The 70,299-nt window shown below is 46.8% G+C and overlaps 2 protein-coding genes across 3 annotated transcripts; one reads left to right on the top strand and one right to left on the bottom strand.

Annotated features, from left to right (window-relative positions):
• Positions 1-723: 723 nt before the first annotated feature.
• On the bottom strand, positions 724-6,646 carry CISH (cytokine inducible SH2 containing protein). Its single transcript, XM_065749841.1, has 3 exons — positions 6,171-6,646; positions 3,779-4,005; positions 724-3,643 (listed from the first exon to the last, which is right to left on the bottom strand). The coding sequence occupies exons 1-3, from the start codon at positions 6,215-6,217 to the stop codon at positions 3,141-3,143; spliced, it is 777 nt and encodes a 258-aa protein (XP_065605913.1). The 5' UTR covers positions 6,218-6,646; the 3' UTR covers positions 724-3,140.
• Positions 6,647-10,219: 3,573 nt separating this feature from the next.
• On the top strand, positions 10,220-53,784 carry MAPKAPK3 (MAPK activated protein kinase 3). 2 transcript variants are annotated; one of them, XM_065749344.1, is made up of 11 exons: positions 10,220-10,297; positions 10,655-10,944; positions 40,670-40,809; positions 41,608-41,672; positions 43,785-43,864; positions 44,701-44,827; positions 46,371-46,446; positions 46,636-46,760; positions 48,742-48,827; positions 51,592-51,672; positions 53,158-53,784. In XM_065749344.1, the coding sequence occupies exons 2-11, from the start codon at positions 10,720-10,722 to the stop codon at positions 53,314-53,316; spliced, it is 1,164 nt and encodes a 387-aa protein (XP_065605416.1). In that variant the 5' UTR covers positions 10,220-10,297; positions 10,655-10,719; the 3' UTR covers positions 53,317-53,784. The 2 variants fall into 2 exon arrangements, with proteins under 2 accessions (XP_065605416.1, XP_065605417.1); XM_065749345.1 differs by lacking the exon at positions 10,220-10,297 and adding an exon at positions 10,441-10,522.
• The last annotated feature ends 16,515 nt before the right edge of the window (positions 53,785-70,299 follow it).

Below are 70,299 nucleotides of genomic sequence, written 5' to 3' on the forward strand. Positions count from 1 at the left end.
TTGCTTGCTGGTTCATGGCGGCCCCACAACGGGCACAGGAAGGGCAGCAGGTGCTTAGGAACAGCTTCCAGCACAATGCCAGGCCTTGGAGCAGGTGCTTTAGGATAATGGAAGGGACTAAGTGAGATTGTGGGTATTTTTCTGAGCATGTTTTGGTTTCTGTTCCCCTGGTACATGAGTGTGGAGAGGTGGTAGTGGAGCCCATGCCAGCAGGGGCTTCCCTGCGTGTGCCTGCCTGCAGCAGGGCAGATGTGGTGGCCACAGGACGGGGCAGGAAGCTGGTGCCACCAGCCTCCATCCAGAGCAGGTCTGTGCTTTCTGAGCTCTTCTTTCAACACCCCACGAGCAGAATTTTTCTTTGGGGCCAACATCAAGCCCTCTGTAAACAAGTTACCAAACTTCCAGCTACGTTCCATCTCCTTTCCCCTAGATCATATTGGTTTTCTATGGCACACAGAAGCAACACAAAAATCATTCCTTTCTTTCTCCACATCCTCAAACAATGTCCTCCGGCCCTTGGCGAGGTGGGGCTCGGGGTCTCCTGCTGCCTGTCTGTGTGCAGCCCAGGTCATGCTGCTGATGGTTCTGAAGGGCTTCTCCTTTCTGTTGTTAAAAAGAAATGGGCAAGGCTGCCCAGACTCCCCAGGGAGGATCTCTGTGACTAGCAAAGGCACTCATCCATCTGGATTTCACCAAAGATTTACACACTGAGTGGCTTTAAAATATATTTAAAATGTTTATTGAAAATCCAAGTCAAGTGAGTTTTAACAAACTGTTTAAGATAGAAGAAACTGACTTTTGGAGTAACTGTATTGTTTATTCCTTGTATTGCAGTAGCACCTAGAGAACCCTATTGTGCTAGATGCGGTACAGACAACGGAGGTGGTCCCTGCCCAGATGAGCTTACAGCCTCCAGCTCAGCCCCTGCTGGCTGTTAACCAGCCCTTCGTTCTCCTTACACGCTTCTGCCCGCTTAGCTGCACTCTCCCGGGGCAACGAGGTCAAACCTGCAGGCTTGGTTCCCCCGTAACCCCAGCAGAGGAAAGATCAAGTAGGAAGGCAGTTTCAGAGAGCTGAACCGTGCCTGTTCCCGCTGCATGTTTCTCAGACTGAGTTGTAATGTGTGCTGTACAGACCTAGGCTGTGGCTAAGCCATGTGGGCTTCCTGAGATCACTGCTGCCCCTCACGGAGCTGTGGTTTCCTTGTTCCCAGTGTCCTCAGGCAGAGAGGTGTTTGGATAAAAGGAAGCCTTGACAGTGGTTTTATGTTTTATGTTATTTAAAAAAAAAAAAAAGTTTTGTTTCTGTTTTGCCTTTTAAGTTCTCATTCAGTGCCTCCCCATGGATGCTGCCATATGGGGGAAAGTGGAAGGGTACAATAAAAAGCCAACCTGACATCACACGCTGTCAATCATTGAAGTATCAAAAACAAAGCTTGCAAGAGCACAAACCTGCATAAATGTGGGGAGGAAAAAAAGAGGACACGGACTGAGCACACTGGGGCATCTCATTCCTTTGGGCAGCTTTCACTTACTGTGGAAGAAACTCCACCCGTTTTTTGAGCTTGTCTCCTGGGTCACTGTCCCATTCTTTCTCACCTCCTCTCTGTTCTCAGGGATAACTGGGATTCATCTCTAGTAATTCACAGAGCCTTACCGAGATCCAGGGAGGGACGAGTGAGGAACCCTTAACACTGCTTCAAGCTTGACAAAGTTATGGGGTCTTAGGAGCAAAAGAAGCTACAGGATAATTTCTCTAGTCCTGTGTGTAAAGCCTTGAGCTTGAAGTGGCTCCTACAGGCTGGGAGGGAATGGGACCATGGAATGAAGGAGAAGGGGCTCTGTCTGGTTTGGGGGCAGAGCCCAGCTGCCCTACACCTCCCTGCAGCATGCTGGGGAGGGCCACCGAGCCTCATTCAAAGGGGCGGGAAAGGCATGGGCTCTGAGGAGTAAACCCAGAGCAGAAAGTCTATTTAAAGATGACAAACATGCAAGGCTGAGAAAGGGGGAAGAGAGGTCTGGACCTTGGCAGAGAAAGAAGTTAAACGTGGTTTCCAGTGCGCGCTAGAACACGGCTCTGATGGAAGCCACATGGCTCAGGAACGGCGCTGGCAGCTTGGTGCGGTGCGAGCGGGGCTGAAGGACGGCTCTTCCTGCTGAGGTGCGTGTCACTTGTTCCCCCCCCAATAAATAAATAAATAGCCTGAAGCCGTGCAGCGCTGGCACAGCTCAGCAGGACTGTCCCCAAAGGAGGCACCGTCCGGAATGGGCTCACAACACCCTGCGCCAGCTGCCCTGCCACCATGTCCCTCCGCCTTCAGGTGGGAGAGCTGGCTTTGTGGTTATTCATTTTGTCACTAGCATCCTTCTGAGACGGAGAGGGTGGAAGAATGGGATGAGCCCAAGCTCAGTACCCCAAAGCTCTGCTCGGAGTTCCTGAGGAAGAAGAGCTTCCTCCAGCAGTCCCCCAGGGCACAGCTGCCCCAATGTGCTCTGAGGTTACAGTGCTCAGCCCCTGCAGCTGGGAGAGAGAGAAAATCCTCCTTACCTGCAGCGCTGGCTCTGGCTGCAGCTGAGCCCCACAGCCCAGGAGTCTGTGGGAGTTTGGATGCAGACAGCGGGGACCTGCTGCAGGCACGGGCTCAGACAGGCACTGTGTGAGTGCAGATCCACATCCAAATTCCCACAGATTTTTGGCTGGGAGCCTTTAATTCTATCTCAAAATAAAAAAAAAAAAAGAAACAAAAAACAAAACAAAAAAAAAGAAACAAAAAAGTAAAAGGTGCATTTAAAATATCATGAGGAGAGAAAACTGCCATGGAAATAAATAGCGAAAATAACAAGGTGAACATCTGTGTCACAGCAACTCAGAATTCAAGTAGTGTGCACATGCCTACAGCACTTTCTCACGGCCGCCATTGGCTCGGCCCGAGGATCAGAGCTCAGGTGGTGCCCGGGTGCCGGGACAGCCAGCTCCTCCCTGCTGGAATGGACGTGGAGAGACGGGGAGAAGAAGGGCGGTGCGGTCTGTGCAGGCAGTCAGAGCCGTGCAGTTCCCACCTGGTGCCGGTGGGACAAGGACACACAAATGTTCTCTCGCTCTGCTCCCCCCTGTCGTGCCCGAGAGGCGGCAGCCGTGCCTCAGAGCTGGAAGGGGTATTGCTTCAGGTAGTCCCCCATCCGCCGGGGCAGGGGCAGCCGCTCCACCTCGGTCGTGCAGCGGTTGATGCGCAGCCGGCAGAGGTGCTGCAGGCTGGGGATGCTGTCCTGGCGGCCCAGCGGCCGGAGGAGCTTCAGATGCACGGCCGCTACCGCCACCTCCTTCTGCACAGGGGGCAGCGGGGCCGGCGGTGGGTAGGGCGCCTCGTTCTTGCTTTCTGTTGTGCAGGACGTGACGTAGTGCTGGATGAGGCTGACCACGTCTGGGAAGGCCAGGATGCGGGGCTTGGACAAGTAGTTGGAGTCCAGGCGGAACTTGCTGTCAGCGTACTCGATGCGCACGTTGGTGGGACCGCGGTTGGTTTTGACCGAGAGCGTGAACAGGTAGCTGGGGTGTGTGCTGTCCCGCACCAGGAAGGTGCCCTCAGGCATCTTCTGCAGGTGCTGCTTGGCCTCGCTGGCTGTGATGGAGCCCCAGTACCAGCCTGGAAAAGCGCCCAGAGAGCACTCATTAGGGAAGGAGCGTGCCGGAGGGGCAGTGGCAGAGCCAGAGCTGGGCCGGAGCCGCCTGCACACCACACGGGACCACCCCGCACCCCCCAGCCCGGGCCGGCCCTTACCGGACTCACGCAGGTAGGAGAAGGTCTTTGCGATGCACAGGAGGTCCTCCTCAGGGTCCCGTGTGTGAGGCACACTGCTGTCAGGCTCCGGTGCTGCAAAGGCGGGCGCGGGCTCCTCCGGGAAGGCCGGAACCGGGAGGGGCTGCATGATGTGCTCCGTCAGATCCTCCGCGATGCCGCGCAGCGACGGCCTCTGGATCTTCTCCTCTGCCAACAAGGGGTGAGGTCTGAAACAAGGGGCACAGCGCGTTACCTCTCTGGGCGGTGAAGGGCTGCTTGGTGCTTACTGCCTCGTGCTACACAGCACTACAGGCAGACTGCAATAACGTTACGATCCACGCTGAGATCAGCACATGGGAATCATAAAATCACAGCACAGTTGGGTTGGAAGGGACCTCCCAGCCCCAAAGCCCCACAGCAGGCTGCCCAGGGCCCCTCCAGGGATGGGGCACCCACAGTTCTGTTAGGAAAGACATGGCTGAAGATGAGCCCTAAAGAACAGGGGAGACAATGGTCTATTTCAGCTTGGAAAAGGTGCTCTGTCCACAGTTCGGGCTGATGTGAAATCTGATGGCTTTAAATGTTGGTTTTTCATGGGTAGTCTCAGAGGCAGTGAGCTTCGTAGCAGCTTTCCAGCTTCATGATTATAAGCTGGAGCATTTCTGCGTGTGTCAGTGGGGCTGTTAGCCATTTACTGCTACAATTAGAAGCAGAATTGGGAATTGCTTGGGTTGTGCCCTGCCTGCTTTCTACTGAAGAGGCCGTGATCCAAGACGTGCTACTAGAGCCAAGCTCAAGCTGCTCAGCTGGCAGAGCAATGGGAGTCCCCAGTTCAGCCAAAGCCGTGTACCACACAGACCCTCAAGGGCACAACGGGGATGTTGGTGCAAGCCCCAGCCCCGGGGTTACCGCAGGACGCTGAGCACCGTACCCAGGGAAATCACTGCCCTGTGTCCCATCCTGCGGGCTCGCTGCCCCACTCCATGTCCTGCACGGTGTCCCCCACGTGCTCGAATTCAGAACAAAAGGTGAACAAGGCTGTCCCTGCCCTGCAGAACCCACGGGGAGCGCAGAGGTGGCAGCGCTGCCCGGGCAGCACCGCAGGAAGGAGCCGTGGCTGCGGGTCCTTCCCCTCCCGACGGCTCTTTGTGTGCCACACACGAGTGAGGTGGCTGCTGGGGACGGGAGCGGGAAGCAGAAGGGGTCGGGGAGGAAAGCAGGCGGGACGGAGCCGAGCACGGTGCCAAGCAGGCTACCTGCTGCCTCGTGGGGCGTGTGATCCTCGCTTCCTCGTTCCTATGTATCGGGGGGAGCCCCTGTCTCCCCCGGGCGCTGAGCCATAGGGACGGCTCTGTGCGTGCCAGTGCTGAGCGCGCGCTGTTCCCGGTGCCGGCTGCTGCCACACGGCTTCCCCCTGGCATCCCCGAGCTGCAGCAGAAGAGGTGCCCTAAAGCCCCGCTCCTAAAGCCCCACGGCCGTCCCGTGCCGTCTCTGTGCAGGGCTCGCCAAGCACCCGGAGCGGGACATTCCCAGCTCTCCCTTCCCTACAAAGCGGGCGCTGCGCAGCGCATGGTGCCCGGCCGGGAGCTGCGCCCCACACCTGCGTGTGCCTCTGTCCCAACCCCACTCATTTCGCCTGAAAGCTTTTCCAGACCGTCAGTTCTGAACACGAGGAAAACCTTCCTTTGTTCCTAGCATGGAACCCTACTCTTTTTTTTCCTCTTCCTTTTTCTACTCCCATCTCCTTCCCTCTGCTTTGTGCCTTCGGAACCGAGCCTCTTGCTTCAAAGGAGGGTGGGGGGGCTAAATACGCCGCTCCATAGGGAGGTTGAAGGCACACAGAGCGGGGAGAGCGGCTCAGACACGGGGGGGGGGGTCGGCAGACGGACGGGGCAGCGGTGTGCGGAGCGCTGCGGGAGGGCCAACCGGGACGGAGCCGAGGGAGCGCGGTGCGCGGGCACGGAGCGCTCGGCCCTGCTCGGGAAGGGGGAGATGCTTGGAAAGGAGCGCTTGTAGGAAAGAAAGCGGGGAGAGGAACGCGGGGATGAGGGCGGGTGGTGGGCACAAACGTAGAAAAGCGGCGTGCGGGGAGCGGAGGGAAGCGGCAATGAAACGTTCCCGAGTCCCCGGCCCAGAGCGCGCCCATGCTCCCCGGGAAGGAGAGTGCGGGGAGCTGATCCTCCGCTCCGGGCCGCTCTGCAGTTAGTTCGCTGCTCAGCGAAACTTGGGACGAGGGTGCAGCGCGGTGGGAACCGCAGCGCCGCACTGAGAGCGAAGGCAAAGAGGAGCGAGGGGAGAGCCGCGGTGCGGCTGCGGTGCCCCGCGGCCGCTTCGTACCGGATTCCCTTCCCCCTCTCCCGCCCGAAGCAGCGGAACGCGGGGCCGCACTTACCCCGGGACGCAGAGGATCATGTCACTCCCGGGCCAGGGGAAGAGCATCGGGGCCTCGGCAGGGGCAGCGCCCGTCCTCCCCGCTGTGCCCGCCCGCGGCCGCGCCGAGCCCCGTCCCGCACTCCGGAGGCGGCGGAGCGGAGCGCTGCGGTTTCTGTGTCAGAACGGAGCGTTCGGGGCGCCCGGCGTTAATGAGAAACGGACGCGGGGAGAGGCACGCGCCTCGGTCAGGGCTGCGCGAGTACTGGGGCTCGGCGAGAAAAAAAAGCCGCTAAGTAATCTTTTGTTTGCCCCTTTTAATCTGTTCCAGGAAGCGAGGGATTCCTGGAATCGCATTGTGTTCGCATCACTCTTCCGATAGCAGCCACGCGAGGAGAGGGAAAAAAAAGCGGCAGGTATAAATAGCGGCGCGGAGCCGTGATGTCAGCGCGGGGCCGGGCGGGGCCGCTCGGGGCGTCGGGCTCGGCTCGGCTCGGCTCGGCTCGGCTCGGCTCGGCTCGGCTCGGCTCGGCTCGGCTCGGCTCGGCTCGGTCCGGCTCGGCTCGGGGCCTCGCGGCGGCGCTCGGCGCTCTTCGCGGAAACGCCTTTGATCCATTTCCAAGAACTTTCCAGGAACGCGGGGCCGCCGCTCCCGCTGCTGCCAATGGGCGCCGCCGCCGCACGCGTGGGGCTCCGCCCGGGCCGCTCCGAAACTAATGCCTCCCATTCCTTTATCTCGTCCCTCGGCGTCGGGCGAGGCCGTCGGTGGGAGAGGTCGAGCCGATATTCCACGGCGTTTTGTCGCGCGACATCGCTCGGCCCTTGGTGAACTTTGATGGAGCACACAGTGGGGCGGTGGGCAGAGCAGGGAAACGCATTTCGACATTGGCGACAGTGACCGTGGCCACCTCCGCTGGTGCAGGTTGTTACCATGCAGGCTGATGAAAAAAAAAAAAAAAAGTGTTGAAAAACCGTGTTTTGTAGCTGAGAATTTCACCTATAAAGTAGTGTTACTGTGTTGTGTCTCTCGTAGTTTGCATGGTAATCAATAGGAGACGTTAAAAACAAAAACCAGTGACCACACACAGTGCCCCGCGTCCGTGGTTATTACCCGGGCAAAGCTGGGCGACGCACAGACCTCGCGCGCTTCTCAAAGCCTTTATTTTTCAACACCGTATCACATAGGCTCTATCTTCCTCCTCCTGCCCCCAGCGGCCGGGCCCAGGGCACCTCCTGCAGCAGAAACCTCCCGCTCCGGCACGGAGCCGCGCTCATCCTTCCCTCCGCGTGCGGAGGAGAAAGAGGCTCCGATCCCCTCACTGAACACCTCGTGCTGCGGCAGCGCAGTGCGCTCGGAGCCGTCGGTGCTCGGGCTGCGGGGAAGCGCAACGCGGGGTACGAGGGGCTGAGCTCAGACCGTGCGCCGCAGCGCTGCCATCGGGCTCCACCTAGCGATATCCTCCGGCCTCCGTGCGCCGGCGGAGGGGCAGAGCTGGAGCTGCGCGGCCGTCCCCGGGCGCTCGGCAGAGCCACAGCACCGCCCGCACGGCTGCGGCTCCCCGGGGCCGGAGGCCGCTGCTCCGATCCCTGCACTGCGATCTCTTCAGGTAAGGGATGGATTCGTTGCAGCAGGGAATGAAGCACCATCTCCTGGCGACAGATGGGAGGGTTTGCGATGCTTTTGATTTCTGATGCTTCTAAGGGAAAAGAAAAAACAAAACCAAACACTTTGCTTTTATTTTTTTCTCTCTTCTGAAATGGGAATCATAGAATTATAGAATGCCTTGGGTTGGAAGGGACCCCAAGGATCATCAAGTTTCTACAACACACAGGGCCACCAACCTCCAGATGTGACGGTATTGCACGTTGCCCAGGACTCTGCCCTACCCACCCTCACGGTGCCCGTGTGTCCCTCTGCAGGTGCCTAAAACACCCCAGTGAGTGCCTGTGGCACAGAGGCAAGCAGGCAGCGCAGCTTGTGGAGCCCCTGCATCTCCCCACATTGCTGCAAGGACAGGGTGGTGAGTTGTAGGATGTGTGTGGCCTCGATAGGGCTGTGTGTTCTAGGCTGGGGATCATCACTTACAGAAACCATATTAAGACTTTCTCTCTTTTCCTTTTTTTTTTTTTTTCTTTTATCTTTTTTTTTCCTGTTTGTTTGGCTTGGTTTTGCTGGCTCTGAGGCAGTCACCACCAAAGCAGAACCGAAGGACAGAGGCACGGGCCGCAAGTCAGAGCACCATGGCCCAACCCAGAGATCACACAGGGGTTTCTGCTTCATCCTGAGCATCACCAGAGGGTCCTGCAGAGCTCCCAGAGGTGATTGCAGCCTTCGGGTGGGTATCATTCTCCTGAGGTCCTCCATCCCCAAAGGTTTGGTGGCACCAGATTTCCTCACTCTCCATGTGACAGCAAACTGGGATGTTTCATTTCATTTCACTGAGAAATGGGATATCTCACAGTCTGAACTGGCTTCGGTGCCTGATGCAGCAAAAAATACCCAGTGAGTTAGCCAAAATTATCCTTAATCACCCAAACGAATGGTATCTGAACCATGAAATTGTCTCTCTGTGAAGAGCAGGTGCACCTGGGACAGGTGTGACACCTGTGACACCTGGGAGCAGCAGCTCCAGCTGCGTGCTGGCTGGAACACTGTGGTGGCACACTGCCCCGGGGCAATGGGGCTGCTGCCCCACTGCTCACTGCAAGATCGAGGCCTCACGGTTTGGGAGTTGCTCCTACAAACTCTGCTTCTGCTGCAGGGCAAGGCAGACAAGCTGAGCTACTGAATTCCCCCTTGAAATAAGGGTGATGTGTGTGTGTGTGCACGTCGTTGCTGTTGGGTACTTTTGGTAAAAACAGGATTAATATTTAATGCGCAGTTGTAGGGAATTTCGTGAGGATGAAAGAACTTAGTGCCACGTTGGGCTCTTAGCGTGTAACAATGCTGTGGTTGTTTTTAACTTCAAAAAGCAAACATCCATAAATAAATAACATTTTCTTTCCGACTGGAAGCTGCCCCCAGCACCACCAGTCTTGGGAGGCACAGCTGAAGGATCCAGGATTGATCAGTGCGGAGGAGGCTCAGGGGAGACCTCATCGTCCCTACAGGAGCATTGTAGTGAGGTGGGGGTTGGCCTCTTCTCCCAGGCAAAAGCAACAGGATGAGGGGGAACGACCTCAAGTTGTGCCAGGAAAGGTCCCTGTTGGATATTAGGAAGATCGTCTTGGCTGAAAATGTGGTCAGGCACTGTCACAGGCTGCCTGGGGAGCTGAGGTTGACACTGTCCTTGGAGGTGTACAAGAACCTCCATGTGGCACTGAGGGACGTGGGCAGTGGGCAGGTGCAGGGGGGTGGACGGTGGCACTCGGTGATCTCTGGAGGTCTTTGCCAGTCGTAATGACTCCAGGGTGCTGACTCTGCCTGGCATAGCAGTACACCTCGTGCCCAGACAAGCTATCCAAGCTGAAAAATGACCACAAGAAGAAAGGGAACGTATTTGCTGTGGCCGTCCTTACAGCGCGGCTGCTCGGTACCCGGTCCTGAAAGGCTTTGACAGAGCTCAGTATGGGTGAAATTAGCAGGGAGCCGTATCGACCAGCCCCTGCCCGACTCACCCGCGCACGGGGAATCGCGCGGTCCCGTGGATCGGGCTCTGCCCCACGTGTGCCCCGGAGCGCGCCGTGTCCCCGCACCGGCCCCGCTCCTCCGGGCACTGCCGCACGGGCGCGCTGCGGCACCACCACCCGCGGCCGCCACGCAGCCGCGCCTCCCCGCCGCGTTTTTCCCTTATTTCCATCCTCCCCCATTTTTTTTCCTTTTTATTTATTTATTTTTCCTCCTTCCATCCGCCGCCGCCGCCCCCCACGAACAGCGGAGCGCTCTGGGGCGGCCCCGGACACCGCCGCCGCCGCCCCCCAGCGCCTCAGGTCACCTCCACAAAGTACAACACACCCCCATCCCGCACCCCCCCGCTTCCTCGCGGGCCGAGGCGGCTCCGGCCGAACCCCCGCGGTGTTCCCCACGGGGCCGGGGCGTCCCCCAGCGCGAGGGGCGGTGCGCACCTGCCCGGGGCGGACCCAGGCAGCGCCCGCCCTCCGGGACTCCGCGCCGGGAAGCGTCGGTCGGGGCCGCGCCGGCACGGGCAGGTAACGTCCTCCGGCGGGACCCGAGCCCCCCGCCCCCCCCACCTCCCCACCCACCCCCCTCGGGCCGGAACGAGGGCGGGTGCTGTGCGCGGTGCCCCTCGCGTCCCCCTTCCTCTCCCCGTCCCCGCCGAGGGCCGCAGGTGGGGGGGACCGCCCGGGGGTTCTCAGCGCGAAACGAAGAGGCGACGGACGGGTGCTGAGCGCGGGGCTCCGCCGAGGACTTTGGTCCGAGGTTTGGCTCGGGCCGCAGTGGGGAGGAAAGTTGTGGGTGCGGGCTGGGAGCTCCGCCGCCGGTGTCGGTCACCCCGAGGGGGTGCACGCGGTTCGTATCCCCGTTTGACCCCCGTTCGTATTTAGGACTTCGATGGAGGACACGCGGGACTCCTGAGCGGGAGGACGGAGGGCGCGGGCTGTCCCCTGCTATGGAACGCGATGGAGAAGAGCAGGGATCCCAGCCCGAGAGCCACGTGGAGAGCAAGAGCGGCCTGAAGCCCGTGCCCGGCGGGGCGGCCCACGTCAAGCTAGAGATAAAGAAACACGCCGTCACGGATGACTACAAGCTGTCCAAGCGTGTGCTGGGCTTAGGAATCAATGGCAAAGTACTGGAGTGCTTCCACAAGGAGACGGGGCAGAAGTGTGCTTTGAAGGTATGTGGGCTTTTCTGTTTTTCCTCCCATCTTGGTGCTTTGGAGGCTGGAGTTCACTTAACGCCCTTGTCTTGTTCTGCTGCTGACGTCTCTCGGAGGGCTGCGTGGTGAGGGATTCCAGCCTGGAGACTCTTGCATTGCTTACGGGATAGCAGTCCACCCGTGAGTCCTTCCCAGAATGTTCTGCTTGAGTTTTGAGAATGTTACCAGCAGCAAAAGCCTGGTGTCTGTATTCAGAAGACCGCATCTAGGTGTGTGCTGTGAGGAAGCGTGTTAGATTCTGAAGCGTTACGCAATGCTTGGGAAGGAGCGGCTTTGGATCTGGTGCAGTTGGGTAGGCCCCAGCTGCGATGTGTTTACTGCCATTGGTCTTCAGGCTTCCTTCCCTTTGAAGGCGTTTCGAAGGGAGCTGCTTGCTGGCACAGGTTCCTGACAGGATTGCTGCTGGCTTTGGAAGGGGCACTTCCACTTTATTCTGTTATTCTCTTCTTTATCTTTTGATCTGTTTCTGAAAGAGCACCTGGGAAAGCACAGGGACTGGCAAGTAAGTTAGCTGTTAACTGGAAATGAGCGTTTGTGGTGACAAGCACCTGTTAAGCACACGGACTGTTAATTTGGGAACACGATGCTTGCTTGCAGCTTGGAACCTGGACATTTCCTTGATGATTTTAGACCACGTGCTTAAAAACCCAACAAAAAAACAGATGGCCCAAATTTGAACTGGGTTGGTGCCGTACAGCAGGACTGAAAGCAGCTGAAAAAAACGTCATGGGAATGGCATAGGGGTGTTGCTGAGTTCTTGCTGGAGTTTACCCAATTAGTTATGTGCTTTTGGTGTGTGCTCCCGTTTCTTAAGCCTCACCCTGCATCTGGTGGCAGCAGGACAGCTCTGCTGGGCAGCTGGAAGCCAAGGGCTGTGTGTGGCCTTACCTCAGTCAGGTGAGAGCCGCTGTGCAGCAGAGTCCTTGCAGCCTAATGGCAGAGATTGGAAATACTCGGTAGCTTTGTCTATCAAAAGAAAAAAAAAATCAAGCAGATACACTAGAAAAACTTGTCACAACATGCTGATTAATGGCTGTGTCTCCAGCGCTTGCATTTTTCTTTATCGCTGTTCTTGTGTTCTCTGCACATAACTGACTCACCTGAGGTTATCATGGACGAGGCTGGAAGTCCTGGCAGACACTGTGGGCAGTGCTGGGGCTCTGCACCTGCCCGGGGTTCACGACTCTGAGCTGTGGTTCCTTGTTCAGATCCTTCTGCCTAAATATTAAGCACCAAGTGAGTTAAGTGGAAGTGCTTTCAATGTTAATTTCCGTGCTTGGGGTGCTGTGGTGAAGGGTAGCACACCTTCACGTGAACACAGAAGCGTTCTGCTCTTTTAGGAGGGTTCAGCAGATTTTCTATATACCATTCACACTTCAAAGGTTTTATGGAAGTATTCTAAAGTAGAAGCTGCCATTTGAGAGCACAGCCTCAGGAGTGTTCCAGAGCTCAATTCCAAAGCTCTGGAATCAAATAGGAAATACATTCCTATTCTGTACAACACTTTAATCAACCACTCAGGGCTGGGGACGGGGAGGAGAGGAGCAAAGCTGCTGTGCTGGGCAGGGGGAGGGACCCGTAGCAGGTCCTCTGATCCCAGCTGCCAGTCAGCACAGACTGAGTTGGCCATTGTTATTTTGTTTTCAGGACTTCTAAAATATACTGAAAGCCAAAGCAGGCACCTGCATTGCCAGAGTGGAGTTTTGTTGGTGATGTTCAGTGTTCCACTGAAACTGTTAGGCGCCTGTGTAGTTCCCCAGCTGTGCAATGTGTGCACCTTCCTTCCAAAACCCACTCAGATAGGAAGATGTTTGGGGGCTCTGTAGGGAGTTTAAATAGCAGATAATACTCCACTGCTTGCACGTATGTATTCCTCGCTGTTGTGAGCTTGAGTGCTGAAAAAAGTTAAATCTGCAATGAAGTAGAATTGCCAGCAGTCCGGAGAGAACCCGCTGTTCTCTCCAAAGATGGTCTAATGAGAAGATTACCCAGGATAAAACTCACGCTCGCTTTATTGGAAAGCACATAAAATCTTTTTCCTAGTCCCGGAGGGAAGCTTTCAGAGAAGTTTGCCCATCGTTTCTTGTGAAACCTCGACTGGGCCATACCATTCCCCAGCACCAGGTGGAACTTCCCAATGCTCCATCTGGTCAGAACATATACCAAGCAAGAAGGCAACGTGGCTGTGGTGCTCTGGCCTCGCCACTGCTCATGTCAGTGGGGTGCTGGGTGATGGTTTTTGGAATTATTTTTATATATTCCCTTGAGCTGCACGTGCAGTAACCACTGGTGGCTGTATTTGTGGACAGAAGATTCAGGTGAGGGGGAGCTCAGTGGAACCTGCCCTGGGAAGAGAAACATACTGCTCCCACTGCTGGAGATGGAGTAGATGGTTTGTTCCCCTTCACACCACGCTTGTCCATTAAAGAAGCTTCTGTCTTGGCAGATGGCACATGCTTTCTGCCTGCAGGTTTTCTTTTATATGGGAGCAAAGCCAGCGCAGCCGGGATCTGGCTAGAATTACTCAATGGAAGGAATTTTAACTGGGTACTCAAGAGGAAAGGGCTCAAACAGGCAGAAAGGTTTCTTCCAGAGCTATGTGTCAGTCCAGCTCTGCATGCTGTATCTGGGAGGTCCCTGCTGTTGCCTTTCATCTGTGCCCATAATCGGAGCCAGATAGAGTGTCGGTAATCACGTTAGAGCAGGAAAGCTCAGGACAGCCTCTCAGGGATCCAGCAGGGCTGTGGTTGTGTTCCTGAAGTACTCCATGGCTTAGCTTCTTCCGCTCAGCGTTGGGATTTGCTACGCGCTTTTAAAGTGTCGTGAGCTTTGTTCTCTCAGATTAAGATGCCACACGCGTTGCTGTCCTGCTGCAGAATGCCTAAGCTGGTTCCCCGTCACAGGCACAGTGACATTTTGGCTGAGCAGCACTGTTTCCAAACAGAGAGCACACAGTGCATCAGAAAGGGCAGGAACATAAACAAAGCTGGTCTGCAGGACCGGGAATGGCCTTCCAGAGGGCAGCTGTGTTTCTGTCTCTTCCTTGCAAACACAGAACAGCGGGTCTCTTTCCATCGCTGATCCAGAAATGGCAGCCAAGTGAAATGTAGTCACCTTTATTTCTAGCTTTTCTTTGCCAGCCTTCCCCTTTCTGTTTGCTTTATCTTGTGGAGCTGCACAAAGCTCCACTGCTTTGCCACTGCCCCCACCTGAGTGTTTAATGCTGTTCCTCCCTCTGGGAGAGGGGCAGACCCCAGTGCGGGGCTGCCTGTGAGGGTTGCTGTGGCTCCTGTCACTTGCCTTCCCTGAAGAGCATCCAGCACTTTGTTCTTTCCTGGTTCTGCTCCCTCACTTATCTTTATTTGCACAAAGTCACGCCAGGCGGTGTCAAAGTAGTATTTCAATGCATGTGACCTATCTTATTTTACAGAAAGGTGCTAGGGAGGGCTCTGAAGAAGCTGGGGTTAAGAAAGGAGAGCTGGAGGCTGTTCTGTTGCTGGAGCATGGATACCTTCTGCATCTGCCCTTTCTGGGGTTTGGTGGATGTTTCAGGGTGTGAAATGTTGCGTGTTGCTAGAGCACTATGCAGCTTCAGTAAGCAGGTGTTGCTGCTTTCCAGGACAAAAAGTAAGGACTGCCCAGACACAGCAGCGAAACAGAGATCTTTGGAGCTTCAGGAAAACAAAATATGCTGTTTCAGGAGTATTTGAGTCCTTTTGCTAGGAGGACTCTAATGAATAACGGTGTGACAGCTGCAGAAGGGCTTGCATCCTAGGCACCTTGCATGTACACCGTGCTCTGGGGTTGCCTTGAATTCATCTGAGGCTTTCAGGCTAAGACAGAATGTGTAGGAGCGGACCTGCTGTCTCATAGGTCTTGTCCTCTGGGACAAATAGCAGAGAGCTAAGCAATTACCTGCCCCATGGAAAATACCTATGCTGGTGAGTGGAAACTATAGCATACATGATTTGCTGATTTGAAGGTAAATAGACGAAGCCCAGTCATTAAACAAAACAAAAAGCAAACACAGAAATGAACGGGTTCTTTGTCTTCTATCTTCAAGGAACTTTTAGTGAATGACATAAGTGATAATAATGGAGTAGGAGTCTCTACTACAATCCACGTGAGTGTTGGCATAGTGCTGTACTCAGGCAAGAGCTGATAACAGACAAATTTTGCACAAAATCATTACCACACATAGGACTATGCAGAGGGGAGGGATGTGAGTCTGCTTTCCAGAATGGAATTGCTATGGAGGAAGATAGCTGTTCTGCATCACCTTAATTGCGTTTACTCTTGGGCTGTGTTTCTGCCTCTCACTCAATTTTCCTGTTTCCAATTAGGTTAAATAGCACTGCATCACATAAGTTAATTGCTGGATAGTCTGTTTTCAGCTTATATACCCTGAAGTCAGCTCAGGGTTGCTCACAGACAGGAGACTTCATAGTCAAATTATCTGTTTTGCAAGTTACTGTGATAACTGGTACTTGTAAAATACCTTGCTCGCTGTCTCAAAGAAGATGACAATCAAGAAAGAGAGTGCAGTGGAAGGGCATTGAGAACGCAATGCACACGGGCAGAGCAGAGGCTGTTTTAGGCTGATGATTGATTCTAGGATAGGAAGTGTTAACAAGCGTCTTGGATGCGATGGGTTGCATCTTTAGAAGAGGAGGAAATTATGCCACATCAGAAATGAACCATTTCAACAAGGAATGAACAAGGAATGTTGTGCGAAGCTACAGCTGTGGTGGAGGAGAATTCGGGAGGACCACGTGTAATTGTTGCTTAGGCTTCGTGTGGGGTGAAGGAGCTCTTGCTTTGCAGGAGTGATGGTGTGCTTCAGGAGGAAATTAGCACTCTTAAGTGACATTTTCTGTAGTTCCCTCTTACCTACCATGTTTCCTGCAGTCTATTTATACTGGTTTATCTCATGCTACAGTAAATTCAGCGTCAGTAACACAGCTGAGTATGAGTAATAAACTCCAGAAGCTATGTGTTGGTAGATCAAAGCCAGATATGGTGTAGAATATGAGTTCGGAAAAGTTCCTGTTGAATGGCAGTCCCCAGTGTATGGAGGAGTACCTAAAATATGGATAGCATGAGACTGGCCCTCGAATCTTATCCTTTGGTACCAATCTCGGTAGGCATTATGTAAATATGCATCGAATACCTAAAATAAGATTCAGTTGATTAAAAAGTGGGTCATTTCTACTGCTGCTGCAAGAATTGTTTTTAAACCAGTGAGTCATCCAAGACTTGAGTCTTTGAGGCCTGAGCCTTTTGGGTCAGAATGGCACCTTCCAGAGTGCCAGCCAGACTGCAGAAGGTGGTCGTCATCCATTTACTTTGACAATCTGCCATTTTTGACTGCTCTTCCTCCTTATTTAAAAAAAAAAAGCAACAACTAAACAGCAAATGCTGTATGCGCTTGGTCTGAAGTAATTAAAACCACGTATAGTGAATTCCTTCCAGCTTCAATATCAGTTCATTAAGCATACAAAGTTCAAGCAGAAAGGTAAATGCTATAAAACCATTAAACCATCTCACAAAACAAATTACGCTGGCACTGCTTCACACAGGCTGTGCCCTCTTTCCATGGACTAGCACAAATTGTACCCTGCCTTCTGTAGCAGCAAAGCCCTGGCAGGTCCAGGTGTGTTCCCTGTCTTCAGGGATACAACACGTGTTGTAGGTATGTGCCTTTCTTTGTCCGGGAAGAAGGTGCTGGAAGGCAATGTGTGCATGTGGTGGTTGGGCACCACTCATCAGTGGGCTCCGTGCCCCCTCTCTTTGTCTCATCCCTTTCTCCTCTTTCATCCTCCTGTTTCACTTACCTTGAAGAATACCTTGCTGATTCACGCTAGCTCGGGATCTCATTACAGGTGACTGGATTTTGCAAACTAGTTTTATTGCAAAGAGTTGCAAAGTTTATCCACCAGTCAAATGTGCTTCAGCCTCATTTACTTACGGTAATACCATCAGTATTTTCTGTAATCTGGAAAGGACCAAGACCTCACCTGAATGTCATGGCTCATGCACGTCTTTTCCCTTGGTATGTTTTTCTCCATGTGTGCTAACACCCCATCTGACAACGAGCAGCTTGTGCCAGCTAAATCCCAGCAGAAAAAAGAGTATATCTTTATGCTGCGTTAAACGCACGGGCAGCGTGGGGAAGAAAGATGTCACTGTCATTGGGAACAGGAGCCAGTGTGAAACTGAGGAACTTCTGCAGGGAATGTTTTGGATGTGAAGACTGCTTTGTGTTCATCTCCTAGCTGTATACAGTGACTTAGGAAGGAAAACCAGAAAGAATCATTTATTTAATTACATGTTCATGTACAGCGTGTTGCATCCCCAAATGCTTTTGCAGGTACTCTTTGCTTGACCCCGGAAAAGTTCCTGTGTCTTATACCACGCGCATGTTTCCTCACTGAGGAGTTTTCCACGTTGACTATCTTTTTACAGCACTGGATTTTAGGATCATGGGTAATATTCCAGTAGCACCACTGCAGCAGGATTGTCTGAGCCGTGGGCTCTGTGTACTGTGAGGAGGCATCGTGCATGGGAAGGGAAGTGTGGAAGGGACGACCCAGTTCCTCACTTGGAAAGCGTGAGAACCCTCCTTTGCTTCCAGTGAGAGCTGGCGGCCAGGGCTGTCTGGATTGGGGCGTAGAAATTGCGTGGATTGTGGCATTTTGCACAGACTTCCTAAGTATTTAAGATGATTCAAAGCTCCCTAAATGAGATTAAGCTGCAGTGCTCTCAACGTTTTAATGCCTCAGGGGCGAAGGGGGAGAGAAGTCTTGCTCCGCATGTAAATCACGCATGGCCTGCTCGCTCCGGAGTCCTTGTGACGCGTGGTGTTTTGTGCTGAAGCTTTCCTGTTTTAAGAGGAAAAGCAAATAATAAAATGGTGTAAAATTAAATTTCTCCCCAGAAGTGCATGTTTGCCAAATTGCTTAAAGAAGAAATGAAACAAGCCATCCCGAGCGTGCCATCTTTGCTGAGTGATTTCAGAGGCTTGGGCTAAGGAGCCAATCTTATTCAAGTCGCACTGCTCCCAGCCCTTAAATCTTGCTGCCTGCAGCTCTGGCTCTTCTCCACGGGCCTTTTCCCAGGGTGGTTTTCTCTCGAGGCCACTGCTGAGTGTGACAGACTCGGGGCTCAGGGCGGATTTGTGGGCTGTACTAAAGGAGAGCTCCGAAAAACCCTTTTGTTTGCTGTCGTTTCGGTTTTTGTGTGTGGTTTTTTGTTTTTGTTTAAGAGCTTTACTAAAATAGGTGAAGTGGCGGTGCTGGGCACCGGGTGACTCACGCTGCTGGTGCGGAGCTTTCTGCGTGGTGGAATTTTGGCCGGGGATAGCAGTTTGCTGAGCTGTGAGTCAGCCAGAGCCCCGATGATAGCAGGGCGCAGGGGTTGTAACCACAGCCGGTTTCTGCTCCGCGGGGGCTTGGATTGGGCTTGGTTTTGTTTTCAGAGGAGAGCAGTTGTGCTCTCCGAGGCCTTGGGACCGAAGCAGCTGTGTTTCAGGGATGGGGTCCTTTCAGCCCACGTGCAGCATTGTGATGCCTGGCACTGCCCGTGTGCTCCTCGCCGCCGGTGAGAAATAGCATCCCTCCTTCACGTTCTTGGTGAAGAGCATGCTGTTGTTGTAAAGGATGAATTTCTCTCGGGGCCCGATTCCGTCCCCCCTCGTGGCTTCTCCTCAATGTGGCTTTGTGACAAGCAGTCTGGTTGCCACAGCAACGGGGCCGCTGCCACCAGGGATGTCCCTGCTCCAGGCAGAGGGCCCTGCTGCTGCCATGGCGCAGCACAACGTCCCCTTTGTGGCCGTGCTCAGCAGAGGCCTCGCGCTCAGCTCTGCTCCCCGCTTCCAGCCACATCCAGCCCAAGGCTGGCACTGGGCAGGGGGAGGGCCCGGCGGCTGCTCTGTGCCTGGCAGCTTCCTGCCCTTCTGCTCATCCTTCCCCCTCGCCCAGCGGTGTGAAGCCAAAAGAAGGCCTGCTCCGCTTAAAGGACTTGGGGTCTTCTGATGCACACACCCCCTAGGGATAGGGTCATTCCTATTGCACCTGAAGAATCGCTTTGTGAGGATGCTCAGAGGGCTGAGCAACTGCAAAGACGGGCTGAAGGAGCAGGGGTGTTCTGCATGAAGAGAAAGCTCCGGGGAGACCTCACTGCAGCCTTCCAGTACTCGAGCTGAGCTTACAAGCAGGAGAGAGAGTGGCCTCTTCCACTGTCTGATAATGATAGGACTAGGGGAAGTGGTTTATAATAAAGGAGGGGAGATGTTAGGGATAAGTTCTTTACTCAGAAGGCAGTGAGGCACTGGCACTGCTGCCCAGAGCTGTGGGTGCCCATCCCTGGAGGTGCCCTGGGCTGTGGGGGGCTTTGGGCAGCCTGAGCTGGGGGGCAGCCAGCCCACACCAGGGGTGGGGCTGGGGGGCTTTAGGAGTCCCTTGCAATTCAACCGTGCTGTGATCCTGCACAGCTTTAAGCTCCAGAAGGCATCTCACTGCTTGCCTCGCATTGTGTGTTGCTGCAGTAGGTGTATGGAACCTTACAGACCCAGCAGCAGGAGGTGGAGCCTTGCTCTCAGCTCTGGGTAGTGCCTTTCACTTGCATAATAGTTTCATGTAAGGCGTGTCTTCCTGGACAAGTTGTTCTTGTCTGAACTAGGGTGTAAACGTAAAGTGCAAGAGGTTTTTCACAGTGCCTATTCATATTCCAACCTTTTTTTTTCCCTCTTGTGAAGGCCAGGGCTGCAGAGCACTTCTCCCAGGCTTGGCCTGTGGCGATGCAGTCTAATGCTGCTGGAACTTTTTTTTTCAGACATTTGCTACTGCTTTTTGTCACCTTCAATAGAAATTACATTGAAAAGCAGCTGCTGACGGCAGTTCATTCCATTTAACCAGAAGCTGAAACTTCAAAGAAAGGGGAAGTTAATGCTTTAAGCTGGCTCAAATACACAATGAAATCATGTATCCAAGTGCTGATATGATTTTAATTCAATTTTTGGATTCCTATTAATGGCTTTTAAAGACTAAGCTTTGTAGCTGCACTTTAGAATAGAACTGCAACCCACTTTGGGAGCCAGCTGCATTCTTGCTGTTTATCTCTGTTGCTCTCATAGCAAGTACCTGGCCCTGTGCTGGGGATGGTGGGGAAGTCGTTGTACAAAGAGCAGAATCAGTGGATTTTCAGGTTCCAGGGCCCTGCCTGCTGGAATCGTTTGTTTTACCAGAGCTGTCAGGATTAGCTGCATGGATTTCCAGTTGTTATTCTTTTTTTGAAAGTCAACTAAGTGATATCCCAGAATTTCCAGCACCACAGGAGAGGGAAACAGACTGATAAATGAGAGTGGTGAATGGGAAAAGGGTGGTTTGTTTGGAAGCAGTCTCAGTTCTAGTGGTTTGGTATCAGTGGAATTTTCCTTCAGCCTCCCGGCTCCAGGAGAGATCCAGACTTTTTGCTGATACTGAGATGCAGTGATTGAAGGTGTCCTGAAGGCGGAGGGAGGTGAGAGTGTCTTGTGCTTCTAGTCACACCGCAGAGCCCCGTGTTGCAGGCACGCCTGCTTGCCAGGTGAGAGTGGCTGCCTTGACTTGAGCTGCAGCTGCGTGCCTGTTACCACTGAAAAATGGGGCACTGCACTCAAGAGCTACAGAAACAAACTCCTTGCCACAGGAGGGGGGAGGAGAAAACAGCAATATATGTTATTGATAAAAGACTTCATTCAAGAGCGATTAATTCTGAGTCTTTCCCACCTCTCTGCTGTCTGAGTTATTGCTGGGGAGGCGTGAGGGTGGGTGAATGATTGCAGTGTTGTGTTTTTGTTCAAAAGCCAGGTCTCGGGGGAAATATGGAGGAAGTTCTCACAAGTGTTGGGCCAACACAGCAATAATTCTTTCTTGTTTAGATCAAAATATCCTCAGTTGATTGTTGGTGTCTATGACAGTCTTGACTTTAGCAATATGAGCTAATAGGTGTAGGCCTGCTCCATTTAAAACCTGAAGCAGGTTTTTCCTTGCGTCCTACAGGGAAAGGAATGTTTCATGGAGGAGTGATTTAGGAGAAGAGTGGTTGGAGCTTGGAGCATGAGTGGAGTCGGTGTGAGCACAGGCTTTGTGACAGTCTTTTAAGGAAAGGATAGAAAAAATATCTTTGCTACTGCTGAATGTATTTTCTTTCACACTGTCTTTCCCATCTACCCTTAATCATCAAAGGTCACAAAGAAGTTTGTGTTCTCTGTGTATCTGTCTTTTGCTAAACTGGAACATCGGAGCCCATTCAGCACACTACAGCTCTGTAGTGTGTGCTGAACAGCCATTTTCTAATGCAAGTTTTATGTGTTCCAAGTGGGGTTGCATCATCTCTGTTTCTTTGGCGTGGTGGCCCAGAGTGGTCACGTCTGTCATGTCAAACTGGCCTCCTGGCCTGCATTTCAGCAAGTTGGAATAGGAATGTTATAGATGTGAAGAGAACGATACACACCAATCGTTGCCAACAGTAAGGAATGTATTGAGCAAGCAATACACGAGCGAAACAGCACTGGGCGGCCGCGAGTCTCCGCTCCACCAGTGGTGTGCAACGGTGGCCTCCCGTCCCCTCTTTTATTGTCTCTTATCTCTACATTCATGTTTTATCTTTCTCTTGCTGGGCTGCGCCGGCTGTTATTTGGGGGTCTTTCTCTGCCTCCTGGTGATCGAGATGATGAAGGCCGTAGTCTTCTTCAGCTCTGATCATACACACTTAAGAGGAGATTTTCACTTATTTTCTTTTTTGGTTTCTTAGAAGGTCACTGCTGTCTGTTGTTCATTGTCCAGGTGTTAGAACTAAGTGCTGTGGCTCTAATTTGCACAAACTACAAAGTTTCCAGACAAAACATCTCTGTATCTATTTTGAAACTTCTACAAACTAGAAAAAAACACTGAAAAACACTGGCACATCTGTCTCGAGTCAGTTTGATTAACAAGTACAGAACTTATTTTTACCACTGGAAGAGCCTCCTTTGTGGTGGGGGCACTGCTACTCACTGCTGCATCCCTGCTACTCACTGGCTTCTTAAATGTGCAAGGCAGACCGCCTGCATCCCAGAGCGATATTGCACCACTTCATATTAAAAAATGAATAGCAGTAATGTGTTCTATTTCAGCGTGGTTCCCTACTGTGCAGGGGATTACCAGTAGACAACTGCATGTCATTACTCCCTTCTTTATCTGCACAAGAGCATTAAATGCCTATTTTACTTGGTTGAGATGAGCTCTGCTAATATATTATTAATATGAATTAAGGTTCTGTTTAATGATTAGTTCTTATTACCCAGAGGTTCCTAATTTTCTCTGAAGGATGAAGTCTTTCAAAACTCCTTAGTACATCAGTTCTGTAAGAGTTCAACAGAGTAGAGCTCCCTCCATTTCAACTACTGAACTCGAAGCAGTTCCAAGGAGGCACAACTCTTCTAATAGTACTGTGTACATTTTGCTGCATGATCATATAGAAATCTGTGCTGATGTTTTGCGTTTCACAATGAGTTTGCTCAGTGGCCATAGTCTGCTACAAAACCCATGGGGATTTTCTTCTTCCCTTTGCTTTTAATAAAGGTTTAATTTATAAAGCGTTTTCCTGAATAAATAGATAAAATCCTTTGCAAATTCTGAGCTGTGTGTTACAGTGGATTGGTTGCTAATCATTTCTACTGCAAAATCAGGAGCAGTGATCTCTTTTCTAGTTCAGTATCGTCACTAATGATTTGTAACTGACTGCTTGTTTTGTATGGAGTATGTCTGGCCCAAAACCTGGCCAAAATCAGTATCTGGGGGACTTCTGTCATCCTACTCCATGCTTGGGAGAGCTTTGCCTGCAAATGCTCATAGTTTTGTTCTTTCATTCAGTTTATGCCATGCTTACTAACTTTTTTCTCTTGTGTGATCAGGGCAGGGGTCGATTCCCTCCTCTGCTGCCCCCACCTTCTGCTATTCATTTTCTGGAAGGATTACATTTTAACTGCTAAATGTCAGTAAATGTCAGTTTTCCCTTCTACCCCAAAACTTCTATTTCATTACTTTCCCTTCATGTAACTTTTAATAATCCGTGAGAAATCTCTCTGCAGTTTTTCCAATTTCCTTCCCTCAAATCCACTTAGCAGTCAGTGGATAGGAACTGCACTAGTGAATTGTGATTAAATTTATAGTTATTCTTTTTCCAAACCACTACATTTGAGGGGTTTCAGTATGTATTTTTCATTTGGTAAGATGTATATTGAAGAAAGAAGTGACAACGCTTTCTCAAAACTAGTATTTACAGTTGAGCTTTTTCTGAGTCCGGGTAGAAATGTATTGGTGCTCTGTAGAAATGTATTGTATCATAAAATATCATAGAATGGCCTGGGTTGAAAAGGTCCTCAAAGATCATCTCGTTTCAACCCCTGTGCCATGGGCAGAGTCACCAGCCATTAGAGCAGGCTGCCCAGAGCCACATCCAGCCTTGCCCTGAATGCCTCCAGGGGTGGGGCATCCACAACCTCTCTGGGCAAGTGCATTTATTACTGTTGTGTTTGTTCTCTCTTTACAGTTGATGTATTCCCCAATTAGTTTTTAAAGATCCTTTCCCTCTCCCTCTCTCTCTTTTTTTTTAAACTAGTTATTTGTAAGCTGTGGTGTAAGATTTACGTGTCTTCTGTTTTCTGAAATAAAAGAGCCAATGTTTATATTAATAATGAAAAAGGAAGCAAATAAGCATTAATTACTAGGAACTGTAGCCCACTGGAGGCTGGCTAGTAACCACAGATATACAACGAAGTCCAACTTGTTGGATAAGTCACTCAGAAATGCCTTTCTGCCTTTTTCCTGGAAAGTCTGTCCGAGTTTGGCTTGATTTAGGAATTCAGTTTTGACCACTGGCTGCAAAAATAGAAGTCAGTCAGCACTGCCGTTTCCAGGACGTAGTCCGGTTTGTGTGTGTAATGTAAATCCAGGATATAGGAAAAAGTCCCAAAATAGATGGTGTGCTCCTGCTGCCATTCAGTGCAACTGTTCTGTGCCCAGGTTTCTGGTGACCCTGCTGTAGCCCAGGTTTCTTCGATGTTCCCACTGGGTCCTTGAGGTATGTGTTCTGATTCCAACATTTACATTTTCCTGCATATCCATGCGGGTTTGTAATTTCTTTGAAGTCTGCCAAATGTGTGAGCAGAATAAGATTGGATGCACGAGGCTTTGACTCAGCAGAACGTACCACTCATAGAACCATTAAGGTTGAAAAAGACCCCTGAGATCACATGGTCCAACCATCAACCCATCACCACCATGCCCACCAACGCCAGTGCCACAATACCGTACTGACTGAGTTTGTCTTCCTAGAAAAATGAGCCTGAATTTGAAAAAAAGTTACAGCAAATGGTAAAATAAAGAATGCTGGGGGTTGTGTCATTCTGATTCCTCCGTCTTTGTAAATGATCTTTGAGTAGAAACAAAAGGGCCAGCATAATGACAGAGGAAAGTGATAGGTATGATTCCCTGAGCTCAGAAGGAAGACGACAGCATCTAGCTCTCCAGAAGGTGGGAGAAACAGACAGAAACAAAATTCTGAGGATGATGCAGGATAATACACGAGTACAGGATTATTCTTCTGGGGATGAATGAATGGCAGTGCAGCAACATATCAGAACCTTCCATGCAGCTGCACTTGGAGACCCTCAGCTATATGTGGTGCATCAGAGTTCATCTGATTCACTGGAGAATAATGCTCGTGTTGCAACCACTTCATGTGTGGATGTAAGCACCACCTGCACACTGTGGATTTCAGCATCGAGCGAGAGCACGAATGGAGAGCAGTGGGGAAACATCCACTAAGAGCTGTTCCAAGAGGAGATTGTACTGGATAATGGATGTTGACAAGGGCGAGCAGTGATGAAAGCTAAATATATATGGCTTGAAGACAGCATCAGGAAGAGGCATCTCAGATAAAATAGCGATTACTCTTCTGATGTCATCAGCTTCTCAGGCGGCAGCAGAGTTAATTGTAGAATGGAGCAAAAATAGCCAACAGTCATTGTCCTTGTGCACGCAAACTATCTGTTAAGGGAAGTGTTTATCGCAGTGAAGGCATCAAGACTGTGACTAATGTCATAAGTTCTGTGCAAAAGGGAAAAAATAGAACTTGGGAAAAATGGTGATCTCGTCGGATCAATGAGGAGCACTCTTAGCAGGAGCTGCTGCCGTGTCTCTGGAAGGAGGCAGAGGTGGCTGACAGGACACGTACCTGCTGGCAGGGTCCCAGCCCCATGCGCTGGCACAATGGCCTCGGTCTACTTGCCCACTCTTGTTTTGATACCTGGCCAGACCTGAAGGTTGGTGCTTCCTGGGTGAGAGTTGTTTTGGCAGAAATTGTTCAACTGTCTCCAGTGATAAGAATAAAGGAAAAAAGCCCAGCTCAGCTGCATCAAATACAAGTTAAATGTCTAGTGATTTGCTTGTTATTTGGATTTGAAGTGCACTGAGAGATCGTTTTCATTCTAGCACTAAATTTTGTTCTGGGATGGGGCAGCGTCAACCTTAATCATTCCAAATTCAGCCAAATTCTGCATCTGTGATGGTCCTTGAAGATGTGTTCCGCTTTAACAGCTGGCTCTGGGATAGGCTAGGCGCAGAGATGGGAGCTGTGAATGTGTGTGGAGCAGAGGAGTCTAGGCTTAGCAGCCCTAGTAGAGGGACAGAGGTAGGGGCTGCAGGTGGGGAATGGGGATGGGAAGGGAAATTAACTAGAGGTGGAGAGAAGAGGGCTGGCTGAGGGAGGGACCCAGTACCAGCTTCAGGGGGGTGTGAGAATAGCTCTTTGGGCAGTAAGGCTTGGTAGGAGAGGACTGTGGGATTAAAACGAGATGAGAAGTGGAGATGGGTCCAGCAAGAGGACTTGATCATAGAGGAGATGTGCAGAAAGCTTCGTGGCACAGTGAATCACAGAATATCCCAAATCGGCAGGAATCCATAAGGATTATTGAATCTAACTCTAACAAAGAGTACTGTCTTTAACTGTGGTTCTCCTGGATAGATACAATTGTCATGAAGCCATCATATTTTCATCTTTTCTATCAGTGATGTGTACTGACTTAAAATCATAGTGTCAATAAGGTTGGAAAAGGCCCCTAAAGGTCATCTAGTCCATCCAGCAACCCATCCACCCATGCCCATTAAGCCACGTCCCTCACCCCTCTGGGGAAGACTGCATCCCAGAATCTCCTGGTCTCCTGATGGCTCTCTAGTCATCAAAAAGCTGGGAAAGCCTTTGGTATAAAGCGTCGTACACCTTGTTTACCTATGATTTGAATAATATGTGTACTGCCATTTGCTACCCTTCATATATCTGGTACAGGTGTGTGCATTAGGTGGGCTTTATCCCTGCAAGTAAATCTTGGGGTATTGGTATGAGGATGCACCAATGGGTTTGGTCTCATCAGGGTTGGTTTGCTGTTGGAAAACAAACAAACCTGAACCACTAGACAATCAGTGTCCCTCACATATACCCAGACTCTTTCCTGAAGTGCCGTTTTAGGACTGGGAAGCAGAGCACCCACGTGTAAATGTCTGCATCCATGCTGTGTGTGCTCTGGCCCTCTTGCTCTTGGTGTTTTCTGCCCTGTGTCAGCTTGTTTCAGTGCACAGGCAGAATGGTTTGCTGAATGCCTGGTAGCTGCTTCCATTGTCCTTACTCAGTATATGGCCACGGCTCCTTTGCTTCAGGTTATTCAAGACCTACTCTGAAAACAGGATTTTTATTTCCTGCTGGAAAAACATACATCCTGTGGTGCTTTCAGTGCAGTGCCTGGGTCCGTGTTATTTTCAACGTTGCTTTAAGATAAGCATACACTGTCCCTCTTTAGCATGTGAGGAGTAGAGGGCTAGGATACACATCTAGGAGTAAAAGTACCTGCTGGTCTCTAGGAGCTTTGTTTGAACTATATGAGTTAAGGGTGGCTTCATGTTGGGTTTTTGTTTCAGTTTTTAGCCAGGCAGCCAGGGTCAGGAGAAGAGTCTGCATTTTGGGAGGATCTCATTCAGCTGTGGTACCCACAAGACCCTTCTCTGTCTTTACAAGCTCCTGTCCCAGTTCCTATGTGACGTGGAGAGGAGGTGGGAGAGGCTGCAGCAAGCAGATCCCATTGCTCTGCACTCCCATCTACACCGCACTTGGGTTCAGGTTGTGCTCTGTATGCCAGAAGGATGGAGCTAAGGGGGGAGGAATAGCATGGGATAGCTCTCTGCTTAATGCGTACCTGCAAAGGGATTCAGGTTACTCAAGCAGCCTCAGATCTCAGAAGACTGAGAATACTATTATTAAGTGTCTAAAATGACAAGTCAAGTGATACCTTGCTTTTAAGCATCACAGAGTCTTTGGATAGCAGGAATGAGCTGAAAAAGAACCATTAGTCTATTCGACACGTTTTATTTATTATGTTTTATTGATGGAGTGTTAAATGGTTCAGAGAGGAAGCAATGCAAAGAAACAATAGAATAACAAAATTACTGAGTTATGCTGTATGCACAGAACTAACGTTACCACGATTTATTTCAGCCTCTCTTGTCTGCGTTTGAGCTCCTCAAACAATTCTGTGCTGAAAGCACTGTGCTGCAACAACGCACGAGGAAAGTGACATCGCAGAGGGTTTGTACCAGAAGACGTCTGTGACAGACGTGGGGGAGGAGTGGGATCCCTGTGTCCGGTCTCTCGGTGGCAAGAGGAACATGCAAAGTGGAGAATTCAGCTTTCATTCCTTTTTCCTCACTTTGTTTTGAGGTTAACTCATTTCCTGGGCCACATCAGAGCCCCGGGCTTTGGTACCAGTGCTGCAGGGGCCTGCAGTGGTTGCAACAAATGCTGCAAGTCATCTTGGGGAAAAATAAGCTCCGCAGGCCATGTGCTCCCTTGTAATATTTAGTGTCGTGGTTTTGACAGCTGAGCAATGCAGAAGGATATTAATGGGTCTGCAAAAATCTTGAACTCGCAGAGCTCACGTGCCGTGAGCAGCAAACAGAGCCCATGTTAGGGAGTTGTGGGAGAGGCAGTGTGGGCTGCACAGCGTCAGCGTGACACGGGCTGGGGTGGGGGGGACGAGGCAGGGCTGGCCATGGGGTCTGCTGTGTGTCATGGGGGGCTGCCACAGAGAGCTGCAGGGCTGGCTTTGCCCTGTCTGTGATTACGTAGAGGCAGGATGTCTGAGTGCGTGTGCGGTGCAAATCTTATGCTGAATGCAATAGGTTCTGATCGTCAGAGAATCTCAGATAAGGGTATTTATTTACAGGCTGACAGCATGAGGGCTGGCAAAGGTGGGCAGCGGAATGTAGCTGTGGACTGGGAGGTTGCGTGCAGGTTGTTCGGTTGGTTTTATGGTTTTTTTGAAGGTTTGCATAGTCAGAAGAGGTATTTTGCATGACCTAGGTGAAATCTGGGCTGAGCTGTGCTGCAAGAATCTACAGTGCTGTGGAGTATTTATAATCAAGAGATCTGTGCCCTTTAGATAGGACAGTATCTCTGCTGAATGGAAGCTCAAAGTTCATATCCGAAGTGCCTGGGAGCACTGCTGGCTCCTGGGATTTAGTTGTGTTTCTCTCCTTGGCTTCTGACAGAAATTTGTTGCTTTTGATGCCTTCTGCAAGGTATCTAAGACAACTGGGTGGGTGTATCTACCAGGGAACAAAGCCACCGCATGCCTCGCAAAACAATGAGGATTCGTGGCTCTGTTGTTTGTTACATTTAGTTTTGGTTTGGTTTAACTTCTATAAATAAATGCTTACTTCAGATAGGAGCCTGTATACTTCATAATGTTCAGTCAGTCTTGTAACAAGTGGGTGAGCATGGATAATAGCAAAACTAAGCCCATCAATAAGGGTTTTTGGGGGGTGAAGGAGGGGGGTGCTGCACTGTGGTATATTCTGTATTGGGGTCATGAAAAATATGCCTTTAGTAATGGGAGGAAACATCCAGACTGCAGTCCTGTTTCAGAAGCCAAACCTCATACCATCTTTCTCACAAGGCGAGAGAATTTTTCGTTCTGCTGCAGAAGCTGAAAACCCTTTATAGAAATTGCCTCGGTAAGCTTGTCGCAGAGCTAGGACGGGGCTCTGCTCCCATACTCCCAGCCCCAGGTTCTTGTGCTCTTTCCACTTAAATCTCCCAGGCATAAATGAACTGCACACAAACAGTGTTCATGTAGTGTTCCTTTGGGAAATGCAGGGATCTGGCAGTGGGTTTCTGCACCCAGACATAAAGGGCAGATCCCCTGTTGGTTATCTGATGTGTGAATGCAGGGTTTCTTGGTGGTTTTGGGACATTTCTATCCAGGACCTAAGAAGGCCTTTATACCAATCAGTTGTGTATCTTGAGCTCTGGCAGCACAAGCCCCTGTTCCTCTGTTTTAAAATGTCACAGCTTTGTGATTGGGAACAGTCAGCTGTTGAGGGGAAACCAAGACTTCAGGAGCTTCAGGATTTGGTGTGTTAAGGTTGGAATCTGCCACCCCTTCATCTTGGGACACGTGAGAAGATAAAGACAAACCAAACGATTTCTAAAGGTATTAAAAGTGGTATGGTTTGGAAAGAGTCGTGTGGCCATATGTATGATGTCCAGAATCTGCACATTTCCCATCCCCTTCCTGTTTCCACCTGCACATCTGTCTCCATGATGGGAGGAGCATCGCAGCTGATGCCCTGTGCTGCTGCCTGCAGCCAGGCGTTGGCCAGCCGTGCCAGGGGACCAGGCATTCTGCTTCCCTGCTCTGTAGAGAGGGACCTGGGTTCAGACCCAGTTCACTCAGCCTTTCTTCATAGGGGAGATCCTCCAGGCCCTTCACCATCTTTGTGGCCCTGCACTGGACTCTTTCCAAGAGATCCCTGTCTTTTTTATACTGGGGAGCCCAGAACTGGACACAATACTCTAGATGAGGCCTCACGAGGGCAGAGTAGAGGGGGAGGATCCCCTCCCTTGACCTGCTGGCCACGCTCTTTTTAATGCATCCCAGAATGCCATTGGCCCTCTTGGCCACGAGAGCACACTGCTGGCTCATGGTCAACCTGTCGTCCACCAGGACACCCAGGTCCCTCTCTACAGAGCTCCTCTCCAGCAGCTCATCCCCCAGCCTGTACTGGTGCATGCAATTATTCCTCCATAGGTGCAAGACTCTACGCTTGCTTTTGTTAAATTTCATCTGATTTCTGACTGCCCAGCTCTCCATCCTGTCCAGGTCTTGCTGAATGGCAGCACGGCCTTCAGGTGTGTCAGCCAACCCTCCCAACTTCGTATCATCAGCAAACTTGCTGAGGGTGGCCACTATCCCCTCATCGAGGTCATTGATGAAGATGTTGAACAAGACTGGACCCAGCACGGACCCCTGGGGGACACCGCTGGTCACAGGCCTCCAACCGGACTGCACCGCCAACCACAACCCTCTGTGCTCTGCCAGTCAGCCAGCTCTCAACCCACTTCACTGTCCACTCATCTATCCCACACTTCCTTAGCTTCTTTATAAGGATGTCATGGGGGACAGTATCAAATGCCTTGCTGAAATCAAGGTAGACTACATCCACCACCCTCCCCCCCTCCACCCAGCCAGTGACAGCATCATAGAAGGCCACCAGGTTGGTTGAGCATGACCTCCCCTTGGGGAACCCATGCTGGCTACTCCTGATAATGTCCTTTTCTTCCAATTGTCTGGAGATGGCATCCAGCACAAGCTGTTCCATCACCTTTCCAGGGACAGAGGTGAGTCTGACTGGCCTATAATTACCAGGATTTTCTTTCTTGCCCTTTTTGAAGACCGGAGTGACATTGGCTATCCTCCAGTCATCAGGCACATCCCCCATACTCCAAGACCTCTCAAAGACGATAGAGAGCAGTTCAGCAATCATCTCCGCCAGCCCCCTCAGCACCCGTGGATGCACCCCATCGGGTCCCATGGATTTATGAACATTAGCATTGCCTAGGCGCTCACGGACCACCTCTTCCCTGACTGAAGGAAAGTCTCCCATTCCCCAGACCCTCTCACTAACCTCCAGGGTCTGGGATTCCTGAGGGAGAGCTTGTTCACTGAAGACAGAAGCAAAAAAGGCATTCAGTATCTCCGCCTTCTCAGCATCCCCTGTTACCAGAACACCCCCCTCACCTAGTAAGGGCCCAAATTCTCCCTAATCTTCCTTTTACTGTTAACATACTTAAAAAAGCCTTTTTTGTTACCCTTTATCACTTTTGCCAGATTCAATTCCAGATGTGCTTTAGCCTTCCTCATTGCATCCCTGCAGGCCCTGACAGCCTTTCTATATTCTTCCCAAGTGGTCAGACCGTTTTTCCACATTTCATGGACCTCCTTCTTCCCTTTGAGTTTGCGCATGAGCTCCTTGCTCATCCACTCAGGTTTCCTGCCACCCCTTCCTGATTTCCTGCTCAAAGGGACACACTGATCCTGAGCTTGGAAGAAGAGCTGTTTAAATGCTGACCAGCTCTCACAGGCTCCCTTACCTTCTAACACCCTAGCCCACAAGATAGCTCCAAGTAGGTCCCAGAAGAGATCAAAGTTGGCTCTCCTAAAGTCCAGGGTAGCAATCCTACTTTTTGCTTTGCTCCTTCCACTCAGGAAGAAGAGGATTCTTCCTGAATCTCACTTGAGCTCCACCATCTCGTGATCATGACAACCCAAGCTGCCCCCAGCCTTTACTTCCTTAACAAGTCCTTCCTTGTTAGTGAGAATAAGGTCCAGTAACACCCTTCCCTGTGTCGGTTCCTCCACCACCTGCACCAGAAAGTTGTCTTCAACACATTGCAAGAACCATCCAAACCGTGCGTGCTTGGCCAAGTTGCTCATCCAGCAAATATCTGGATAATTGAAGTCTCCCATAAGCACCAATGCCTGGGAACGTGACGCTACTTCTAATTGCTTATGGAAGGCCTCATCAACCTCCTCTTCCCGATCAGGGGGCCTGTAGTACACACCCAAAACAGTGTCACCCTTACCAGCCTGCCCCTTGATTCTCATCCACAGGCTCTCAACTGCTACGTCAACTCTTAAGCCATTTATTTAAGAGGTGGGCTTTTTGGATCCTCCCAGTATCCTTCCCTGCCACTGAAGGTATAGAAGAAAAAATCACCTGCACACGTGTTCCTTCATCTACCCACCCCACTCTCCTGAAGTCATCCTTGATAGTCTTCAGGCTTTTCTCAGTGACTTTCTCACTGCCAGCCTGAACTATCAGTAGTGGGTAGTAATCAGAAGGGAGGATCAGTCTGGGAAGTCTCCTAGAAATGTAGAAGAAATTTATTGAGAAATGTGAAGGAAATACCCTTGAATTTGGGGAAAAAAAAAAAAAGAAAAGAAATCCAACCCAAACTCACTCTATTTAAGCATTTAGGCTGCTCTGTTCTATCTTTGTGATATCTGACTGCTTTCCTGTATCTGAATGCAGGGAATGTAGAGCAGTTTTCCTGTAACAACTGAAGAAGAAGTGGGTCATGGATTCTTAAGGCCAGAGACCTCTGCTCCTGTCTGTCACACATCCTAATGCAGGGAGGCAAGTTGGCTAAAGGCAGAAATAAAACGGGCAGCAAAACTGAGAGATGTTCGCTGCCCTCTGGAGCTTGGGGACATGAACCTGTGTGCCTGGGGAAGCTGGGAGCAGTGACCTGTGCAGGGCTGGGTGTAGAGCTGCAACATCAGGAACAGCTTTACTGCACCAACACTTGCTTATGTTGAATCCATCTGTTGAATTCCCCCTCCCTCCTGGTGTATTTCCTTTGTATGTGAAAGTTTACTTGGCTTTAGAATATAGATTCAGGCAAAATAAGCATAAGAAATCTTTGGAGAGGAATTTACTTTACTCTTCTTCTTAATGGCTTCCTTTGCATTTCTAGCTTCTGCTGAATGATGCTGGTTTTGTTTCCATTCAGTCACACATTCTGTTGTATCTGTGCTCAGCACAATAAGCAGTTCCAGGGATCTTCTCTCCTGATGCACACATCAGCCATCAACCACTGAGCTACCCACTGAGTTATGACTTAGATATAGATCTTTGCCTGAAAATGCCAACAGCAAATGTGAGCATGAAAACATAGATGGCAATAATTGGAGGCAGCAGAGAAGTCGTACTGATGTCCTTGCTGAAGGTTCTGGAGCTTAATTTCTGAAGACGAGTCAGGTTCCCACTGGTGATGGCTTTCAGGAGTAAGTGTTTGGCATTGCTCTGCCTGGAGTCACTCCAGTTGGATTCCCAGGAACCAGATAAAGCCTCAATCCCTCATCCATAAGGGGTGTGAGGTCTGGATGCTGCCATTGATATCTGGGATTTAGCACTGTGACCCTTAAGGTAATGCTTAAAAGTAGGTGAATCCTATGGAACGGGAGATGGAAGACCTGCGAGCTCCTTGTTTATTTCTGGGCTCTTGGGTTGATTTCTCCCAGAGTCATAGAATGGCTTGGGTTGGAAGGGACCCTAAAGATCATCTGATTTAACTGTAGATGATTTAGGAGTGCTTGAGACAGGTGGCACTCTCACAGAACAGAGATGCTGCTTGGTATGATAGGTGATGTGAGAGAAAGGCCAAGTGTGGGTATGGAGAAAGGAAATGTCAAAATATGTTAAATAAATAAATAGAAAGTAGAGGAAGAACAGGGCTCTGTGCGAAAGACCTGGCCTGGTGCAGTGCCAGGCTTTGCATGCATGAATGGCCCTTCTGAATTCATGGCAGGGGAGGGGAAGTCTGCTGAAAGGGCGTTCAGGTGTGGGAGCTGCTGTTATCTGTGGTTAATGAGATTAAACACACTGCTAATTCTTGCTTCTGCCTTGTTCAGCATTGTCACTTCTGTGTTCATTTTGATGCCGTTTATTAGTGGGAAGTCCAAGAAAGGAAGCCTCAGACCTGGATGGCAGTGCTTTTCTGTCTAGGCTGTCCCTCCTGCCATGTCCTGCTCCAGACTGAGGCCCGTGCTTCGCTTACCCTGCTGCTGCTGTCCTGCTATGCAGCAGCTTGCAGGTGGCTTTGGTGGCAGCTGGCACTGCTCGAGCAGGAAGCACTACAAATAACACCGATGGTGTTTCCTCTTTTCCCTGATTCCCAGCGAAAATGTGGGGTAGAGCGCAGTGGTTACTCCTGCTGGAGTAGTTAGGTGTGTTGTGTTGTTAGGCCATTTTTCTCATATATGTGGTCTTACCCCTTTTAAAAAATAAAGAGGAATGTGATCGATGTGTGTGTGTGTTAGGGTGGTTACAGACACTTATTGCTGGCAGGAGGGTACTGATGCTCTCGGTGAGGGCACAAGGGTAGAACTGTAATTAAAAAGTGTCATCATTTTCAGGAGGGACATTTTTCTTTAGCTATGGTTGCAATACTGAATCATATAGAAGCCACATGTCACTGGTTTGTGGCCATCACAGCTGAGTGTAACTGAGAATAATGATGTCTATCCACTCTGCAGAGCAAGTGCAATATTAAAATGCAAAATTGTCTTATGCATATCAGCTAAACCTCCGTGTGCCTCGTAGCATTGAATGTACAGCGTGCTTTTGGCACTGCAGCTTAAAGATTTGAACCTGATCCTATCGGAGTATTTATCAGAACAGTCGATTTTCTTCATGAGCATTTTTTTTGCTCATTTTCCTGAGGAAAGAACTTGGTCAGTGTGGTACTGTTGCCATGTTTTGTGCCTGCCTTGCATGTGCAAGAGGATACCTCTGGAATGCAAACTGTGCTGCTGCTTTGCCATTTCAGTTGTGTTTGCCGCATCCCCACTAACATTTATGAACAGAGACAGTTGACCTTTGCAGAATGAGTGCCTAGATGCACGTGTAATTAGAGAATTAATAGTGGTATGTCTCATTTATTTACCTCAGGTCGCAGAGTCGTGTTACTAAGTGCCTGGTTGTGGTTTGGATACTACTGCCATAAATAAAATCCCAAACTGCTCCAGAGCTGGTGCTTGAGAGCCCTGGTTGATGCACTGCAGGAGAGAGGCTTTGAGCAGAACAGTTATCCTGTGTGTTCTCTGGGGGTGGGGAGCAGCAGCACTCAGAGAGCTCAGTTCCTCAGCATATTTGCTGCGTGTCCAGCGTGCATACTCTTGCAAAGGTGCACATCTCTCTGCTGAGCTGTGCTTTTTGTCCTTGCACACCCTGCTCTTCCAGACTTCCTCTTATAATGTGAACTTTCAGCCTTGTGTGCTGGTGGGAAGCTGGGCTCAGGGCAGCTGGCACCATGTGTGAGCTGCCCTCCATCCTCTTCATTCTGCCATGCTGGGCAGCACCAAAGCCCTGTACTGGCTTTTGCCATCACAGAGGGTGCAGTGAGTTGGGCCTGGAAGGTCAGAGAGGAGAGGTGGGTGAAATAGGATCTCTTGGTGCAGGAAATGAAGCCTGATGCTCACTAGGCCGAGCAAAAAGCAGAGGTACCATGGGCACACATGGTGCAGCTGGTGCTGCTGGGCTTGGCTGTCAGTGCCGTGGAGCAGCCCAGCCCTGGGACTGGCCATGGAGCTGAGTGCTGGAGGCAATGGCAGCTGCAGCCCGGACATCCTGCCAGCATCAGGATGTCAGGTTCAGTGTGGGCTCCTGGGAGATTCCATTTCTAACAGCTTCAGCTGGATTTACAGTGAAACCTTTGGTGATGACCCTGTGCTACACTGGTTTTATCCTTTTTCCTATAGAATGATGCTCCGGGACTAAATAACTCCATCAGAAGTATATTGGTTATTTATTATTTTAAGAAAAAAAAATCATTGCTTTCTTTGAGCTTTGCATTTGTGCATTTCCCTGCTTGCTGGGTGTTGCTGCAGACACACACGAGCTTCTTGCTGCTGTTTGACTGACGGGCAGCGCCGATGCGCGAAGAAGAAGCCCTGGATCATTTCAATTCCTTCAGCGTTCAGACACAAAGGGTGGCTTTATCCCTCATGGAGTGATCTGAAACAGATAGAGATTGTTAACATTGAATTAATAGATGTAGTGCAAACAATCAGGATATAGGAAAAGACAAAATGTCCAAGGCCAAAGTGATAGCTCTTTCTTGTCTATTTTTCTTTTGGTAGCAATATAGGAGGGTAGAGATGAAAGAAACGTTATCCCAGCCTCCTTTACTGTCAGCCTCTCTTGAATAAGGAGGGGCTGGAAGAGCAGCTCTATAGCAAATGGTGTTCATTTCTGCACATCGGCGTGAATTTAAATTCCCAGGCTTGTTTGTAGGATTCAGCATTTTTTATAACAGCTACATGAAAAAAAGAGAGCAAAAGGAGTTAGGCATTTACCCACATACGCCTGAGCAGAGACTTTCTGCACTCAGAAAAATACAGCTCTACTTGTGTACACATATATCTCTGCTGAGTACCCCAAGGACTGAAAGTTTCTTCCAGCTCGTTCATGTTAATAACAGGAAACCTTCCTGTGAGCAAAACTGATTGTAGGGATGGTAAAAGCAATTGTGTATTGAAGGAGATGAGAGTTCAGGGACTGGAATTGGTGCAGGTGAGAGTAAGACGCGTGCAGCGCTGGGTGCTGCTCAAACACAGCACGTGCAGTAGGTGATAGCTGGGCCTGTGACAGGTCTCATTATGGCACCACACCTGCTGGGAACCCAGGGGAATTGCTGAAATTTCAAATAAATGGAAAAAAAAAAATACGTGCAAGGGTCTGAATTCCCTTAGTGGGAAGCGGAGGGCAGGTGTAATAGTAACATCTCATCTGTGCTGGTGTGTGTGAAGAGGGAGAGTCACAAAGCCTTCGCTGCTTCCTGCCCCCAGCCTGCCCCACACCTCTGCCTATGGGTGTCTTCTCTCTACTGCTACAGTTTCAGAGTCCAGAGAGTGCTGCTCACTGGGGTCCTTGGAAGGCTGTTTCCTGTATAGATCGGACTATTAAGGTATGAGGGTTCCTGCTCTCCTTCCTAGCTTACACAACACTGAATCAATGGAAAAGCAATTAGAGGATACCATGTCACTTTTTAGACTCTCTCTGTTTTTTTCCTCCCTCCAGCAAGAAATTCTGCACAGGCAGAAATTGGATGGCCAGGCTGCAGTTCTGAAGTTTTGCTTGATAGGAACTCGCTGACCTGGGTTAGAGCAGTGCTCCAGAGCTCGGGGAGCTCGAGCTGCTCCATGCAGGCCCTGGGCTGAGGGAGCAGCCGGGGGCACGTGCCCTATTTCCTCGCCAACAGACTGTGGGGCATCTCCCTCTCTGCCCTGGGTTTTCTGGATGGGGAGGTGTGTGGATCTCTAGGGACTGGGGCTGCACAACTCACTTAATTCTGACCTGAAACAGTGAAAATCTGTGAGTTGGGGCATGGTTCTGGGGCTTTCTTGATGTGGAGTTGGGTTGTCTCACGCTGCTGCCCACAGGATCATGCCACAGCTCAGCTGTGCTGCGTGGGAGCACTGGTGGGGGACTGGAGCTCCTCTTTCATCAAACCATGGCATGAACCAGCAGTGCCAGAAGACCTTCTGAAACCCTGGGTTTGTCAACGATTCCCTTAGCTGTGTTGTAGAATGTCAGAGAGGTAGCACAGCTGGCACAGCAATAGGAGCAGGCTGAGGTCTCTCTTCAGCCTCAAGAAGATGGCAGTATTTACAATTTTGCTCCCCCTGGGACAGAATTCCAGGCTGCTTTTAAACCATTGTCTGCATTTGGTAGAAATGTAACCTTCAACCTTGCCTGGCTTTCATCATACAGGTGTCTGCATCTGTGAGACCTTTTAAAAGGTGTAGATTATAGCTTCCCATTCTACGTATAAGATTTAATTTATTTCTAAGGCACAGGAGGAGAAATTCAAAGGTTAGTGTTTGATTGATGCATCAGACATTGCTTGGCTGCTGGCACATTTCGGTGTGTGTACTCTTCATTTCTGCATTTCCCTTCCTCTGCTTTCCAGGTGTCATTTTGACATGAGTACATCCAAGCTTGGCAGTGCACGAAACCTGCTTGTAGGAATGGAGAACAGAAGCTGCAGATCCTTGCAGCTTCGTAAAGGCTCTTTAGAGAGTGGGAATTCAATTCAGTGAAATAATTTTCGTAAGCACTCAGTACAAACATGAAAACCGTCTCTGCACACTGTGCAAGCGCCAGGCACACAGATTATAGTGCAGTTAACGTTAGTAGAGATAATGGTTATGTCTAATTAACAGCACAGGAAAGGTGAGGAGGTTTGTGAAGTGCCCTGCTCAGAAGTGGCACTGATCCAGACATGTCCAAGCAGTAAATTGCCTCATGCTTTTCAGAATGGCCTGGTTAGTCCTGAGGGCGTTGGAGCTATATTGTTGCACATGTCATTGAGTGAACCTTTGAAGAGCCCTCCAGGCACCTGCCCAAGCTTAGAAGGGCAGAGAGGAAAATGCTGATGGACAGCCCTGTGAGCTGGAACGCAGCGGCTGGGAAGGGAAAGCTGCTGAATCGGCTGGGGGCTGAAAAGTACTGCAGGCACGCTTGGGCTTGCTAATGGGCTTTTTGTCCAAATTGGAGCCATCTCTTTTTTTAGGAAGTTATTTGTGCTGGAAATCAGGCCATTGCCAGGCTGGAGCAGGAAGGAAGAGGCGGATAGCAAGTGATCTCAAACGGGAGTGCTCTGGGTGCTGAGCAACAGCTGTGGAAGAAGTAGGTTGGCTGCAAGGACGTTGAACTCAGCGAGAAAGCTCGTTCATCCACTTGCACCGTGGAGAAGCTGGCAGTGTGCTGGGGCCACGGAGCCCATGGGGCAGAGCTGAAAAGCCCCAGGGCCGTCGTGGTTGGGAGCACCTGCTCAGGCAGCTTGTCCCTTCCTCCATCACAGAAGCACAGCAGCATGTGCCCACAGCACTCATCAGCCGTTCCCTGTTCACAGCCTGGAGGAGAAGCCCCTTGTATTCTGCCCAGGGATTTAGATGGTGGCACGGCTGGCCCTGCTGTGTTGCTGTGTCTGTTCTGCTATGGGGGTGTTGGAGCAGCAAAGGGGAATGTGTTCTTTATCCAATTGATGCAAATTGCCTGCATTGGAGTCAGTACAGAAACTAGAATTTGTGGCTTCCTTCCTGTGACCTTTAAATCATGCTTGTGTATTCCAGGAGGTGCCTGAGACACTGTTTTAGCCTTGCAAAGCTCAGAAATTGGATGGAGAAGCAATCTTGTTTTCCTGGTCTGAGTCTTAGGTCCCTAATGACAGGTTGCACGTTAATACATGTTTTCAGCAGTTATCACGCAGTTGTGTTTTGACTGGGACCTGATAGCAAACATGAGTGAGAAGGTCTCCAGGCTAAGGATAGATAGTGCAGCAGTTTCTGTTTTCCTGTTTGAAAAGAGGCCCTGCACAATTGTTTAATCCTTTTCTAAGGTGTCTAGATCAGATGTAATTTTCTACTCTTTCAGTGCATTAGATGATGCTTTATAGAGCAGCCATTGTGTTGCTGCTCCATCATTACAATGATTATTTCCATAGGATACGAAGTTCCAAACCCTAATCACAGCCATATTGTGTAGGGAAGGGACTTGTTCTCATGTGCTAGGTTCGAGGATCAGAAAGATGAGCTCTTACACCTCCCTTCCAGAGATTAACACCTTTAAAATAAACTGGCCTTGCGTGTGACAGGGGGAGAAGTTCAGGCATTGAAATATTCAAAAGGCCATTCTGACCCTGATGCGCAAGAAGTTTGTGTAGAGTTTAAGAAGTTATAGTCAGAGTTATATGAACATTCTTATTGTTTTCAGTCTCTGAACTTTAAGGATTTGCACTGCACCTGGAAGACTTTTCTCCCAGCATCTGGGGGCAGGTTGGAGGGTCATGTCCTTAGCAGGGGGAACTGAATGAAGATCCAGACTAACAGATTTGGAAGAGAATCTTATGCAGCCTTTCAGTGCTTCTACCTTCTAAGGCTTTAACCCTTAGGTATGCACCGGCGTGCTTGATTTTCCTTCCATTGAAAGCAGAGGTCCTGAGGGCCAGCCCTAAGGCTAAAGCTGGGGGGTGACTGAAGGCGACTGGATATAAGAAATGTGGTCATAAAGAGGAAATCACTTTTGCTCCAGAAAGGAATAAGTCCTAAACTGAAGGCAGAATTACTTTGCCTAGCTTAGGGCATTTTTTTCTTGATCTGAGTAGTGCGTCCTGAGACTACACCTTCTCCCAACACTTTTTTTCCTCCAAACGGAAGGTGAGATTTTTGCAGAATACTTAGCTGTGTGTTTATGTCCTGGCAGTCTATAAAATGAAGGTGTGGGATGGAGGCTCTTCATCCCTCCTGAACTTTCCTTCCTCTCACAATTACTTGCAGAACAAGTCTCTGCCCCATCCAGAAAGTGGGAGGCTCCAGCTCTGCTGCATAAGGTCTTGTTTCCTTGCAGAGGTTAAGATGTTCTCTGTTTGACTGCAGTGCAAGTACTGCAAAAAAAGTAGGAAGAAACCTAGTTTCTCATCTGGATGTGGGTTAGATGTCTCTGTATCCACCTTCTTCAAAATCTCTCCTTGATGCTGCTCCAGACCCCTCAGCTCCAACAAACCAGTTGTGGCTTCTGTGTTTTTCAGCCTAGAAAGTGGGACAGTTCAGAGATGGTAAAAGTCTTGTAATGGACTGACGTCGTTTGGCTGGAGAAAGAGCCCCTGGCACCATCCTTAAATTCAAAAACTGGCTGCATTTAAGTACCAAATTAAAGCCAAATGATACAAACTGATGGCTCTGTTTTCTTCTGTTTCTTTGCAGCTCCTGTATGACAACCCAAAAGCTCGTCTGGAAGTAGAATATCACTGGCGGGCATCAGGCTGTCCCCACATTGTCCACATCCTGGATGTTTATGAGAACATACATCATGGAAAGAGATGCCTCCTCATTGTCATGGAATGGTATGGACCAGCAGCATTACTCTTTGAGAGGCTGTGGGGAACAGGGAGAGAAAATGTTGGCTTAGCTAAGAATTAAGCGAGCTTTCTCAGCAGCACAAGTTTTGTTTGGGCAGCAAGCCTGTTGTCTCTATAGAACTCATAGGTAAATGTATAGCTGCTCCAGCCAACTTGTGCGGTGGGGGAACAAAAAACCTTAAGCATAACATAAATTTTTCTTGTACTCTGGCAATTATCCCTATGAAAGCTGACTATATATCATGATCTTGCAAGGTGTGTCTGTACAGATATGACGCCCTTTGATTGGACTTCAGCTACAAGTCCTATGATCTGGCAGCATCTTTTTTATTCTCTTTCGACTATAACTTTTTCTTTTCTCTCCATGATATGTAATACCACAACTGGTGTTTTCACTAGAGGCAAATTAATAACGTTTTTCAGCACCTTTGATTCCTCTTTCTTTTTTCTTCATCTCCTACCCTTACACAAAGCAGCCTCCTTTTGCCAGCATACCTGACTTCCCAGCTGTGTGTGTCATGTTCCTTATGTCAGCGTGCATTAAACTAAAAGTATCTGAACTCTTTGGTTTTGCTTTGTTTTCTACTTATTCCATATCATAATGGATTTGTGTGTTGGTTCAAAGGAGCGTGACGTTTAAGAAGCATTGGCATGGGAGGTGGTCTGTAATCTCTTCTAATCCATTCCTGTCATGGTTCACAGATGCACAGTAAGGTGTTAAGTTGGTCTTTCCTGCTCACATAAGATATTTTTGTTGTTGTTTCTGTGTGCTCTTTGTTTCAGCATGGAGGGAGGAGAGCTGTTTAACAGGATCCAGGAGAGAGGAGACCAGGCTTTCACCGAGAGAGGTGAAAAATCACGAGTTTACAATTTGTGACAGATTGCTTCTTTGCTTTGTCCCCCTGCTTAGATCTCTTTGGGGATTTTTTTCTTTGGTTTGATTTTTTTCTTGGTAGGTTTCTGTTTATTTATTTCTTTTCAATTCTGTAAACAGATAGTTCTAAAGTTCCTCGTGAATTAGGAGTTGCCAGACTTCGATGAGTTCAGGCAAGACATGGAAGGTTAGAGGAAAATTCCTTATACACATTTACTCAGCTTTTCCAATTATGAGCCACCACAACCTCTATTACTCTTGTCCCTGGTCTCCTGCCAGACCACCTCCAACATCAGCTCAGCTCCTGCTGTGATTTTTATTCTGGCTGCCCCTTCAGCAACAGCCATGTGCACAGCTATACTGTGAGGTGGGGAACATAATGAGCAAATCACGTTTGATGAAACGTCTCTTATTCAAGGGTTTTGAAGTACTACTTGAGAGGAAGTGTTATTAACCACGCTGTAAACAAGCCTGCTCATCTATAACGGGGACTGTGTGCGTGCTTAAAGACCTGCTAGGAGCCTGTGACAGAGCTTGCACTAGGATACTCTTGCCATTTGTATTGTCACTGTTAATCATTATTTGCTGAGTAGCACAGGTGTGCTTGAATGTGATTCTCCTTGTCCATACGCAGCAGACGAGGTTATTTTTAATCAGAAGTGAATATATTAGTGTTTGTCATTGGCATCCTGACAGAATGGTTTGAAGAGGAACAGTATATACCTGAGCTTGTAAATTATACCGGAGCTTGTGTTTTGGAAGGCTGCTGTAGAGGCTGGTCTATGCTTGGTCCTGTGTTCCTGTGCTTCCTGGCCTGGGATGACTCCTTGAATTGTTGAGAGAGTCATATGGGAGAACGAGCGTTTTCAGGCACTTTATTTGTTCCTCTCTAAAACACAAGATTCCGGGGAGGAAGCTGTTCTGATGGTCCTTAGTGATTTTGCTGTGCCACAGACAGGATTTTTCTACATTAAATAGCATTGTATAATATCTTACGTGTTTCCTCAGAAACCATTTGGGAGTGTTAAGATAAAAATACACTTTCACTGATTCCTGAGATGAATAAGCCCTGTTCCACTGGATTCCCTAGGCTCACTAACCATGTATTCATCAGCCACAACTCTGCATTACAGCCAGGCTTCTTGGCCTGTGCCAGGAAGGGGCAGGTTTTGCACAGCTTTCCCCGGAGGAGATGTTTTTGGTTTTTCTGATTGTTCTGGCCTGAGATTGCATAATTTCAATCAAAATGATGTGAAAATGGCTTCCAGGTTACAGTACAATAATTTCTCTTTTTCCTCTCCCTACTGCAGCCTAAGTTTCTACAGAAAAGAGTAGCAGGTTGAAGTGGCTGTTTCTGTTTCCCTGTTAATGAAGATGTAATGTAATACTCATTTGCTGCAATGGGAATGTCACTCCTCCCAGCTCTGAAACTGTGTACCTGAGTTCATCTGGATTTTGAGAACTGCTCTTACAAGGGAGCTCACGAGCCAGGGAATTTACCACTGGGATATATGTTAAATTTTAGAAATGTCTTGTTTGGTAGCCCAGGAAATCTGGGCTCTGTAGAGTCAAACTGCAGACTGCCAAGGAAAACTTCTGAAGACAGTGAGGAAAAAGATGTGACCTATCCTCAAATAATTATTTTGTTATGTTGCTCTATTCTTAGAAAACCTATTAGATCCTCCCATTACCCCTGAACTAGAAGCTGAAAGTTAAACTTCTGTCTAGGATAACCAAGGTCATGTCCTGAACTACCGGAGCTGTGTGCTGGCTGGGAGTTGCTCGTGTGCCTTCTCTGCTTTTCCAGTGAGCAAATTAGAGCACAAATTTCCAAGCTCATAAAAAGCAGAATTCTCTACCATTCAGTTGCTGCGCCTGCTCAGGAGGAGGGCTAAGCAGCCAGGGAATTGGGGTATGGTTGCCTGCAAAACCAAAACACAGCTGTTAGGGCTAATTTTAGATTTTCTAGTCTTGACGCTAGCCATGTATTCCAGCAAGCTGTTTGTAAGTCATAAGCATTCCCAAGCGTGTCCCTGAGTTACAGTGGGAATGTTAATGTGACCTTTCTCTAAAATTGTATTTATAGAGGCCTCTGAAATAATGAGAGACATTGGAACAGCCATCCAATATCTGCATTCAATGAACATTGCCCATAGAGACGTCAAGGTGAGGTCTGAAGGTGTGTGGTCAGGAGAAAAGAGTGTAGGGTGGAAAAATAAATGGGTGGTGGTGGCTTAAATAGAACTAGGAGTACAAAGAGATGATCCGAGTGTTCCTATTCCTCTGCCAGTGTGAGAAGGGATTTGTTCACATCTAGATCACATCTAGTCCAAGGTCAAAATGCTCATGTGTGCAAATGCCTTCCAGTTGTGTAGAGAATGAGGGGGGATCTGGGTAACAGTCTGATGGTTAACTGAAGAGGTACTAGCAACTTCGAATCCAGTTAATTAACAAGAAAATAACACTGCCTGTAGAAAACTTATACTAGATGGTATACTTTTATCTACAGTCTTTATCAGTTCTTGTTTTCTGAATTGTACTCACCTTGTAATAAAGGGTTTATGAAGTTTCTGTGGATGCTTCTGTGTGTTTAGCTGGCAGGAGAACTGACATTGTTTGATGTCACTGAGGGGTATGTGTACAGGGTGGGGATGGCCCGTAGGTATGAACTGAAGAATGACTTAACAGTTCAGATATGTGTGTATATACACACTTCTGTGGAGCTGTGTGCCATTGCCTGTCACCAGCACAGAAACTGAAGTGCTTAGCCTCAGACACTCCCTAAACACGCTCAGTGAACAGCACAAGGGATGTTGATCCATACTCTAAGCTAAGGTGCTGGTATGTTGGGAGGGAACTTTGTGTGCGGTATGATGGGATGTGAGGTAAAGAGGGGGATCCAAATGCTGGTGGTGATCAAGGCAAGGAGTGGTTTGACTGCACAGCTCGTTGGAGGCCTCTCTTCATTGCCCTGCTTATCCTTTCTTGTGATGGTCTTTCAGCCTGAAAACTTGCTTTACACATCTAAAGAAAAGGATACTGTGCTCAAACTCACAGACTTCGGCTTTGCCAAAGAAACCACTGTACAAAATGCACTGCAGACCCCCTGTTACACTCCTTATTACGTGGGTGAGTCATCCAAAATGCATTTATTCTGTGTTTCTCATTCCTCCCGCTGTTGTGGGTCTGTGGGCTGTAGGAATGGGTGGCAAATCTTCTCTTGTGGATGTAAAGAGAGAGCCAGATTTTAAAATGGCATCCAGCCCATCCCAAAACTTAGTCTGGGTCCAGTCTGGTCCTCCTCCTTTTCTACCTTGTTAGACGAAACAGCCTTAACAAGGGGTGCAAATGAGCATCAAGGAGAGAGAACATTTTGCTTCTGATTACACTGAAGTGAACCTGATGTTTCCTCTGGATGGTGCAGTAATAGCCATAATTTGAACTCAACTTCATAATTATTTGGGTGTTTCCTTGCAAAACTTCCCATAGCTTAACTAATGCAGTAATAAATCAGGGAGAGTACTCCCTCAGCTGTGTAAGGCTTCTTAAAGATGGCAAATGGAGGAATTAATAATAAAAGACCGAAGTGACTTAATCACAGCTGAATTTTTGCCTGCATTTTGTCCAAAGCACTGCGTAATGAATGCCACATCAGACCGTCCTCTGTGCACTTGTTCCAGAGTATGTCCTTTTTGGTCTTCGAGTTAATAGTCATTCACCATATGGCATGACTGAGGCAGTCTGTGCTTGGAATTTCTTTGGAGGAAACAGGGCTAAATTTGTTAGAAGTTAGTTCCCTTCTTTTATGTAGATCTTTCATTACAAAAAAAAAAAACAACCAATGTAACATGTCGTTACTCATTTTTTAGCAGAAACCTACCATAGCAGTAGTTTTTTTTCCTGACACTTTCTTCTTTGATTCCTTAAACAGGTGTTGGTGATAAAATGTTAAAGTATTTTCACATGCATGTTTTTCTGCTTCTATATTTGTATATAAACAGGTTGATATTTCCCTTCTCAGTGCTTTATTTTTTATTTTTAAATAAACCAGCAGGGTTGCTTATATGCTTAGAGAGTCACTCCTTACAAACTCATGCTCCCTGCCAGTTCACCTGCCCAGGAGGTGTTGGGGAAAAAGCATGTCCCCCCGAATGCATCTCTGTAAAGTTTTGTTGTTTAGGGAAAGATGCAGTGCTCTGGAAGCCAAAGAAAGTGCTACAGTGCTCTGTAGTTGGAAAAGCCAGACACTCACCTAGTTCAAAATTTCCTCACAGCTAAGCAGGTCCTTTCTGTTCTGATTTCTGGAACATATGCTCAGGCATCTTTCAGTGCTGTGTCTCCCTGTACCCATTTAGCTATAGCTCCTTCTGCTTTCCTGTAATCTTAGTACTCTCTTGAGCAGAAAGGCAGTAAGGTGAAGAGTATAGGGCATTTTGCCATCTCTGTTCCTCCTCTTTAAAGCTACAGAGATGTGTTCAGGAATCTGTCAATAGAATTTACCACACTGTTAACTGCAGTGTGCTGTGGTGTGTGGAGGGGGGATTGGTTGGATTTCACATTTATTTAGTGCCTCCCATATTTGTTGTTGAATTATGCTGCTACTTATAAGGTGATAGAAACAAGAGGAAATACCTGGTACTCTGTTAATTTATGTTTTTTCTCAATTCTTCAGCCCCAGAAGTCCTTGGTCCTGAAAAGTATGACAAATCATGTGACATGTGGTCTCTGGGTGTCATCACATATATTCTGTAAGTGTTTGAAAAGAGTCCAGATAAACAGAATTAACAAATGCTATTGAATCTGCATTTACAAGTAGTTGGTCAGTAGGATTGCACAACCTTCAGAAGAACATTGCATATTGCACTGTACTGCATTGGAGTTTCTAAGAGATGAAAAGGCTTTTTAAATTATAAGGCTTCTTTTGTCCATTCTTACAGCCTATGTGGGTTCCCTCCGTTCTACTCAAACACTGGACAAGCTATTTCTCCAGGGATGAAGAGAAGGATTCGGATGGGGCAGTATGGGTTTCCCAATCCAGAGTGGGCTGAAGTGTCAGAAGAAGGTAAGAATGCTCAGTGCATCTGATGTGTATGGTGTTGTGCAGTGGAAAAGTGTTTACAGAAGACTTTTTCAAAAAACCCGAATTAATTTTTATTTCTTTTTTTTTTTATTTTAGTATTTTTATCATGAGGTGATACAGAGGACTCAGAAATCAGACACTAGCCAGCAACCAAAGCACTACAGAAAGTAAATGGTGACTGAGAACTTTCTTTCGAATCCAGCTAGTGCTAGTGAAAGCCTGAGTTAAACTCTTGGGAAACAAAAGTATATAATCCTGAGAAAGGGGATTGTCAGGGCAGCTGTAATGCAAGCTAAGTTGGAAGACAGGCAAACTCTCTTAAGAACTCATTCAGTCTTTGCCCTCCCTGGTGATGCAGCCAGCAAGACTGGCAACTTCTTTTGCTAGCTCTTTGTAATGTGGCAGCTTGCCAGCCACCACTTAAATCAAGGTCAACAATTTATTCTGTGTAAGTTATTGACCAAAATCTGCTACTGCTCAGGTGTGACCTGAATGGGCTCAAAACAGTGTCCTGAAAGTGGATGGATTTGATTGTTCTTCTGACAGTCTCATAACCTGAAAGTCTCAGCTGCCCATCTTAGACAGAAGGTCAACAGTTTCTGAGCATATCTGCTTTCTAATATGCCCTTTTTTCTACTGCTGTTAACATCTTGTCACATCTGCTGCTAAAGCGCTAATAAATAATCCTGGAATAACACTGTGATTGTGGCATTGTAACCCCTCATGACTGAGTGTGCAGTCTGAACTACTGCACCTTGATAGAAAAGGTGTTTAATTTATGAGTTTCTGGCTTAATATTTTGTCAGTCTTGGATTTTGTTCTATTTCAGCAGTTATTGGAATGCTAGCAGAGCTTGATCAGAGAATATTCACTTGGAAAGCGTCTAGAGTTTCCGTATGTTTGTCTCAGTGAAGATGGATTTTTCTCTGCCTTTGAAACTATTAATGTTTGGCTAGTTTATAGGCATTCTTTTAGGCTGCTTCTTTTTGCCCTCCTTTCTGTGGTTCTGTCATCATTTCCTTTGTTTTTTATCACTCCTTCAGTACATTGTCTTTGGAGGCTACTTCTGAATTTTCCACCAGGTTCCTGTAGCCATCTTAGCAGGTTTTGTTTATGGTTTCCTTCTTTTCAGAATCTTGAAGATTTTAGGCTCCAGGTACTCTCTGCTGTACATCTTCTTTGTGGCCTCCATTATTAAATGGAGCTCTCGGGTTCTATCCATCACGGCTCCTTTTAAGTGCTTAGTCATCTTTCATTTAATGCTTCTGAAGGAACATATTCAGAAGTTTTTCTAGATTCCCCCACAGAGGTTATGTTTAAGTCTTTATTCTGAGTAATGTCCTTTGGATGCAGTGTTTCCTGTCCATCCACGTTGCTGACTCTCTTGTTTGAACTCTTGCCATATGATATCTCAATTACAGAGTTAGTACTTCTTGCTTTGGCCAATGCCACATTCACAGAAAGCTGATGCAAAGCCAGTTTATGTAACCAATTTCCTTGACTTTGTTTTCTTTTTAGTGGCCTCCCAGTTGTCAGAGAAGTTTATTGTCTTTGTTTTCACAGCTAGTTTTTGTCTTCTGTCACTTCTCAGTACGTCAGCTTATGCATTCATTCGGCCCATGATGCTAGGCATTTTAAGCCAGCAGCTTTATGCTCCTATATTTCTCCTTTTCTCAAGTTCTTACTCTTACTGTTGGTTTTGTGAAGTAGATCACATGCACGAGATCTCCAGTCCTTTGTCTTTCCTCCTTACCTTTTCAGTTTGGAATATTTTCAAGTTCTGCCTCTTCAGGCACAATAACCTCTCACACTGTATATGACTTCTTTACTTGGAAACAGTAATAGTGTTTTGAGTTCTGAAAAATTACCTTTCTTCATTCAGCAGGTCTTTGTGTTCTCAAGGTTTTTTTTGGGACCACGGTAGTAGTAGACTACAACACACTATGTTGGTCCTGTTTTTCAGCCAAACAACTGATTCGCCATTTACTGAAGACTGACCCAACAGAGAGGATGACAATTTCTCAATTTATGAATCACCCTTGGATTAACGTGAGTTTCATGCAGCATTTTACAAGAGAGCAAGATGAAGTCTTGCATGCAGAACTTATGGTGTAGCTCCACATAGCACAGCAAGAGAAGGACGATTATTGCTCATAACTTTACTAACCTATTATACCCTTCACAGAAGGGCATCTGCCTGTAGACACACAATTCTTCTTCATGTTACCAGAGGACACACAAAGAGAGGCACCCACAGCAGCATCCTTGGAAGCAGAAGCAAAATGTAGCTATATCTTCTGTGAGCAGGCAGTCGCTGTCGCCTGCAGCACATACACGTGTTACTCCCTTTAAAATAATATAAAAATAAACTGTACTTACCTCATCGGTGAAGGATTTAGAGAGAGCTATTATTAGTGGTCTTAGGCACCATTGTGCATAGCTGTGTTAGTGTGAACAGAGTCTTATGTTTAGTGGGAATTCTCATCCTTGGCAGAGCCTGGAAAGTGCCAGGGGGAGGAGCAAGGGTTTCAGCTTAGTGCCCTGTAAGAGATTACCAGATAAGGTGCTACATGCAGCTATTAATGGTCTCAGTTCAGGTTTCATTCTGTAACCTGCTTGAGTTTATTTTTCTTCTTTTTTTATCTTTTTTTTTTTAATGGTGGGGGATGGGTAGAAGATCATTTAATTAATACAATAGTATTTTAAACAAGGGATGAGAATCCCATCTGTTAATCAGGCTGAGTTTCAGAATATCACATCTGCTCCATAGGTTTCACTCAAAGGTAATCAAAGTGATAGCTTATAGATCTCATATTTGTGCCTAAAAGGAGGACCAGTCTTATTTCTTACTGCCCAAAAAGCCATCAGCCAGTGACAGAATGGCTTTATACTGTAGGTGCTCTTTTCTCCTGTTGTCCTTTCTCTGTCTTTGCTGTTTCTCGGGCGGGAGGGGCAGAAAAAAGTCATGGTTTAGAGTCAGCATTTCTATAATGCCTGTTTGAATATCTCAAAGCACTTAGAATCATAAGATAATGCAGCCACATAACATCCCGATGAAGCAGTTAGATGTCTTCATTTAGAGTTGCAGGAGCTGAGAAACTGAGGTTACAAAGAGTTTGTAAATCTGGAACAGAACCTAGGCAGTCTTCCTATGTGGTTTTCTTAGCTAAATAAAAGTATAATCACTGTTGAGAATAAATACCTCCAGCTTAAGTGTTTGAAGACTGAAGAAAAGGAGGTGTTCCAGAAGTCAGCAGGCGATGAATTTCACAGAACAAGTGCCTAATAGCTAAGGAAGCTACCACCTACAGCAACACATGTTACTTGAAATGTTCATATAAGCAATTAATGAGGAGGAGATTAGAGACAAAGCCTATAGACTGCTGCACCAAATTGGTGTGTTAGAATACCATTCCTGGAAGGATGCTCTAGGAGCAGCAAAATTCACATATTTTTCCACTGAGCCAGTTGTACACATGTGGGAGAGGAAGGGAAAGACCAATGCAACTAATGTCTGTGTTGTTCCTTTCCTGTTACTAAATCCCTCATAGGAATGTGTATGGGGAGATGCCTCTCACAAGCAGCAGCAGAGTCTGTGACTCCCCTCTTTTTTACATTTTGTATTATTACTGTAATCTACGTAAAATATGTGTCCTTTATTGTGGATATTCTGGTGGCTTATGCAAAAAATGACAGCTTAGATGAAGGATATAATCCTTCAGTCAGCTTGTAGGTGAGATTTATTCGACCAGAAACAGTTGACAGCGGGTAGGAGGGTGCCTTCCACACCTGCTCAGGGACACCACAAAAGCTCATCTGCTGCTTTCCCATTTCCCTCTGCCCACCTGTGCTTGATAAGACCATACCCTTGCCAGCTGGGGTCCTTGTCCAGGGGACACAGGAATCCTGAGCTCTGCTTCCCCTTCTGTAACTGTTGCAGGACTCGATACAGCAAAGCTGCTGGCTGGTGGAGTGGAAGCCCTGCATCCAGTGTGGAGCTCCTCTTGCAGTGACATATACAGGGATCTCCCCAGACTTTGCTGATATGCAGCTACCTGTAGCATAGGGTGCCACAGCTGTAGGCAGCACGTTTAGATGGGAAAACGTGTGGAAGAGGGACAATCAGAATGAAATTATGGTCTTGACGAGAAATGTTTCTTGCTGAATTTAGCTAGGAAACTGCGCTTTAGAAACTGTACCTTATTCTAATTTAAAATATCTACCAATCTGCCATGTCAAGTGAACATAGATCTCAATTTTATGTGGAAGAGCATCACAAGCAATGCACTCATTTTCTTCTCTACTGTGCCAGAATAATGAATCAGGACTTACTCTGAAAAATAGTACAGTTTTTTTTCTTTTGGGCACATTTATGAAGTGGATGAAGTGGTAATCTCTGTGAAGGTATTTTCAAGACAAAAAATCTCCTACTACAAATCCTAGAAGATAAAGGTCAAATTAAGATCTTCAAAACAATTAATGATTAAGAGTGAAATGACAGTTGTTTAAAATGGAAAATGTGCATAACAATTTATCCAACGCAGGATTATTGGCTGAACTGGAAGAGAGCAGAGTGAAAGAAACTCAGCATTGATTTCTCTCTCCCCCATTCCTTAATGATAGTGTTGCGTGGAGACCACCTCATGCAGGCAAGCTTTAATGTATTGGCTTGTGGAGCAATGGGAAGCATGAATAATGGGGGCTCTGAGGGAAGTTAGATAAAGTTGTATGTCCTCCATACACACAGAAGAGCAGTCACTTCCTAAAGCTGGGTTTGCAGAACTCATTTTTCGGTATTTTTCGCTTTCCTTAGAGATCAATGGCAGTGCCACCAACCCCTCTCCACACCGCACGGGTCCTGCAGGAGGACAAGGACCACTGGGATGAAGTTAAAGTGAGTCAGTTATTTCCTGAGGTCAATAGGATAAGGGATTGGATGGGCTGTTTTCTCTGTGGATGCTTCTTTCCTTGGAGGCTATGGTTATTTTGATACGATCATGCTAAGCAATGGAACCTTAAAAACAGCCCCAATTAGAACAGCACTGTATGGGATAACTGTTTAAAAAAGAAGAATGCTATCTGAACTGTCTGACAGCCTTACAGCTGTGCAAAATATCAACAAAGAAAATGCTTATGATCAAAGGTTTTAATGATGCTACCCGCTGAGCCGCTGCGTGTAGCACAGAGGAGAAGGGACAGTTTGGAGTTCATTATGGTGAAGTGAAGGATATGATGAAAATTGAGGGGGACAGGGTGGGAGGCGGGGTTGGGCTGCATTCTATTTTTCTACTCTGTTCTTGTGTTGTAAAACAACATTAAATAACCTTAGCCTTGTCTTGTTGTGACAGTTTTAGTAAGGAGGAGGGGAAAAAAAAGAAAAAAATGCATCTGTCTTTCCCTTAATCTAACCAGGTGCCTCTCCTACTGTTTGTACTGATGGCAGTTGAATGCTTCCTGCAAAGTGCAGCAATAGGGCAGACTAAAAGTTGTTTGCAAGCCTTAACTCTTTCCTGCTGGCCTTTATCAGGTTGGCATATTTTTATTACCATTAATTCTGAACTTTCTGCACTTAACAATACTTGGCATTTTGATAATTGCATCGTCTCTTTAAGGTGTTCTGCTGGTGGTTGGTTTTATTTAAATTACCAGCACGTAGTCTCAGATGTTCTACTGTATTATGACAACATTTCTCAGGATCTAGGCAGCACTCACCTCCCAGGTCAAAGGGGTCCAGTGGGTATTTTCTCCTAGGCTTCTTCACTTCCCTGAGAACCTATGTTTGTGCTCCTTGTAGGCCCCAGAGGTCACTAGCATTCCTATAATATGTAATCTTTTTTCCTTCTGCAAACTAAATGCATAGACATTCATTGACTGAGGCTGTGAGCAGAAATCTCTTTTGTTAAGAAGTTACATTTGCAGCACTTAATTGCTGCTTCAAACTAAGGCATGTGAGTTCGAAATGCGTACTTTTAAATAACTTTGCGTGGACTCTTTATTCTGGTTCCTGCTAACCTACTTTGGTAACAGAGCAAGGAGAGCAGCACACCGATTCTGCTATAAGAAGCCTGGATTTAGCAGCTGCTGAAGGCCCAGAGCCAGGCAGCAAGCAATGCTGGGCATAGGGATGTGGTGGAAATCAGGCCAGCAGAATGCAGTCCTGTGTACCCACATGTGAAACACTGAATAGTTCCTCCTGAATGAGTCCTCGAGTAGAACAAAGCCTTTAGTCATAGCCCAGAGCAGCAGAAAGGGTCTGGTTATCCCTGGCCGTGCCGTAACAGAGAGTTCTTTCTGTACATTCATTACCTAGCAGTAGCACAGGATGGCTGTGCTCTCTCTGCCTCGGGGTGCTCAAGAGATGTCATTCTTTGGTTTCCAGGAGGAGATGACCAGCGCTTTGGCTACCATGAGGGTGGACTATGATCAGGTGAAAATTAAAGACTTGAAAACGTCCAACAACCGCCTTCTGAACAAACGCCGCAAGAAGCAGAAGCAGGCTGGCAGCTCTTCTGCAGCCCCGGGGTGCAATAACCAATGAGAAGAGAAGCTGAGGACCTGTGGGTGGAGGGTAAACGTGTTAAAAGGAACAATTTAAAACGAGTACCATCAGCTCGGTTGACTGAGTACCACGAACTCAGAGAGACTGCAAAGAATCTGTCCTGCAAAGAGAGAGCAGGGGGAAAGAATGCATTTTTTTTAATCTTGAATCGGGGCTTTGCTTATAAAGGCTACTTTATATGGTATGATTCTGTTTGCATATTGCTAGGGAAGGTATAACAATACCGGAGATATTACGGGGTTTTGTTTTGGCTTTAACTGTGTTGGATGAGTGGAGAGAACAGGAGACAGCCTCAGCATACTAATGCGCTGAGGCTTTAATAGCCGTCTATAGGAGCAACTTCTGCTGCCGTTTTAAAACCCGGGAATACAAAAAAATGCCAAGTGTTCTGCTTGGAGTGTTGTAAGAGCTCGAATGCGAGTCCTGAAAAAGGAGGAAAATGCCACTGCTGTTCGGGTGCGGTTCTGCTTCGGCTGTACGCGGCCCCTGCTGGCCGCGCCGTGTCCCCGCCGCGTCCCCCCCCGCGCCCATCTGCGAGCACCGGCCCCACGTGTCACATCGCGGCCCTCGTGGCTGCGTTCACGCCCCTTACAAAAGGCCCTGGTGGGCTGCAGGTGGTGGTCGGGAAGCTCCCCTCGGCCATACAGGGTGATATAGTCCTTCGAGCCTCCTGCACAGGGTCTCCCTGGTTATAGAAGTGATGGTTACCAAACTGTGCCTTTGCACTTTCATCAGCCGTACAGAGGACGTAAAGAGCTGGGAAGGGAGAGCAGAAATGGACGTTCAATAGAGAAGGCCTCCAGGAAAGCAGGTTTAAAAGGTCTATTTATTTTCTTCACAGCAGAAGCTGAAAAGGCCGTGCTCGGTTCCCCACCCCCATTCCTTTTCATAGTGCTGCCCATGGGCTCGGCCGCATTTCTCCACACGGTGCTCCTCTCCTGCACGCTCTCGTGCACGAGCGACCGCACATGGGAGTGCGGAGGAAAGCATTCCCTCTTCCACCTCTCGCACCGCACGCTCTCTGGGCTCTTTGGCCCCACGTGCCACGTGATGGACCTTTTGTGACACGGTGCAGTTATAAACGAACGTTAGTGGTGAGCTCCTGGCCTACTTTTATGTTTTCTATTTGCTCAAGCCCAGAATGCAGTCCTGGGATTGCTTTTCTCTCTTAACACTTCAGTGCCTAGAGTCTGGAGGCCCAATTATGTAAGCGCTTCTGACTTGTCTGACGTGAGGAATAATGAGAGTGCCGCAGACTCCATTTGATCTCATTTCCCGTCCTCTTTTCAATTCAGGCTTCGGTCCGTGTTCAGACAAAGATGCTTTTGAGAAGAAGGGAGGTTGGGTGAGGAGGATGGGACGGAAGCTCTGAAATGTTTGAATGCAGCCATGAGTAGGCGGTGGAGCTTTAGACCTATGTGAAAGGCAGGGCAGAGTGCCGAGCTGTGCCCGACTGTCTGAGGTGTTTGCATGCTCAGCCTGAGGATGAAGCCAGCCCTGGGAAGTTCACTGTGCTGAGCAGGAGCAGACCCCACTTGGCAGCTCCTTCACCCTCACTAACAAAGAAAACGAGGAAGCGAGCTTGGGAGGCCAAGTGCATGCTTCAGACCTCACAGGAAAGAATGCCCTTAAAAGTTCCTGCAGGCTGACGAGTGAGTTTACTTTAGGTGCACGCTTTAGTGCTTCTCATAGCTAGGAAATTGAGGCTGCAGCAATCCTGGATCATAACACTTGCCAAAGAAGCCTTTCCCTGAAATCTTTGCAGTGGGTACGAAGAAACTTGAGTATTACATAGAGCTTTAAAATAGGAATTCTTTTGGTCTGGCTGGTTAGATGAATTTCATGGGGTAAAGGGAGTAGAAAGGGGAATGATAAGTCACAGTGAAGAGTACGATGGGAAATGTCTACTGTTGCTTTATATTACAACTGATTTTTTTGCTGCAGATACTACCTCTGTACTGACATAGCAGGATAGATGCAACTTTCTTATTAGAGCCTGTTTTGCCACTGGAGGAGGAGGAGGTTTCTGCACTCTGGGGAGATGTGGAAGCTCAGCAAGGATAACTCTGTGACTGCAGACGAATACCCACATTGATAAAGCTGTAAGCAAGCCCTAGCATAAATGGTATCTCAAAACTTCCTACCTGGTGAGTCTGCCAGATGCCAAGATCTCATAGGTCTGCTCTTACTGCATAAAGGCACAGAGGCATCACCATCAGTGGGTTTCTCCATATTGCTGGAGACTGCGGAGAAGCAATTCCTGACGTGCACTGCAGCGTTTTTAGCTTCTTAGAGTCAAGAGAAAAAACAATTGGCCTTCCAAATAGTGGAAGTGATGTGAGGGGCCTGACTGTCTTTTGTCTGAGGAGGGGTTATTCCTGAAGGTAGCAAATGGGTATCTTGACTGTGCTTCAGTTCAACTTCTAAATCTGATAATAAATGTATTTTATCTGTGTGAGTCTGCAGGCCTCAGGTTACTAGTGGGATCTCTGCTGCTTTGGCAGCATTCTGTTTTCTTTCACACCCGCTTCAATGTACTTACTTGGTCTGTGGTTGCAAGCCCTTCACTGTTCTTGGTTCTGGGACTGCTCTGAAACTGAATAATTCAAAAGAAAAGATGTGCATAATTTTCTTTTGAGCTTCAAAACTTTGGAGTTTCGCTGTATTTGGGATAGCTGTCCGTATCTCTGTTGCTACGGCTGTTTCCTATCACATCTCCTGTTTATAGGGAGCATGCTTCTTTTGGGGGATTGCTTTTTCACCTTAGGAATTCTGTTGTGGTCTTGCAATAGAATGGTATGGATATTTTGCCTAATATTGTTCTCTTGAAACTTCCAGGCTAATCTGTCTGCGAAACATGGAAGATATTCTCGAGGCATTTCTTATTGCTTAGCTACTGAAACACCTGCTAAAGCTGAGCTCTTTAAAAAAACTGAAGATTATTTAAATGTGAAAAAGAGTGGGTTGAGCTGGAAAAGAAACTTCTCAAAAGACTAAAATTAGAATAGAATGTGTTAGAAGATAAATACTGGTGGGGGAGGAGGAGTAAGGTTTTTAAAATATAAGCGCTACTGCTTGAGTAATGATTGAGGAAGTTCTGATTAGGATACTTGCAGTTGCTCCAACCCAGAGCAATTACTGACTTCAGAAATGATTATGTTTCCCTAAAGATATATATGCAATAAAGACTCTTTTTTTTTTCCTGCAATAGTCCAAAGCAAGATTCATCTTGATGTTTATATATGAGACTTTGGGGCAAATCCTGTTACTATAGCAAATAAATGGCTCCTTTTTTAGAGCAACTGATAACTGAAGAAATATGCTTCAGAGTGGAGATATGCTTTGCAGATTAAGTTCTGCTCTCCCAAAGTTGAGTGAATGAGCATCCTTTCTGCTTGCAGAAATCTTGTCAAGGTTTGGTAAGCTTTCTTCTTTCTGCTTGTAGAGATCTTATCTTTCTATCTTTCAGCTCATCACTGCATGTTTGACGTTGGTCTTGAGTAAAAAATCTAAACAGTTGTCTCAAGGCTAACGTGTTTCATGATGCAGTGCTTTTTATCTTTTTTTTTTGGTCAATTACAGTTCCACCACCTCTTTTCTTCTGAACTTTTTGTAGTACTGTAAAATATTGGAAGATTTTCAAGGAATCCCACTTCCTGGCAGGAGATGAGAATCTCCATTGTGTGTAAAATGGCAAGGAACAGAGTCCCAAGCAATACATAATAGTAGGAAAAATATCCCTCTCTGTGAGGATAAAAGAAGAGCTCCACAAAGAAGTGAACTCAACTAGGAGTTGAGTCCAACATTTTCTTCCAATCTGAGAATGTACTGTGGCTAAACTCTAATATTTTGGGGTTCCTTGTTGAGAGGTAACCCAAAAGAGTGCTGGTCATCTTTCAGGGTGAGAGAAGTTCCCTCCTTGATGGGGTAGTGTGGAGCTCTGCCACGCTCCCCTTGCTGAGAGTTCTTCGGAGCTTGCTGCATTTCCCCCGTCACTGTGCTGCGATGAATGTGGGGCTCTGAGTAGTGTCCTTGGTCCTTTCAGCTGCTGCCCAGGATGCATCAACCTCAGCTTTATTCAGAATAAACATTTCAATTTCATAGGAAATTCTGTTCCCATTTCCCATGGGATTTAAACTTCTTTCATTCAACTCTGTTAAGTACCATTCTGTCCTGGGTCACAGAATTGATACTCTTAGATGTCCTGGAGTTGTTCTTACATTAGCCTGCTGAGAAGTAGCCACTTAAATACTTTCATTTCTTCCTCTTGACTTTTGCATCTTTATATGAAATACTTCACTTAAGCACAAAGGGTAAAATGGGATGGACTAGTTATCTTCCTTTTAAATCCCTTGTTTTTAATACTCTTAATTTTGTTGGATATATTTTACAGTGCTTTGAAGCAAAGGATACTTCCTTTAGAGAGACTTGACTGCAGCATTCAGGTTCTTCTCTAAACATTATTAAAAAAAAAAAGTCCTATAGAGCATTTTGCCATAAGATTTTAAATATCTGAGGAGTAGGAAGGAATTGAATTTCCTGATTTAAAGTGACTCAGCCAGGGCTGCCTCCTTGTTTCGTAATAGCTTCTCTGCATCTAGTTCTAACCTTGGCTGGCACTAGGTAGAGCTATCAGATGTTTTCTCAATTAACTTGTCATTCTCACACAGCTTGCTTCTAAGCTTTTCCTTGGGGATCCTGGAACTACTACCTGGTTAGCAATCATTAACTCCAAATCCGTACCACTCGGTGTCATAAGGCATCCAGCACCATCTCAAATTATGGCAGTTATGTGCCTGACTGACAGGACCTCAGTAATAATAAGATAATGGTTGATACTGCTTGTTTTGATAGCATATCTAGTCACACACACAACAGCACAAACCTTCCCACAACTTCAGTCGAATATCGAGAGCTGTTTCCTTTCTGTATGACTCCTAGGTGCTGATGATTTTCTGTATCATGCAAATTAATGTAGAAGCACTTTCTTAAAGCCTGGAACTCTTCTTTGTGGGGTTCCTGGAATGGTGTGCTTCCCCTTGGGGTACATTTTGTTCTCAACATCAGAAAATTATTTCCATGAAAAATTAAAATAAAGGTGATATTTGGGAGCTAGGTATTATTGAAAATGTTGAAGTAATAATGTGGAAGCTTCCAATTTGTCCCGTGCAGGCAACCAAAGACCTTGAGTTTTCTTGAGTAGAATTAACAAATGCATACATGGAAGAAGAAATTCTGATTAATTTCTATTAATCATAAATAGTGATTTATTTTAAGAAGTGCTAGTCTTCTGTTTGTGTGTCAATGATTTCCATGTCACAGCTGATTTTGCATGCTGATGTCTTCGAAGGGATATGTTAAATGCGCGTGAAGGCATTTCAAGTACTGTGGCCCAAATGCTTTCAATTTAGAAACATAAATCTAATATATATTTACATATGTAGAGAGGTACTGTGGTGCAGAGCTCCTAAATGTTCAGTCAGAAATTTCATTGTCAGGTTCTCTTTGTTTTCCTTCTACCATAAAGAAGTAAGATTCTCACTGCCAATGAATGTGGTATGGTTGCATATCTCTGTCATTTCTTTCCCATCTACCACCGGACACTGCTTTGTCCAAAGTGAAGAACATCCTGTGGTATTCTACACTTGTAAACGAGGCATGAGAGGACAGTTTTGCTCAGTGCTTACTCTTCAGCTCTGTGGGAAACTTCAATTTTGTGAGAAGCTGTTTGGCAGATCGTGTCACATTGTCCTCTCTCTGGGAGCAGCCCAAGTCCTCCACAAGGACAGAAGGAGTACATGTCCTGCCAGGCTTGGAGTGAGACTTCCCATCTTACAGAGACCTGAGCAGCCCAGGTGACATGGGCAATGAGTTCTGGCAACGGCATAGACCAGTGATGTGCAGTCATTCTGTCCATCCCAGACAGCACAGATAACATGGTCTCATCTAGAAGGACATAGAGATGTACACAGCAGCTTCTACAAGGGCTTGGGCATGTTTTAGGCAGTTGTGTGACAACTGGAAGGGATAAAATCTCATATGTGACCAAAACTATATATATACCACTTCTACAATGGAGATTGTTACAAACTGCTTCCCATTATGCCACAGGAGCAGAAAGAGAAATCATCAGGGAGCGAACAAATGTTCAATTCAGTTTTCTGCTGGACTGTATGTTCAGCTCAGGAATTCAGTGTCAGTCCGCCTTGGTACAGAAATTAATGGATTCTCTTAGAAAGGAGATCAGAGAAGAGTGTGTTCAACTGTGTGCTGAAGTGCAGAAATATAAATGTTAGACTAAATTTCAAAATCTGAGCCTATGTAACAACAAAGGAGGAGGAGCATGTAAAGCTCATGTGCAGACTTGGTGTCACGTTTTAACTTGGAAACTGCTCACAATAACCTGAATGTTATTTAAAATGCTTTCTGTAGGCACTAAATGGTATTTTATGAAGAAACGGTGCAATATTTCTGTCCTTGAAAATTGACAGGTACTTATTAAACCCCTTAAGGTGTTTCAAATAATAGTGCTAAGGTACAACCTTCCTGTGCTTCCATGGGAGGCAGGAAATGTGAATCTGGGAAGATTAGTGATGAAGTAGGGGCTGTGCCAAGCATCACTTCATCGGTATCCGTTTCTGCAGCACTGTCAGACTTAGCAGCTGTTGGGCTGCAAGGGAAAGTCAAACCCAGGCTTCCAGAATGGCAGAAGTTAGACCTTGAATTCCTACCGTTCCTGCACTGGAGGGCAAAACTGAGGCTACAGTAATTTGTTTCTCATTTAGCCCTTCATCTTCTATCTTTATTCTTGTCACCAGAGATAGGATTACTCTGACAGCTGTAAAATTTATAAAGGGAGAGTAGGACATTTCAGACACTTGCCTGCCTTACGTGTGATAAATGAAGGGCCTTGCCTGTGCAGGGAGTGAGCTACACAGATCGGAGATGGAATTCCAGCAGTGTGAGGAGGAGGCCTGACCTTGCCCTGCTGGAGGCAGGGTCTGGTGTCTGGCTTCAGAGGTACCTGGTGTTTCTCATATTGGTTTTTTTTAATCATTTCTAATAGGGAAGGTGTGGTCACACATCAAGACTCCTGTGCTGTCCTTTCTGATGTTGCCTCTGTATTTCCCTTCCACCGTTTTCCTGGACTTTCTCATCTTTACGCTGTTATTGAGAGTGAACATTTTCAGCTGATCTTCTCACTGTGTAGTGTAATTCCTGGCAGACCCAGGCAGCGCTACTGACAAAGAGGAGATAATGTCCCTTTGAACGTCCCCAATTAGGATAATTCTGTTTTTTAGCTGTTCATTCATTAGCAGAGAAGTAAACAGTGCAGACAGAAGGCTGTGAAGCAGGGTGTTTATTCACTTGTTTTCTAGCCCTCTCTCCGGATTAATGAAATGACTCACAGGCAGAATAGCGTGCTTGGGAAAAGAAAGAAAGCAACAAAACAACTGGAGGTGGGACACATGAGGCCAAATCTTGGTCAGGACATCACATCTCACCATACCTGCATATAGGACTTGATTATTAAATGTAAAAGATGGATCAGTTGTAAGACAGCCAGCACCCCCAGGGCAACAGAATCAGATCGGCCTCAAATAAGTGCAGGCTGGATCAGGTGAGTGTGAAAGGAAACAAGACCTCGCTCAGGTGAGTCACACCTGTGATTGCTCAGCCTCTGCACGCTGCCCAGGGTACTCTGTGCAGCTTCTGAAACGCCAGCGACAGTCACTGCCGGTCCGATGGAAAGGTGAAGGTGGAACAGTGAGACTGCTCTGATTTCAGAGGTGCTCAAGGGTTTGTTGACCTTTTAGAGTTTGGAACAGAAGTACTTGGAAAGGTTACATGAATTTTGAGCAGAGAAGGAAACCGAGAACACAACTGGATAATATAGATGTGCTTTCAGTGCTGGAGCATCGTTCCTCTCTGGCAGATGGAGCACAGGTAAATTTTTGCTTAACAGTGGGATTTGTCAGCAAGGCTGAACAAACTGACAGCAGGGCAGGAGAGGAATAATAAGTGTGGGAATTCTAGTGAGAACTAATGATAGCATGTGCCATCAGGACACTGATGTAGGAAGAAATAAAAAGAGAAGCACCTCTGTGATACTCCCAGATACAGAAAATAAAGCTCAGCCTTTGCTTTCGGTCCTGAAACAATGATCATTAGATGTGTATCTAAAGGGAAATAGCATGTACAGTGAGGTCTGAAGACCTCTTTGACCTCTTTCTTCATCGGAGTACATATCACGGAAGCCAGCCAGTATCAACTAGTTCAGCTGTTTAATTTGTAAATTCTCCTAAAATTGGTTTATAGCCAAGATATTCTGCTGTTCATTGTTACATTATGTAATACTGCTTAGTGGTGGCTTGTGTGTTATGTTTCATTTTGGGAGCCAGTATTGCTAGGGTGGAGATTCGAGCCACACAAGGCAAAAAAAAGCAACAACAAAAGGGATGATGCTGGAGAAGCAAGGGGAGCTTGTCAAAGCCTGCAGAGGAGAAGTGAGAATAATTAATCAGACAAATGGAGATAGAGAGCAGGTGTGCAGAGGGAATAGTCTGATGGGAACAAAAGGCAGTGGAATGAAAATGAATGTTGGGAGAGGGGAGTTTTTCTTTGTTTCAGAAATGGTAAACTCCAGCAGTGAAAGTTTTCTTTGTCAGCCTGATTTTTTTTTAAAGCCTTATAAACATTAGTGAAAGCAGTAACATTTTAAATGGTTTTGAATAGCAAATTGTTTATTTAATAGAAATAAATTGGTTCAATGCTGGCCCTTAAATAATGGGACATGGAGCCCCCTCACAAGTTTTTGAATTCCAGCATTTTACTTGAAAAAGTATTTTCTACAATAAGGGGGGGGAAGGGAAAAATGTTGAAGATGCTCAACTGGAAAAAATAAAGGGAAATGTAGGGCAAGGGCAAAACCAGTTTTCCCCTGACATGTTTGTAAAACAAACACTGCTGTATTTAGGTCAGTACAGGAGGCAAAAAATATAGTTTGAAAACCAAAGTCAAACTGAGCAGTTAGGATTCATATCCAAGCAGACAGTCTAAGGTCAATCTTTCCATTTCTCTGTGCACCAAAGTAGTGTCACCTACTTTGCCAAGGAACAAGAGTGTGGCTGACAGCCCCAAAGACCATCAGAAATGGAAATTCATTTACTGCTTTTGGAAAGAGAAGCAGCTGGTATAGCTTACTGCTCTGAGATAGGAGGGAGGTGCTCTTTGATTCCCTGTTTACTTTGCAGTTCCTACACAGAGCTGTGAAGGAGCCTGTTGTTGCATTGAGGCTTTTCAAGTCTGTCTGGTCTTGCTCTCTTCTCAGGGCAGTACTGAAGTATTTTCTTCACCACACCATTTTGTTGTTCCCTGGAACTGGGAAGGGATGAGCAAACAATGAAGGACTGCAGAGCAATGTCTCAGGCTGCCCTTCTTAAACGATGGAAAATAAAATTTTGGAGGAATTATTTGGAATGAATATGAGGAAACGAGGGCAGGAAGCTTGAGGTATCCAAAATACAGGGTACTAGAGCTTTGCAGGTGGGATAATCTCGGACCATAGTACTCCTGAGCTGATCAGCTGTGTTTAGGCTACTAAGATTAACACAAAGCCCACTTTTTTTCTTTGTAGTCCATCCTCATTCTAACCAAACTGACTGGGAAATGCTAACTGTAATGATGTGAAAATGATTCAGCTGAAGGATCTCTAGTAATAACAGCCTTAAATATCACCCAAGTCTACTCAGAGATTACGAGCAAGAAGAAACACAAACGTGCATGGGTTGGACCCTCTTGGGACAGTGAGGTACATATAATACCAATCCCTGGGGAGCATCACTAGGTGTAGGCCTCCAACCAGGCTCTGTGCTGCTGGTCACAGCCACTGAGCTCGGCTAGTCAGCCAGCTCTCCATCCACCTCAGTGTCCACTCATCTGTCCCACGCTTCCTAAGCTTCTTTACAAGGATCCTGTGAGAGACAATGATGTAAGCCTTGCTGAAGTCAAGGTACACAGCGTCCATTGCTCTCCCCCCATCTACTCAGCTGGTAGAAGAAGCATCACAGAAGGCTGCCACTTTGGTTGAGCATAATTTCCTCTTGGTGAATCCATGTTGACTACTCCTGATAACCTTCTTCTCCATTTGTTTGGAGATGGCATCCAAAATAATCTGGTCCACAATTTTAGATGGACAGTTATATGCTTCCATCCAAAGGATGCAATGAGTTCCCTGTAATGTGAAAGTTGAAGAACATCTTTCCTGTATTAAAAACAGTAAGAATTAAATCCATGATAATTTACTACTTGTGAAAGAAACAACTTCTTCCATTTGCATCAGCTCTACCTGGGACTTCTTAGCATCTTTAAACAACCATTCTTAATATCAGATGACATTCTGAACTCCACACTCAACCTTGGCAATTCTGGCAGGACCCGAGCCATGAGCTCTTGACAGTGGCATTTAAACCTACAGTGATGACCCCGTTACAAAGTAGGTGGGAAGTGGGTTTGGGACAGTTGCATTTTGTGCTGCAGAGAATGCACATATGTTCTAAGTAATGTTTCCCTTTTTCACAGGCAAACCTTTACACTGAGTTTGCAGACCAGTTCAGTATAAAAGTAATTTATATGACAAGCCCTTAGATTGGCACTTCTGTGCTCAGTTTATTATCTGGTACAGTGTCTGTGCTGTTTGGTATGTTAGTTAAGGATTGGTCTGATAGTTTTTTGGGCTTTACACACAGGAGGTGCCCTCTCTCCCTCCGCCTTCTCCCCATGTTCTTCCCCTTTCCCAAGCTCCTCTTCCCAGCAAATTAATAACTAAATAAGTACAGAACCCACAAAGACTGTGGATGTTGATGCATCATTTTTGTCTCCTTGGCCAAGGAGAAGTAGTGAATTTCTTCTTACCAGTCCAGTAAAATTGTGCAAAAGCACTTGTAAATCATTAATTTGACAGGAACCCACATATCAATCAAAATAAGTTCATGGAAAAAATGATTTTCACTGAGAAATCTGTTGCCTGTTTCTCTTCATTCATGGTGTTCACCCTAATCCAAGGTGAATTTCTTTTCATCCTGTAGAGATTCAAAAACAGAGTCATCTTTCATCTGCTTAGTAAGGATAAAAATGTGCCCAGAATACTCTAGGTCTGCTGTGTTCCACGGGGTCCCTTTGTGCTTTGTATAATATACTCATAGTTCACCATGGGGGTTCTCATGTGGTTTCATTTATTTGTGAAGCCTTCTTATTTTTAGAATGAGCTCATGCTCCAAGGTTTCATGGCTATGGAGATGGAACTAAAATGCTGCCATAAATCTATCTTAAAAGAAAGAGATGCAGAAGTAGGGCAAGGTAGAATCTTCAGATGTTGCAAGAAAGAAAAAAATAACCAAGAAAGGGGATTTGAATTAATCTGAAACTGGCTGGCTGTTTGCAAAGGTACCATAGTGACTTTTGTTCAGAAGGCAGTGTTTGTTATTAATGCATTTCCATGGTGTGCGCCAGAAACAAAAAGTCAGAGCTCAGATGAACATAGGGAGCATGACAGCAGCATGGGGCTTGTCTGTGGAAAGCTGTGCAGAGCAGCTGCTGGCAGGGAGACCATGGCACTGACATGGCAAACCCAGCCATTGGCTGTGGCCCTTCAGAGCAGCACACTCAGTACCAAAGAGTTTGTTTGTATGTATGTGTATATAAATGTGCATACACACACACGATTTTCCCCAGCTGATGGACTAGATGTACACTTGTATGAGGTGGAGTGAGACCGGTAGCACTGGTGCTGCTGTTGGTATGATGCTGTCGGTACCGAAGACTCACTGTTATTTGTCCCACGTTGTATGTTGTTCACTTGCTTTTCATTCATATGTAATGCATTGATGCTTTCTAGAGTGGAGCTAAATAAACAGCCCTGTAGGAGGCCCCATCAAGTGAGCAGTGTGTTCAGCATTAGGCAAAAGAAGGTGGCTTTGGGCAAATAGCTTAATCTGGAGACCCTGTTACCGAGAATTCAGTAAGGCCCTGTTCTTTTAGCTTAATTCTCTCTCAAAGTGAATTAAATTCTCTTTAAATAAACGTGTGTAGGAACAGTTCTGATTAAAATTTGCATGATACTTTTATCTGATTATATTTGCTGGGTAGACAACCAATAATTTTACCATTAGCTTGAATAATTGTACATGCAAATAACACCAAAGGGTGAAAAAAAATAAGATGACTGTTCTTATTTGTGGAGGAAAAAGATCGTTATGAAAATGTAGCATTCCAGCATCTATGTGTGTTAGCTCTCTATATATTCCCCACCAATAGGGTTAAGAGCAAATGGTGGTTCCTACTCTGCTCTCCTTTCAGTGATTGTTTAGTGTTAGCAAAGATTATTGCCTGAAGGATTCAGCCTGATAGTAATTCCTTCTTGTTAAATGCGCTCTTGAAAATAAATTAGGATTAGGAAAGTTCTGCTTTATCATGAATAATAAAGACCAGAATGCTGCAAATAGATTATCTCCAAACCTCTGCTCGTCCTTTCTTCTAAACACTTCTGGCTGGGAGGATTTTGCCATTACATTTTTCTGAATCTATTATAGTTGGCTTTTCTTTTATTGCTGCACCATAGCTCCGATCATCTGAAAATCTTTTCCACCTTATTGTAATTATTCTTTTAAATTTCTCTTCTCTTGCTCTTTTCCGTCCTCCTTCAGTATATCTCAGCCTCATCTTTATTAATAAGTACTTTGTAGCTTCAAAGTAATTTGAGGAGCAGTAAGTTGTTCGCACGGTTTCTGTTAGGCAGGTTGTACACCAACAAGGAAAATGAAATTAGAAGAATTAAGTGATTTGCCTCAGGGGAGGTTTGGTTTGCAATCCAGGATTAAAAACCTATTGCTAACCTTCCATTTTGTGGTTCGGATGGTTTTGGTCTGCCTTCCCTGCCTTCTCATCTTTGTTTCTGACCTGTATTCCTTTCCCTTTCCTGCCTGCATAAATCCCCTCCACATTCATTCGGGCAGCACCTCTGACCAGGGCTGCTGCCAGATGGCTCTACACACCAAAACCAAGCTTGTCCTGGGGGTGCTGATTCAGCACAGAAAGGGAGGCTTTGTGGCAGTGACAGAATTCTGTGAAAAACACTGGAAAATATGCTGAAGCTGGACACAGCCACACTTCTTTACCAGCTGGCAAACCTTTCCAGAAGCTTCGCTTAATGAGAGCGCTACTCGTAGCTGGGGACGCTTCCTGCAGAAGCAGCCGTGTCCTTAGATCAGTTCAGATTCTGCACGACTGCCAATTTTCTTGGCCCTGCTGCGAGGAACTCAGAAGCAGGATCCTAAGGACACCTGATTAGACTGCACTGTCACTTAGAGTTCAGTCATGTCCCAGTGGCTAACTGCCCCTTATTCCACTCACTGTGCACTACATGGACTCTTTACTATTGGCTTTTGGACATTTTTATTTTTTAACTTCAGCAGGTAACATTTTTACTTGAAAGTGAATGATTCTGCCATCCACTGAAATCAGCTGGTGATGCTGCTGTCTGCTCATCTCTTCTTCCTGTTAAAAAATTGGGATTATGCTTAAGGAGTTCACCTCTGCTATAATTTCCTCTTGAAACTCAGAGCTTTTTGACTCGTGGCAGGAGATGTAAGGTTTTAGGGTATTCAGAATTCCTTTTTTCCTGTTGGTATGAATGCAGTTCCACAAATCTAAAATAGAGGTCCCTGATGAAATGCAGTTTTTTCTCAAGTAATTCCTGGAAAATAGTGTAAACTATCTAACAGTTAAACAGCATAGAAGGAGAAAAAGTGCAAGCATAGTTAACTTTGTATTTCTTCTACACAGAGTTTCATTACTGTAGATGAGAAAGGAGAGAAAAAAGCTTTGTAATGCATCTTATGGTCCAAATTCTGTTTTTCATAAGCCAAGAAAAAACTATTAAGTGCCTTGTATTCTGCCTCTCTTACTGTAAGGACAGAAAAATGAGAAATGGTGTGTGAATGCAGAACTAATTCAACTAGAACTGATAGGTCTCTCACTCATAGTCAACCACTCATAGTCAAAAGCAGAGGGACAATTTCAGTGACAGACTGGGGAATTGAAGGTTTGGGATCTGTTAACATGAGGGAGTGCCAGAACCACATCTGAAGGTGCTAACATGTGGCCTGACATAGGGTGTGCTACAGAGAGCTCTTCTCCAGCCTTTGCTGGCTCCACTCCACTGTGGAGGTTTGTTAGCATCTCTTCTGTTGGTAGAATAAAATCAGTAAGGTATTTCTGCAGGAATTACATTGTGACTGCATTATATACCACACAAATGCCTGAAGTATGCCTGAGGGGTTGGGCAATTACCAAATAATTATATATGTTTGTATAGATGCACACATATATAATGTTTTAGTGAAAAACTAACTTACATTGAGGCATAACAGAATTAGTTCTGTAAGCACTGGTATTCATTGAAGTTATCTTCCTATGCATTCAAGTCTTACTTGAGTGACTGCAGTATCTATTACGGCATGAGTCCAGAATGTACTTTCTCATTTCCACGAGGTGTTTCCTGTGTGTCAGGGCTGCTCTACATGTATGTTGGCATTTTCACTCTAAGTGTCATTTTTTGTTGCAGGATCTAGATGTGCCCTCAAATCAACCGACAGATTGCAGGCAGAACAAAAGGAAAAGACAGATAAGAATACTGTTTCAAACAATGATGTCTTCGTGGAGGATTGTTCTGATGGGAAAATAGATCAAAAACGCCTATTGATTGCACTTCTGTGATCTATTATTTGGGTGGAATTTAGTTTAGTTTTGTTTTTTTTCTGTGTGCGCTTCTCTGTATCAGTGAAAACATAAAAAGGCAATTTAATGCACTTAATGCTTAGGAATCTCTGAACTTAGGAGAATCAACAATGCCTAGTAGGAAATAACTTTTGTTTTCTTCCCAAAACCTCGATTAGAAATGATGTTTTTCAAGCTCAAAAGTGTGGTTTTATCTTTGTAAAAACATTGATAATCGTCTGCCGTATTTACCTTCTCGAGAGATTGTTTTATCAGCTGAATGCCTGTTAGTCCACAACACCACAGAAGTTCCTAAGCTACAGATACAGAGTGGCTCTGGGCTTTTGTGTTTAGCACAGCCTGCTGAGGGCCGTGCAGCAAAACAGTTTGTAGTGTTACTCTCTGCAGCTTCTCTGAGGACAGACTTGTACGGCAGCTAGAGTTTAGCAACGGTAATTTCCTTTGGTGAATGTATTTCAGAAGATGTACGTCATTTATTTTTCTTCCGATTACTGTGAAAAGTCAATGTTTAAATCAAACTGTTGAGGACACATGACCTTGTTAATCCTGTGATACTGAAATGCAGAAGGATCATTTGATACATAGGGAAAGTACAAGTGGCATATAACTTACTTTTTACACTCCATCACAAGATACATTAATGAGATGGCAGATCACATTTTATATAACCCTTATCTGAAGAACTACAGAGGGTTTGCCAAGAGAAATACTAATTCCTGGTTCAAATGCAAATGCCTGTAAGGTGAACTGATGTTTATCAGTTCAGTGTGTTATATTGGAAGGATACCAGTACTGAGTAAAACTGCAAGTGGATTTATCGAGATCAGTTGTAACCTCACTAACCATCGTTTGAAGTAAAACAGAATGCCAGAAAATCTTTGCTTGACTTACCAACTAACTAGTACTAAAAAGATGATAAAACTCTGAGATTCTGAATAAGATTCTGAGTAGTCCATTAAAAAAAAATATTTCGCTCCTGAGAAAGCTTTCTGAAATCTGTTTTAGAATCTGCAGACTTGGTTTCCAAAGGCATTTAAGAGCCTTCTAAAATCCCAGAGTATGATTACAATTCCTGCCATGTGCCATCAGATTAGAAGTAGCACATCGTCTCCTGCCTGATAACACGCACTGAAACCGTGCTAGCCCTGAGGAAATCCTCTCCCTGCTGAACTGGGAAGGAGGTAGGGAAGAGGGACCTCCTGGGTCAGAGTCCATGCCATTTCCATCAGAAGCAATCACATCAGTGTAAACCCCTTTGGCAAATAGATGAGGCTGAGTTTCAGAAATGTCAGTTGTTCCTGACGCTCTTTATGGAAGACCATAAAGTGGCAGAATTCTATTCCAGCATTCATTTCACTGTGACCACTTTTTGTCCATTGGTTCTTAATGGCCTGGGTCATTATTTTCTCCTTTTCCTCACACTTGTCTGAGTATTTCATCTCCTAAAGTACTTAAAATGATCGTTCTTCTCTTAGTTTATGTTTAGGCAAGCTAATCAAGCCAGCCTTTGTATTCTCCTTGCAAAACAGTTTTATCGTAGTTCTTCTAACCAGTACTAGTGCAGGAAATCGTTGGTAACAGAAATACATGGCCCAGTTTCTAAAGGAGGTAATGTACCCAGTGGTTCCAATGCCTCTACCTCCTTTTGACTTTCCTCTGTGAGCCCTACACTGCACTGCTGTCTTCATGGCCATTTTTAATGATTACAAGTCGCTGTGTATTATTATTACATTTTCACCTATTTTGATTATTCCCTTAAACAGGATCATCTAGGAGTAGAACTCGTGTGTAAAACCATTGCAAGTGCTGAATGTACCTTATATCATCAGAAACTCCCACGAGTGCTCTCTTATTTTGGTACCAACATTATTAATTAAAATGCTAAATAAGAATGCTCCCAGATACAAAGCTGAGGACCACCAGTTGTGATCATCTCCATGCACAGCATTTTCCCATTCACTGCCTCCTACCGTCACATTCTTAGATATGTATTAAACCAGCACACCCTTCTTACACTGATCTCTCTTCCACTTTCATCATTGTTTCTCAGTGAACATGACATGTTTCAATGTGTAAAATGACTCTTAAGATGCGTGTACAACTTGTACAACTTCTTTCTTTGTATGTAAAATAGATTTTAAACAAGCAGCAAAGCCAGGTGCCTTA

Source organism: Cyrtonyx montezumae, unplaced genomic scaffold (genome assembly GCF_038088225.1).
Source record: "Cyrtonyx montezumae isolate F1298 unplaced genomic scaffold, pur_monq_1.0 scaffold_6, whole genome shotgun sequence".
Lineage (NCBI taxonomy): Eukaryota > Metazoa > Chordata > Aves > Galliformes > Odontophoridae > Cyrtonyx > Cyrtonyx montezumae.

Coding starts and splice junctions, on each gene's coding strand:
- MAPKAPK3 (XM_065749344.1), top strand. CDS start 10,720: ATGGAACGCGATGGAGAAGAGCAGGGATCCCAGCCCGAGAGCCACGTG. Junction 41,673..43,784: donor CCAGGCTTTCACCGAGAGAG/GTGAAAAATCAC, acceptor TTGTATTTATAG/AGGCCTCTGAAATAATGAGA. Junction 43,865..44,700: donor TTGCCCATAGAGACGTCAAG/GTGAGGTCTGAA, acceptor ATGGTCTTTCAG/CCTGAAAACTTGCTTTACAC.
- CISH (XM_065749841.1), bottom strand. CDS start 6,217: ATGCTCTTCCCCTGGCCCGGGAGTGACATGATCCTCTGCGTCCCGGG. Junction 4,006..6,170: donor ATGATCCTCTGCGTCCCGGG/GTAAGTGCGGCC, acceptor CCCTTGTTTCAG/ACCTCACCCCTTGTTGGCAG. Junction 3,644..3,778: donor CTCCTACCTGCGTGAGTCCG/GTAAGGGCCGGC, acceptor GCGCTTTTCCAG/GCTGGTACTGGGGCTCCATC.